Genomic DNA, 69,004 nt, shown 5'->3' with positions numbered 1-69,004 from the left:
CTCCGTGGTAGATGCATTGTATTTCCACATGCACCAAACACGTTTCATTCCCCCTTCACTTTGTCCCCACAGATTTCTCCTCCTAGTCAAGGACATAGGTCTCAGGAGCATCTGTTCTTACCTACCACTAATACAGTGCTCAGTGCTGACCCCCAGAAGGTACAGCTGTGACCTATATGAAAGCATTACATGCAAAGGCAGTATTTACAACCTGAAAAAACAGTGACTTAAAGCCTAATGGGTTTGCTGAGACCTTGCAGGTGGAAAGCATAAGCCCTGGCTTGGCCAATCGTTTTTAATTTATAAGGCAACTTTCAGCCTTTCCGCACCAGGGGCATGACCACATGCTACTGCACAGCCCAGGAGGACTGCCGGTCTGGAGAGGCGCTATCAAAGCTTATGGTCCTTGGGTTGAACCCTTGGGGTGTTAAGCCCCACAGTGGAATAGCGATGGGGCATATGGGGCACTGAGCAGTGCCAGTGAGCAGTGGCAGAGTGGAGGGTGGGAAACAGGCAGAGACTTGCCCTTATTATGCATGGGTCTAACATGCCCAATTACCCCATCCTCTCCTCACCTCTGCAATGTAAAAGACTCTTGTTGAGAGTGGTCATAATTCACGGTGAACACCCTGCCTCCCCCTTACTCCCTTCACACCCGCTGCTCTCCATTTTCCTTCCAGAAAAAAAATGTGTCTTTGATGAAATGAAATGGCTCAGTCAAAGAACCCCTCAAATGGTTGGGGACCCCTGCACTTGGCCACCCTTGCCCACTTCCCAGCTCTATTTCTGGCTGAGTTTGGAGTTTAAGTGGGCTGACCTTGTGCCCTGGCTGCCCCGGGGGTCAGTGATGAAAGCGGATGGAGGCTTCACAGTCAGGTCTCTTGTGTGTGACGCTTTTGTTCCCGGGACAGGGGTGTGCAGTGCCTGGGACAGTGCTTAATTGTTCAGGGGCACTGCTTTACCCGTCATGCCCTTCCCCGGGTGGCCCCAGCCCTTGTTGCTCATGCGTGGGAGGGAGGCAGCTTCCCCACTTGGGGTAGGGAGGAGGAAGCAGAGTCTGGGTTGCTCGGCATCACTTCTGGCTGTTTATTAATCTGTGTAATAAATTTTGCAGAGTGCCAGAAAGCCAGAAAAAAGAAAGAAAGAAAAAAAAAAAAAAAAGAACTTCCTGGCATTTTGTGACTCCTGTCTGTCACTGGGTGCATCCTCCATTGTCCTGCCGTGCAGGCAAGAGCAACATCACCTTGCCCCGGCCAGCTCCTGGGTCCATCCACTGTGCTCTGTAGGATGCACCTTGCCACCGAGAACTCCCTCTGCCCTTCTGCAGGTGTTTAATGAGGAAAGCCCGATGTGTCAGGCCTGAGGCACTGGCCTTAGCCCAAGTGGAGGTGATGGGTTTGTAGCAGCGAGCGCAGAAGCTTTGGGTTAGGGCACATCAACAAAGCTCAGTGGTATTGTGGGGAGCAAGCCCAAGGCTGGACGTATTGAGGCTCCCGGAAAGCTTTGCTAGACCTGAGCTGGGCACCCACACCTGGCACTGCCCTGAGGACACGCAGAGGAGCAGTGGGTTTGCTGTAGGTATGCGTGGCCAGGGGAAGGATTCTGGAGAACCTGTGGGCGTGATGATAAAGAGTTGAAGGTTTACAAACGTCCGTGATGGAGGTAAGTCAGCAGAGCTCAGCATAAGCGTGTGGGAAGCCTCGTACGACTCAATACCTCTTTGGCTGCCCCCTCAGCATCTTTCTTTTCGCAGCAAGTCCTTCCTGTGCTTTACGTCTTCATTACAGCTGGAGGCTGGGGCAGGAGCCTCCACAGCAGGCCCTCCCCTCTGCCATTTCGGGGAGTGACTGTGCAGAGGAAATGGATAAAAGGAGCGGAGGGTCAGGGTTTAATTACCCCATTGTGTGCAGAGACGAGTGATGGACAGAGACTGTCAGTGGGTCACCGATTAGCTGCCATGGAGCAGACAGAGGAGGGAGGAAACGTGATGAGCCCCCGGGACAGACCAGTGTCGAGGAGAGCCATGAGACATGGAGATGGCAGCTCGTAATGGCAGACACTTTTTCTTTTAGTTGTTCCCCCAGTACTTTGTCCCCCTCTTTGCCCCAGCTCCATCAGGAGCCCTGTGGGCTCAAAAGCCTCCTGCTGGGCCCTGGCTGCTTCACTGGTTAGGTACAAGGGCTACTGAGGTGGCAGGTCCCCTGGGGGGATGGAGAAGAAGGTGGGACGTCTCCTGCCAAATGTGCTGAGCTCTTGTCTCCCTGTGGGGAGGCGGCAAGGAAGGATGGAGGGAGGGAAGGAAGGAAGGAGGAATGAAAGGGCAGGAGGGAAGGAAAGGAAGAAGGCTGAAGGAAGTGGCTGCTGGCGGGTGAGGTGTAATACACACGCAGTGCTCCTCTGTGCAGGTATGAAGGTCTCCTGCAGAGAGATCAGCCCAACCAAAGTGGAAACCAGGCTGCTGGTCTCCAGCCCCACTGCCTCACCACTGCCTCCCTTGGACATGGCTGAATGCCTCAGGTAATAAATCTCTCTCCCCATCGCACTCCTGGCATCTGTTGGCTCTTGAGCTGCGAGACCAGGATTTGGTGACCTGGTTTTGTGTAAGCAGAATGCAGAAGTAACAAGTTTCAGTAAGTCTTACCCCTTCTGCTCCCAACCCCATAGGTACTCTCCCCTCCTTTCCTTCTCACACTCATATCAAGCCCTTGTTCCTCATCCCACCACACTCTGAGCCCAGCCTCCCTTTCCTACATACTCAACAACTTGGTCAACTCTTATCCCTGACCCTGCCATCAGTCCTGCCATACAATGTCACACCTAACCTTCTTCCACCAGTCCTGTTACCTTTGGTCTCAAGACTCCTCTTTCTCCTCCTTTTCCCTACAATCCCTCTACACATCCTCTTTTGGATTCTGACCTTCAGTTTCTATCTCCGTCCACAGTTGTCCTCCAAGGTCCTGCTTCCCATGTCCCCTCTCCCTATCACTCCTACCCTTTCCTCTCCCTTTCTTGCCTTTCCTCACTCGTCCTTTACCCCTCTTTCCTGTCCCCTTCACCCCTCATCTCCCAGGGTTGTTTGCATGAATTGTCTCTGGAATCATGAGATCACTGTTTTTTTCTGTCCCTGTCAGTGGGAACATCACATTAAGGAGCGTGGATAAGTGACCGGGGGCCATTGGGGTGACTCTGGCACCCCCTCTCCCCACCCTCCCTTCCCCCCTCTTCTTCTGTATCAAAGGAAGCTTTGTTGTCCAAAAGCAGAAAGAGAAAAGCAGATAAAAAGGCAGACATGTGATCTCATTGGCTTTATTTAGCCATCCAGCTATCCCTCCTCTTTTTTCTTGATTCATCCAAAATTATCTAAGTAAGAATCCATAATCCATCCTTGGGCTTCTCATCTGTGAAATAGATGGTGGTAGATTCTTTTTTCCAAAGAGACTTCAACAGCTGACCTCTTGGTCTCCACAGGGTACAAAGATGACCCTGATGGGGCTCTCAAGGCAGTGTAATGCCTTAGACTACAGTAGTCTCCACTGCAGGACTGTGGGATCCCACCCTGTGAAGGGGAATTGGAACCAGGGAGAAGCAAATGCTTTTCCTTGTTTCACCTTTGCTAAGTGGGTGTTTCTAAGAGGATCCAGCAATGCATTCCTTCATCAGGGGCGCTGCTTGGTGGGGAGGTTTATATTTATAGCATTAGATGCACAACATTTGAATTAACGAGTTTCTGCATCTGCCAGAGACTTGTTTTTTTGACAAGGGTAAATTTCTTCATCTCAGGGTGCTTTGGTTGTCCTTTGTGATGGAGATGATCAGTGTTTATCTACTAAGGCTGACTGTACGCTCCTGGCGAGCACCCTGTACGATAGAGCTACTGTGGGAGCAGTGGGGCACAGCTGGGATAGCAGTAAGGATCTCTGTGTCTGCACTGGGATTCATTTAGATGCTATCAAGCCAGGAGGCAGGAAGAGAATTATTATATATTCCTTAATTGTTACATATTAGATGGGTTTGATGCTTTACAATGAAAGCTGCTCTGCACACAGTTTCGAAACAGATATGGTTGACTTAGCACAAATCTTTATTGTGGGCACAGTCATATGAATATAAGGAGTTGGTCAGTGCACCGTTTTCATGATGTTTTAACTAGCTTGGTTAAAATCCACCAGACAAGAAGTCCTTCTAATGTGGGAATATAATGGCCCTTTTATCTGTATAGTCCATTCCCCTTCTCTACAGGAATAAAAATTCTCCAGATAATGCCTTACATCCACAGCTTTGTATGAGTGTGTGCGGGAAGTCACTAAGGCTGAAATTTAATGATTGTTTCAAGGGCCTTCCAAAATAGTTAAGGCACTGAATGGGAGAAGAGTGCCGAAAGCTTGGCAGATGGAGCCAGGCAGCACATGCCGTGTTCACCTAAAGCACGACACGGACTGAGATGGACTCAGGACAAAGGGTAGTCAGAGGAGTGAAGAGGGTCAGTAGAGAAGAAGATGAGCAGAAAGGCAGAAACAGCAAGATTTGCTTCAAATGGGACTGAAGAATTTGATTTTCTTGCAGAAGACAATATCAGTGAAGGATACATCCAAATGCTCTAAAAGGTAGGGAGGTGGGAATTTGGCTGGGGAATTGTTTCTGTTGGAGAAAGGTCATTGTGGAAATTGCAGTGACTTTAGCGTCATGTGAACTTTTACATATCTATGTGTGTATGTGTAAAATGACTCGGTGAAGCAGTATGTGCAAGGAGACTATAGCTAGAATGATGTCTGTGGGAATGCCTGAGGTATAATTTCAATGGGGTGTGGGAAGACATGATGACCAGGGGGATTTGCCACAGCTTTTCTGTGGCAGGAGATCACGCACAAGAAGATTTACAGCAATGGTGCGGAGAAACTATACAACATTACAACCCATCCAACAAAGAGTGTCGGCTCTAGCTTACAGACGGCTGAATCAGTAAATGTGGAGGCAAGAAAGTGACTTTTTTGTGCCTCCCATGGTTTTTTAATAAATGCAGAGTTCCTATAAAAATCTAGACCCATTGAAACTGCCACTGGACTCCTGCCAGTTCTGTGTCCCTATCATTTGATTTTCCTGAAACAGGCACCATGACTCCATTCGCAAGACATTTCCATTAGCATGTTGGGCTGATTCAACTTATATCCTGCCCTGTTGTGTCTGACTCATTTTTCCCCATCTCTAGGAGAAGCCCGAGGGAAGGCAGAGGGCCCTTCACATAGATGCTCAAGGTCTCTATCAGATAATAGCTGAAGAAATATTTGCCATGACCGCGCTATGGTCATTTTTTGCCATTCCTTAGTCACTTGGCAGCCAATGGAGGGAAGAGGCGAGAGCAGGGTGGGGGAGAGTAAATGAGACAGAGGGACAAGAACAAAAGATTCTTTTGTGGTACAGAGAGAGAGAAAAGGGAAAGCATCACCAAATGCCCAGAAGCCATGTTTGTAACAAGAGACCTATTCTCTCAGCTACTTGGAAAACAACTTGGAGTAAAAGGCCCTGGTTGAATTAACCCTTCATGGAGGGACTTACTGAGCATGCAGGAAAGAGGCATGGCCATGGGAGGCGTAATCTGTGTGGTGAGGTAGCGGTGTTGGCTTTTGGGCAATTTAAAGCAAGGATTGGTTGTCTGGGAAGAGGAGGTAGGGATGACGTTGGGTGGTTTGGCCATACCAAAGTTTTAAAATGTCACATGTCCTTTCTTCATAGGAGCTTTGGTTTTGGCAAAGATCACTGGAGGGTTTTGTGCAGCATATAAGGTGATGACTCTTTTCCACTGACATTTTTTCTTGGGACACTGGCACCTACGACTGTGGACAGAGAAAGGAAAGGAAAAACACCACCCCTAAAATATGTTTTTTACTGCAGCATAATCTTGTCCCATCACAGCCTCTGTGAATTCAGTTCCCATTGTTGGCCTTCAAAAACTCCGTTTTCACACATTGCATCTCTCTTGCTCATGTCTTAGACCTCCCTTTGGCCGCAAAGAACAATTTTACTGGAGTTAGGGGTTCTCTATACAAATGAATTGAAGGTAGGCCAAATCCCCCATCCCCAAAGAAACAACCAGCTTTATTTCATTGTGAATGCTCTCCCTTAGCCTTCTCCCTGCCCTTTCTAAGGAGGCTTCCTCTTTTATTGAGTGGATCTTTGAGTGAAAGGGGACTTCTGTGATGATGGTATGAGAAAAAGTTCTACCCAAGGAAAGAGAATCTGCACCTATTTGAAGATCAAATATGAGATATCGGCATATGCCAGGTCAGTTTGTATCTGAGCTTGCTTCCGGGTGCTCTGCAAATTAAAACAAGTGAGACAGCCAGATCTGAAATAAAAGGTTTTTCTCCCCGTGACAGTACAGAGGGGACAGCACCCTGCCTCTGGAGCCTCCTCACATACTGCCAGGCAAAGGGAAGCAAAGAGCAGTTTGGAAATGGAAAGACGCTCCTCCTCTTTGCTTCCCCACCTCGCCAGGACAGGAGCAGTGTCCACCCATCATGGGTCACGCATCCCCCTTGGCTCGATGGCGCAGATGGGGAGGATGCAGTGGGTGCCCACGGAGCCCGCAGTCAGGTGGGCTGCCGAGCGGATGTGAGATGCACACAACATTATGACTGTGCTTTCGTAAATAAGCAATCACATGGGACTTGTGCGCGTGTGTTAGAGCAGCGCTTTGAAAACGACCAGGAAAATCATGTGGCAACAGAAGTCTGCAGGCTCCTGGCCCTCCCCCACTCCCTAACCTTCTCCCTCCCTTTCCTCTCCTTTCTCTCTCTCTCTCTCTGTCTTACTGAGATGGTAACCACAAAGGCTGGAGCTGAATTTTGCTCCCGCTAACCTTATCCTGGGCTTTGGGTTGTTTGTGTTGGCACTTGGTCTTGGCGTCCAACCTACCTGTGCCACTCAGACCACCTGTGCTGTGTGATGTCCCCTGCAGCCCTGCCAGGGAAATTTTCAAGTTCAGTCTCCTAGAGGGATTGAAGGACATTTACCCACAGGGGATGCTAAATATGATTAAACCCATTGCTCAATGGGATTTTCACTATTGCAGCTCTGAGTCCGGCAGAAATTTACTTTTTCTTGGCACTACAGTTTTAATACCTGACTGGCACTTGCTGGAGTCACTTGTAAGGTCAGAAGAGTGAGTTCTGGAGTTTGAAATGCAGTTTGGAAACTAAGAAACTTGAAGTTCTCCACTGCTCCCTCACACAACTCATTCACGATAGCACAGCAAGGCAGGAGTCTCAGGGCATTAAGACCTCAGCCGAGCTAAGAGCAAGTGGTGTTCTGTGTAGAACAAGTGCTACCACACTATCAATAAATGCATGTCTTTGAGCCTTGGCTCCACTAACGGCCTCCTATTGTAACTAAGTTCTTACCGTATATGGCTACCAACCTTGTTGAGTGCAAAGAGCTCAGAGTCAGGGAGGAACTGAGGGATTTAGTGGGCTGTGCCAGGTGAGGCTCAGCCTGTCCCACTGGCCTAGCACTTGGGTGGTGTTGCTGATTACACATTTTTGTACTGTACATTCCTCCAGCTGATCATTTCTTCCAAGCTGGCCTCTCCTAGCTTAGAAGCTCAGGATCTTAGTCTCCAGTCCCTAAGACCTTCACCTTTTCCTGCATTACATGTTCCCCCAAATGCATTTCTGGTGACTGCAGTCTCTTGTCTCATCTTGTCCTCTCCTCTCCTCTCCTCTCCTCTCCTCTCCTCTCCTCTCCTCTCCTCTCCTCTCCTCTCCCCCCCCCTCCCTCCCCTCCCTCCCTCCCCCCCCCCCCCCCCCCCCCCCCCCCCCCCCCCCCTCCCCCCCCTCCCCTCCCCCCCCCCCCCCCCCCCCCTCTCCTCCTCTCCTCTCCTCTCCTCTCCTCTCCTCTCCTCTCTCTTCTGTCTTTTTCCATCTGTTCTTAAAACAGATGGAAGAATTTTAAAGCAAAGTCCCTGTCTTTTTTTTGCAAGAGATCCATCTGGATTTGAGTCAAGAGGATCTGCTGGAGGCAAAACAATAGGGCGCAAGGTGTGGGAGAGAACTGAAGAATGAGTGCCTCTATCAGTACGATATGCAGGGCATTTCAGGGGGACCAATGCTGTTAACCTGTTTGAGATAAAGTGCCACAAGCTCTTAAAGCCATGGTGACGTCTGTCAGATCCAGATGTTTTTACCTGAAAACACATTTCAAGTGTCCCAGAGCTGAGCTGCTGTTGCCTTGTAGCTGGCACGTCCTGGTTCACCCTCTTACTGGGTTAGACTTTGAGTGCAACTGGACAGGCTAGACTATACTAGTCCCTGAACGGAGTGTGGCTTGAATTTGGTCAGAATGGCCTGAGTGCAGCTGGCTTGGCCTGAGTTACACTGGCTTTGATCTGACTGAGCTACACTTACATGGACTGAGTGCAATCTGAATGCCAATTTGAGATGGCAGCTTGTGATAGGCATGTTCTGGGTAGGCTAGACTTGACTGGGTTAGCTGCCTTAGACTGTGTTGAATTTGGAGCTGAAAATGGGACTGGTTTGGACTGAGTTAATATTTACAGTGGATGGGAGTGGGCTGATGGGAAGAGTTTGCCTGGATACAGTGCTGCTGAAATGGGGTGAGTGACTGGTTTAAAAGTCACTGGTTTAAAAGTCAAGTTTTTAAACTGTGGCTGGTCTAAAACCCTCGTTTCGCTGATGCCAGAACCTGTTGCCCCATCTGGGATGCTGTTTGCTGAACCAACTTCCCATGGATAGGAAAAAGATTGTTCAGCAAGTGCTGAAATGGGATCCCCAAAAGGCTGACAAAAATCTTTAGTTCCTCAGTGTCCAGCTACTCCGGGCCATCTCCTTCTCCCACAACCTGTGAGTGGTTCATGCCAGAACATCTGCATCTTCTTCCTGATCTGGTCCACCAGGCCAAATCTGTTCATCACTCAACATCCTAGCCTTAAAAAGGAAAATCCTCCTGTCTGAGAAATTCCCCAACCAGGATGGCTACCAGTGTTTGAAGTGAGGAAACAGGACCTGAAAACCTCACACATGACTTCTTTTTTAATGACTAGGTTTCCTTGGTAGCGCAAAATTTCATGCAGTCTAATATGGTGTGTGTAATGCATTGCCACAGTGTTACTTATCGAGGGGATAAAATAAATACTTAACTTGGACACAGGATTAAGCCCCAAATAAAGGAAAATTCAGACTGTTTCCAAATAAATGATGTCTCAACATAAAAGACTGTACCTGGATGATCTGGCAAGTCAGTCTAGGTGACAGTGATGCCAAATCCCTTCCCTCCCCACTTGTTCTGGCTCTGCTTTTAAAAAACAGAAAGAAATGTGTAGCGACGGGTAGGAGATGGTGTGGTCCCGGGGAGAAGCAGAGCCCCATCTCCTTACACAGCTAGCAGAGAGTGGAGCAGCAGAGCGGAGGGTAGCACAGCGCTGTACAGCTGCAGGGCTGCTCACAACAGGGCAGAGCTCCCGGAGAATGTGCTCTTTGTTCCCTGCCTTTAAAGGGTAAGAGAAACACTTATGCATGGCAAATTAGCCCAAAAATGTATTTCTCTAAAACACCCGATTGTCTGGCCAGCTCTGCAGCTGCAGGGAAGTTCCAGGGAGAGAAGGGGGAGGCGGCGGGAAGGAGAAGGAGGGAGGCAGGGAAGGAGGATTTTGATAGCTGGCGGGGGGGAAGGCAAGATGATTGTGCGAATGAGGGAGAAATTCTCATGCCTCGATTCAAACAGAGCTGACCAGTGAGTGAGGGACCCCTGACAGAGGGGCCACGTTGGTGGCCAGGGGACCACGGATGCTGTGCGGTCTCCTGGGGGGTAGGGAGAAGAGGGGACACGAGACAGCTGTGCTCCGGACAGCGCAGGAGCAGGCACTGGTGCAGCCGGCGGTGCCGGGGAGTCCTGCCGCCCAGCAGGTTCAGCTGTGCCATCTGGGCTGAGATGCTCAGCAAGCAGTGCCATGCTCCTCTAGTCACCGTCTCGCGCGTCCCAGGGGGCGACGGGCTGTGACTCCCCTCCCGCTTTGGAGCAAAACTTGCAGGGTGTGACTCTCTGCGGAGGTGCAGGGCCTGTGTTGTTCCCAAGAGGTGTGTATGTCCCAAATGTACCTCTTGATTAGGAACTTGATCTGGGCTTGTTATGAATTTCCAGCCTAAGGCTGATTGGTACCCATTTAAAAACTGCCAGACCATTGCTGGCAGACAAGTGATTCCTTGAACTTCCCTGGGGTTCGGAAAGCAAAACCTAATGGTAAGATTCTTGACAACTGCTCAGACTGTGAAGTTCATGGCGAGTGCCACAGTCCTGTCCCTGCCCCAAGGGATGACACTGAAAGCAGAGTCAGGCCCACCATGAGCACAGCTGAGACCTCAGTGTCCAAGGAGCGTCTCCCACACTGCCTGGGATGAGATGTCCTCTTTGTGTGCATGATGAGAATTTATTTTCTCTTCCATTATCTGCTGATGTGGAAGGAGAGGTGCTCCCTGCTGCAAACTACAGTTCTTTGCAGGCACAGCCTTGAGGCAACCTGACTGATCCTCATTACTACCCACTGAATGCTCTTGGGGATGTCTATGGTGTAATCCAGATGCTGCTCTCAGGGGAAGCAGCTCAGGCTAGACTTTGCCTTTGAGGACACTCAGGTGCACTTGCCTGCTATAAATCCAGGTCCCAGCACTCTGTCCTTTCTGTGACATGACATGACATGACCTGACCTGCTCTGGGCAGACAAGAGCATCTCCTTCAAAGCCACCAGTGCCACCTGCTGCAAGGGCTGATGAGATTGGTAGGTAGCCTTACGTTAGGCAAAGCTTAGACTGCCCATGAGAAAAAAGAGAGTCATGAGAATCTCAGAAGGGGATTTGGCTTCGATACATTCCTATGACTGTCCAGCTCAGGTGTAGGGTTGATGTTGCCACCGGTTCAAGCTGGCACAGGCAAACTGTACTCTGTTTCCAGGTTGCTGCTAAACTCATTGTGTGACCAGATTTTTCCAGCGAAAGCCCTATAACTCTTCGGGTTTGTAACCCAGAAGTCCTATGAAGTCCCATCTCACTGGACTGGAGGAAGGGAAGGACAGGTGGACCTGGATGTTTTATTTGAATGAGTAGTGATACTGACTGCTAGTGGGAATTATTCATTCTTTCTTTTCAGAGGTTACATGAAGATGCTTTGGATGACACTGGGTATGGAGGTACCTGCTGGATATGGAGCAGTATCTGACTGGGGGAAGCCAGAATTAGGTTTGAGAATTTCCTATAGCGGAGAAGCTGATCAGACTTGTGTTGGAGAAGGAGTGTGATGGGTAGAGGAGGAGGTGGGGAGCTGAACCACTCTTGAAAAGAGGGATTAGGAAGCTGTTGACAACTGTATAACCCTGTCATCACTGCCTGGCTCATCTCTATGTGGCCACTGGGATGGTTCACTCTCTCATTTTGTGTTTACATGGGAGAAGAGGGTATGAAAAATGTTAGCTTTAACCAAGTAAGCAATATTTCTCAGCTTTGACACACTTAATTTTCCACTCATGTGAAAAGGGGTCCCTCTGCGTGCATTGCCATGCATCCCTGCAATAAGGGAGAGTCTGTCTCGTCCCGTCCCCTCCTCTCCTCCCCGCCCCCCCACTTCTCTTACAGCTCCAGACCTTCACAGCCCTGCCACCCAGCTCCTTGTGTGTCCCTTTAGAAACACCCTGAGCAGCAGCCACACAAACACGTGTGACCGTGTTACATGAGTTTAAGCCTCTAGTTTTTAAGGCCACAAAGCTACAGCTGTGTCAGAGCTGGGCTTCACGCCTGACCTTCAGGGAGTGGGTGGCACAGATTGATGGCAGGCCTGCCATGAGTCCTGAGATCATTTGTGGCAAGGTGGGACTCGGGGAAGCCAAGAATCCAGGCACACTCCAGCACTTTGTGTGGAGACCCTGAGACCTCCCAGGGATGGCAAGGCTGTGGCATCATCTGAGGGTGGGAATGACTGGTACCAGGGAAGCATTTATTGGTAAATAATTTGCCAAGAAATGGGACTTCAAGGGAATTAAACCAGTTGCAGATCCAGACCTAATTCAACAAGCACTTTTGGCTGGAAAGCGAGTGTGGGAGGGGGATTTTTAAAATATCAAAACATTTCATTTCAAGACAATCTTCCTGAATTATTCTGTTTTCTAAATGCCAAAATGTTGTGAATGGACATTTTCAAAGGGAATTTCTGACATTTCATTTCAAACCAGCATTTTGCATTTAAAACTTGACCCAGATTGAAAGATGAGAGGTCAGACACAAGAGCCTAATAACCACAAAATAAAACCTGCTATTTCAAGTTCAGCAGAATGTTTCAATCTCTGAGTTATGCCATTTGGGGGGGAAAAAAAAAAAATCACAGCAGAGCTGCTGTGCGTGTCCAGATCAACGTGCCCCTACACGACACCTCTGAGGTGATGGAGACACTGGAGCAGAAACGGCCAGTGTGGCTGGGATAAAACCAGCCAGGTAGTGGCCTGAGATGAACTAGAAAATGCCCTTGAGCATCCCAGACAGAATTTCACTCTTATCTCAATAAATCTCACTCTGATCTCAACAAGGCTGTTTATGGTGGGATGTGCACCTCTTAGGGATGCTTGCATCTGTTCAGCTCCATGGGTAGCAACAGGCAGAGCAACGATGAGCAAAGCCCCTGTGGCTGTTGCAGTTTTACCCGCGCTGTCATCTAGCTTTAGGCAAAGTGGCGATCAAAGTGCCATTGTCTTCCAGCACTGTCCTGCTGATCCCTATGAAAACCAGCGGAGCTCTCCATGGGCATGTGTCCATAGGCAGCTCCAGGGGAAAAAATGCAAGCGTAAGCAAGGTCTGGGCGCAAGCAAATCTCTGCTAATTTGGGAAGGGGCCCTGGTACTTCTCATAATGGGTGGGTAGGTTGGGGGACGATGACCAAGCGGGATGAAGGACACTGCCAGTGCTTTGAGAAGATGCTGTACCCCTCAACTGCCTCTTCTGTACAAAGGCAGGTTCAGACGCGAGGGACATGAAGAATAGCCTTCCTCCCCCTTCCCTGCCAGCCCCAGCCCCTCACTCCCGCCGCCCCATCCTCTCCGCTGTGTGCACGTGGTCCCCACTGGCCATGAATAGAGTTGGCACGGGTGGGCCCAGCCCGAGCCACTGGGGCTCACGACTCCCGACCTGAATAAGCAGCATAAAGGCACAGAGCAGCCCCGTCGCGGCTCCGTCCCGACCCATCCTCCCCAGCTGCGACAGCATCCGCTGCGGGCCCAGACCGGCCATTCTTACCAAGTCCTTCTGTGCCGTTTGTCTTTCTCTCCCTCTCTCGTCTCCCCCCGCCTCTTTTTTTTTTTATTTAATCCCCTTTTTTCGAACATATCATTACAGGAGCAACAAAAAAGATGGGACAATACAGCCATTGATGAACTGCTCTCGTCCTCCCGTCCCGATCCCCCCCACTCCCTCCCTCTCCTCCTCTGGTGCGTGCCAACACTCTTTCCACCCGCCCAGGGCTGGAGCCAGCGCCAAACAACCTCTGCTAATAAACAAGAGGAACCAGATAAACCAGGAACACAATAGAGGGATTTGTTGCACTTTAGTGATGGTGGGAACAATGTCAACTCCGTGGCGCAGCTGCATGGACCCCCTCCCATCCTCTTCCCCCACCGCCTCGCGCCCCCCGCGCACTTGCAGCCCAACACTGTGATTTATGAAAGGCCAAAGGTCACCATGCATTAAAGGGCTCCTTTCTTGCATCATTTATTAACCCCTCTACGACAAGGCGCGCTCATTGTGGCGGTGGTGGTGGTGGTGGTACAGGGAGCGGGGAGAGGGCGGAGGAGTCCATCCCGGTGGCACCGCGCATCTCTCGGAGGATGCTGAGATACAGAGCTAGTGCTTAAGCCTGGTTTTGCACTGACCCGGTGTGTGTGGGGAGGAGGGGAAGCTTTGGTGAGATGCGTTTCGGCCAGCAAAAGCAACTCGTGCACTCCAGCACGGCTCCGTTCGCATTTCACGCAGATCACCGTCTGCCCGACCTGCACTCACTGCCAGGCTGCTGAGCTCAGAGCACGGTCCGTGCTGCGGCCGTGCACACACCTAGGGCTGACCCGAAGGGTTGCCCTGAAGACCCCATAGTCCATACGGTAGGGTTGACCACGTTGCATCACCAGAGCCTTGAGTCACCTTGTGCTACCAGGCATGGTCATGTGGGCCACCCATGATGCAGCCGGGCAGAGAGGAGACAGGGGGCCATGGAACAGGATGGACCACTCCAAGGTCTCCTTCTCAGGCTAGTAGAGATGTGGCCGAAATCTCTCCTTGTCTCACTGGAGCTGGTTGTCATTACAGGCAACGCTACAGTGTCACCATGCAGCACTTTCAAGCCTTCCTACGTGGCTGTGAAGCAACGCCATGAAACGCTAGCATGATAACTCGCTAGCCTGATCTTTTTCTCCTGAAATTGCAGTGATCAAGTCAGTTAGGGCAAGATGATGCAGCAGCAAAGGCTTCAGCACTGAACTTTGTGGTCCCCCGAGCTACCGCCCCATGTCCCTGGCTGTGCTTGAGGGCTCCCTGGAGACCCTCTCCATGGGCAAGCTTGCCTGGGAGGACAAACCCCATGGCCATCACAGGCTGGGGGTGATGGGCGAGCCCTGGAGAGGGGGTGTCTGCTGGAGTTCACATCCACCGTGAGGGCAATGGGTTTGTGCTGGCACCTGGTTGCCTGGCCCACCCCTCCCAGCTCAGCGGAGGGGAGGCTGTGGTGTTGATGGGTTGGGACATTCCCCCCCCCGGGATGAAGCCATGGGTAACAAGGGACAAGCTTAGGAGCTGGTGGGAGCCCTTTGAGTACGGGTGTCAGGGTGAGCCCCTGCACAGGGCAGAGAGGACACAGAGGCTGGGGTGAAGGGGAAGACGGTCCCGCTCCCCAAATGCCGGCTGGTAACGCTGGTTACCAGCCGAACTGCTCCTGCCCTGGCTTTGGTGCCTCGGCCTCGGGCTGTGCTCCCTCGCTCGCTCTCCCTCGCATTCCTCCGGGAGCTGATCAGGGCTTGAATGACACCCCAGATGACTCTTTGCTATTAATTCCTGTGAACAGAAAGGGCTCCTTGTTCTCCCAGTCCTACTCTCCGGAGGAATTACAGGGGCCAAGGCAGCAGGCTGAAGCCTTCCCGACTTAACCCTTCCCCCGGCTCCCCAGGAGCGTCCCTGCAGCCAGAGGACTTGCAGAGGGGAAAATCGCCCCGGAGCCACCTTGGCCACGGCTGAACGAGCCCACTGGGGTCACCCAGCACTGCTACAACCACAGGTGCTGTTGGCAGGGTCCCCTTTTCTGGTTGTTCTGCCCAATCTTGTACAATTCCCTTCCTCTCCCCGCTGGGCATCTCTCCTCTGTCGTGCAGACCGAGAGCACCCAGCTCCCTCCATTACATCACACTGGATATGCCAAACTCCATCTGAGAAAAGACAAAACCAGTCACCTTCTCCCCCAGCTCCCCACCCCTTCAGAACTTGCTTTTTGGGGTTCGCTTTTTGGAAGTATACCTGGCCTCTCCGGCAGGAGACGAGGGGGTTAACAGCCAGGGAGGTTCCGTGCCACCCATCAAAGTAGGTAGCAGACAGACATGCTTGCCCCGTTCCTCTTTGATCTTCCCAGACCTGAGTAATGCAGAAAAATTGTCCCGTTTAGCCATCACAAGTCCTCACCATGCCCATGAAACATTGGGCTGGCCAAGACGATGGGCCGGGAGCTGCCTGGGGTCTTTGCAATGTCCAGAGGTGACTCTCCTCTGTCCTTTCCACGAGGTTTTCCCTACACCTCCTCTCCGAAGCAGCTGGCACCGTAATCCAGTGCTTTAGAGCAAAAAATGCCACTGAGCAAAGTCTCCTGCTTGGCCACATCAAGGCACGCACACCAGCAGCAGCAGCGGTGTGCTTCCTGTACCTGTGGCAGCCCTCACCATGTCTTGGAGAGGGAATGGGGTTTCTCCTGCTCCGGAGCTGGGTGGGACTCTGCAAACATGTCCCAGACCCAGTCCCCAAAGAGCTTCCCGAGGACTCCCCTCCCATCCTGGGGTGATGGGAGTGCAGGGCCACGCACCGATTGGCATCACCCAGGCCGTGTTGCCCATGGGGAACGATAACCCCGGAGGAGGGCAGCCACTGCGATGTTTCTTTTGCTGCCTGTGCAAGACTGACAAACAACCCGGGCAGGCAGTAAACAACTCCAGGCGTTGCCTGCCTTATGTTCCCCCTGATAACCCATGTCAAAAATTACTGCACACCCCCTGCAGCTAACTGTCCTGTAACCACATGGATGCGGTGTGGTGCTGCCAAAACCCAGGCAGGGCTGCAGGCAGCTCCTTGCTTTTCCTGAGTGATCCACACCACTTTCTTTCTCCTCGGGCTGCCTCACAGAGAGCCAGTTCACCGATGCCCATGACTGGAAGCAAAGAGGCATCTGGGAAGGTCTAGGACCAATAGTGGGAGCTTCAGCCAAAAACGGCGAGGGGTGATGAAGACCAGAGCCTGGCAGCGGTTCCTGTGCACAGCTCCCTGTTGCGAGGACGCCTACAGCACAAGGCAAATTGAAGGGCTCTTTGGAGATCGCAGCCGCCACAGAATCATGGAGGGTGACACAAACGTGGGCCTTGGGGACCCTCTGCTTCTCCTGTTCAGGGAAAGGCCTTGAAAACGACCTGCACGCTGGGAGCCTGGAAGGGCAGTCGTGACATCGGATCGGGAGGAATTTGGAGAGAAGGGCATGAGGAAGTGGTGGAGATGTGGCTGGGCTTGGGTGCTCTGGCAAAGGCTACGGCCTGGTCCTGATGTCTCGCAGGCTGCCGTCAATCATGTCCCATGATGTCTCACGAGTGAGCCCAGCTGCCGACCCATAGATTTTCCAAGTGTTATGGTAGCCTCTCCCTTTGCTCCTCCCCGCTTTTCCTTGGAGCATCACACTCAGGTGATCTTCAAATAAAAAGAGTAACCATTTGAAACCTTGCTATTTTTTCCAATTCTTTCATGACTTCCTCTGTGGATGGTTCAGATGGTCACCTGGGCATCCCCTCACTAGCCTCCACTTCCCCCCAGGACTGAGTAACCAGCTTCCCAGCTATTTCATGGTCATGGTGATGAGGTGTGATAGGACCCCGTGGCATCTCCACACCGAAGGGGACATGCAGTCCTCACTGAGGATGTTGGATGTACTATTTCTGGCCGGGGCATCGGGACTTCCAGCATGGGTCAACTGTCCCTGCCATCCGCACCCTTCCCACGACCGCCTGGGTTGCCTGGTTCTCTCTCTTTCTCCCTCCTGGGCCACCATGAGACTGAGCAAATCCATTGGGATCTCCCCGCACCACAGCTTGGGCAGGCAGATATCCCCCCTTTTCCAGCAGGAGGACTGCCCCCCTCCTCTTCCTCACTGAGCCCTCCCCTCCAGCCACGGTGGGACCAGCAAGCCTCAAGCTGGCAAGGATGCAAATCCCACGTGGGAGCCGGGGAGGGTCGAGGGCTTGGCTTTGGCATGGAAAACCCAGCTCCCTTCCCCAGCAGGGAAAGAAGGGGAGACTTCTGCATCCCCCTCCCTGGCATGATGTTGGGATGGTCACCCCCTGTCCTTCCCACAGCGTCACAGGGGGACATGGCCAGCACAAACCCACACCAGCCTGCCTGGCACGGGTGAGAAGGCAGCAGGGGCAAGACCCCCTCCCACCCCCAAATCCCAAACCTTGCCCCCCCCACCCCTCCTGCCCCTCATTGCCTCACGTGCCCACCTCCACGGGAAGGGGATTTTGCAGAGAGGCGGTGGCGCCCGCTCGTCCATCCCAGTGGCCGTCCCCATCCCGGCCACCGCCGCCGCCTCAGCTCCTCCTAGCCTGGGTTTCCTCTCCCGTCTTCGGGTCTGGAGCAAGCTGGACGCTCTTAAAAAGCTTTTTATGTGCGCGCACGCGTGTGTGTGAGTGTGTGTTAATCACATGATTGTCGTTCACCTGTATCCCGAACAAAGACGGCGCACTGTTTAAGGCCCAAACAAGAAAGCCGGCAAGGGAAGGAGGGGGGGTGTTGGGAAAACTGAAGGGGCCGTTGAGAGAGCGGGCGCGCGCAGGAGAAAATCCTTATCAAACTCCCAATTCATGGGTCTCCCTTTCCCTCAGCACACTGTGGGTATTGTTTGGCTGGTGCGGGTGTGTGTGTGTATTTTTTCGAATGTCTGTGTCGTCCCCCCCTCGCTCCCTGGCTCTGACGCTGTTTTACTGTATGGAAAGATTTCATGGGGAACCCCTCCCATTTTCCCAGGCAGTCCTCGGACAATACCAGTGCTGTGCCCCCGAGCTGAGCAGGGGACAAAAGCTGGCCCTGGCTCTCGCGCTGGGGAACCTGCTGCTCCTCTGCTGCGGACAGGCTCTCCCCTCTTCTCCCTTGCCACGGATGCAGGGGATGGGTGTCATCTAGCAAAATCCCTCCCCGGCAACCTCAGTGGTCCCATCTTGGTGGTGGAAGTGTCCCACAAACGTGGTCCCCTTGTTGAAACCCTACGGAGCAGGTGCCCCTGCCTGCCCCTGCGACGATGCACCTTGCTCGCCGAGCACCCAGCCCGGAGCAGGGCACCTTTCCCATCGCCCTTGGGAGCGGTGCGGACGCAGGGGCACCTAGTGTGGTGGGATATCTCCACTTCCCACCCACTTTTACCGGTTGCCCTCCCGACATGGCTTTATGGTGAAGTGGCATCCTTCCACCTTTGTATATTGGGGACTGAGGCCCAAAGAAAGCATTTCACTGACGTGTCACAGGAAATTTGTGGCTTAGCAAGGTCTCATGAACCACCTTCACTGGTAGATCCTTCATCCACAAAGGACTGTCCCTTTTTATGGACCTGCAGCACCTCATCCATAGAAATATATGCTGAAAAGAAGGGGTGGAAACCTGCTATATGAGCATTTCCCCAGGGACCAGTCATTAGGAAGACTTGCATTTAGAAAGACCACTTCTGCAATGTTAGCTGTTGTGGCCAGCGGTGGCTCATGGAGGGTCCTTGTCTCTAAAAAGGGCTCCCAGGGGACACTGGAGGAACAGACATGCCACCCCAGTGATTCCTGAAACAGGGATGGTCTCTTCTCCTTCCCCTCTGCCTGTCTTCTCACCTCAACTGAAGAGAAAGCGTCACAGCTCTTCCTGCTGCAGTAGTGGTATATTTTCCACAGCTCGCTCTCCTGCATCTACCTCTTCGTAGCACAAAGAAGAGATGACACGTGGACAGAAGAGACTTGGATATACAAGCAAGTCAGTGCTGTGAGAGGGGGCTGGAAACAGGGAAAAAGGCGCTACAGGGAAAGAGAGTTCAGAAAGAGGAGGCAGGACCAAAGAGGACAAAGAGCAAGAACTGGAGAAAGGCAGAATGAAGGGAAAAAACCCTTCGCTGCCATTTAAATGTGAGGAGACACCGAGACTGCAGATTGCAGAGACTGTGTGGCTGGTACACGCTCCTTTGAGGATGTCCCTGTCTGCAGCTGAGGCACCCACAGCTCTTCCAACAAGGCACGAACGGGACCCAGCTCCTGTCTGGCAGGTGGCAGCAGCCCCTGACGGGGATGGTGAGCAGTGGGACAAACACCAGTCCAGAGCCCTGTGGGTTACTGAAATCCCTTCTGGGTTTGATCCCTTTCTTGCCCCAGTTGGGAGTGGTGGGTCAGACACTTTTCTGCTCACCCAGACCCTGTGAGCATGCAGGAAGATGTGAGCCCCACCACTCACTGTCCTGCTGGAGTCAAGCACTGTCTCATTCTCCCCGCAGAGCTTGCCAAGGGGCTGCTATATTTGGGGTATGAGCTGAGCAGGCTGTGAAGCTCCTCTCAGTGCCCTGTAGGGCTCCTTTGTCTCCTGATCGGGGGTCTTCTCCATCAAAGCGCTAAAAGGATCCCTGGCTTCTCGGCCCCTACCGCTTGGTGCCCAGCACCCTGTACCCCCACTCTGGAGGGAAACAAGAAATCCCCGCCCCATCGCCTCTTTCCCATGGGGTCCACAGGAACTAGCCACCTGAAGGGAGGGCAAATAAACACCCTTTTCTGGCCATTTTCTGTGGCATTCTTCCTCCCTGCCCCAGGTTGGAGGTTGGCTGCAGGCAGGGGAACAAGCAGGGCAGTGTTTCTCGACAGTGGCCATCTCCCTGTGGGACAGGAGACCGACCCTCCCCTCCCTCCAGTTCTCCCGCACCTCATATGCAGGGTCCCTGCAGCTTGAGGATGACCCTTGCTGGCTGGGGGAAGATGCTGTGAGCTCTGCAGCATCATTGACTCTGCATCCAGTGGGCCATGGACAACTTTCTACAAAGTGACCTTGCCCCGTTCGTTTTCGCTGGTTATCTGTCTGCCAGACAGAGAGTGAGCTGCCAAACTGTGCCTGCCTATGCTGCAAGACCCCTTCTCAGGACAACCACAACCGGGATCTCTCTTGGTGAGAGAACTCATCCCATACTGCAAGACTTGATGTTCACCAGCCACTGCTTTGGTCGAGGAAGCAGGGCCTTGATGCTGTTTTGCTAGGTTCTCCATTGGGTTTTCTTGGCATCCAAGAGAAAGACACCCACATTCCTCTCTTCCAAAGGGAAAAAGGCATCATGTGAAGTATCTGAGCCCATCTTTTTCTGGAGTGGGTAATGCTGAAGAGAAGAAAGGTAGGAGATGATCCCTCGAGAGTTTTTTTTGAGGGATGCAAGAGGCACCTTTAAGCACCTCTGCCTGCTTGATGCCAACGGCATGCAGCTGTTCCCCCTCCCAGCTCTGTTCAGTAAAGACTTCTCACTGGGCTCTAGTGAGGTTTTCCCTGCAGCCACCCTGTGGTTTCAGAACTTTACTTATTCCAGACAACAGCAGACATGCAGGGAAATGGCCTATGCTGTCAGTCAGGTCTGCAAGGGCAGCGGCCAGCCCCACAGGTTTGCCCTGAGGGCTTTAGCTCAAGTGCTCAGCACCATCCTTGGGACTGGTTCCCTTATGCTTCATGGGGTGCCAGCCAGTGGTTTTGCTGGGTCTTTCTAACACAAAGTTTCTGGAGAGTGAATATCTGCTACAGGAGTTGAAAATGTTCTTGAAATCCCTTGAAGCTGGTTCCCTGGGTCACATCCATTCATCTCTTTGTATTTTCTGACTTAGCACTGAAGCGTCTTCAGGTTGGCTCTCCAGCGAGGAGCTGGGGCAGGAGCTAGGTTTATCTCATTGCTAACTCAGGAGGACCTGGGAGGATCATCAGATTTTTCGTGGGTGACCTCTCATGGTTACAGGGTTGGTGTTGGTCTATATCAGCACCGGTGACAAAGGAAACTGAAGAAGCCCACTACCAGAGGCGTCTGGGAAGGAAAATGAGCTAGAAAATGGAAGATGCGATGCAGAACATCCTAATCCATTGAGTGCTGTGTGTCCCAATGCATGAGCAGCAAGAATGAGGGTAAGTGAGTGTGAGAGAGTCCTTCTTGTCAGGAGACCTCCCTTTCCTCGTGAAAGACCCCACATTTGCCTTCAGGAGCAATTCAGCATGTCGGAGGAAGCAGCACCTGCTTGTCTTGGCAAGACCCCACAGAGACGAACATGTTGTGACAATCCCATCCCTAGGGTGCAAAAGTCCTAAGAAGGTTCAAACAGGTATCCACTGTCCAGCAGCACGGTATTGTCCCTGGACCTGACGTTCTCCATCCTCGGGACACCCCTGACCTCCTGCATCCCCTTCCCCACCCTGCAGACTCGGGTCTGAATGAGGATGCCCTTTTGGCAGCGTCTTGACCCTGGGGTCCTGGGCCAACTTGTTGCAGCACAGCGGGGTCCCCGTGAGACTCTGTGACAGGGACCAGGGACTCATTTGGCACATGGGGGGCACCAGACCCCGCAGGAGCAACCGTGCTAGCAGGGGGAAAGAGAGGGATCCCAGTCCTGGGGTGCACACCCATCTCCCCAAGCCACCCCAGACACCTTCCAGCACCCCACCACCCCAAACCCCCCGGGGCTGAATCCTCCAGCATCATCTCTGGGGTGGCCACGCCGCCGAGAGCAGCCCAACGCCGGCGGCTCTCGTGAAGAAACCAGCACCGGGGCAAAGCAGGGAACGTGCTGGCAACCGAGGTGGGGTGGGGGGCTGCCTGCATCCCCTCCCCGCCGTCCCCGACCGACCATATTCTGGCTCTGAGGAGTGCTTGGCTCCACCTTCCGCCCTTCCCTCCCCCAGTGCTAAGCAGCAAAGCCAGCTAGAGACATCCAGCCGGGGTATTAGTAAAAACCAAGCCTCTCTCTAGGAATGGCACTCGCCTGAGAGCCTCCCCGCGCCGCGCGCCCCAACGCCACCAGGGCTGGGAGGGAGAACAGGGGGGCTATTGGGATACAAATCACAGCCCTCGCAGGATCTGCCCGGCACACCAGCCAGCAACGTAAGTTTTCCTACCTGAGCTCGCTTGCACGCGCACACACGTTCGCTTGCGCTTTTTTCCCCCTACTTTCTCTTATTTTTTCCCCAGCGAGGGTCCGTGTTGCCCTCTGAAACTGGACGGATAGCAGCCCTTGCTCCGCATTGGCTCTTTCAGCTAAGCCAGAGGCATGCTTTCCTATCACTTCTTTTTTTCTTTTTTAATTTCTTTCTTCTTTTTTTTATTTCTGGATGTGGGGGATAGAGAGGCCTTTATTTTTAGAGTGTTTCTTTCTCTAAGGGGGGAACTGCTGCACAGCAGCAGGGACTTTTAGAGGTGACTGCAGACAGAAGGAGAGAGGAGGAATGTGTGGGGCAGGCAACCCAAAGCTTTGGCTTGTCTCAAAGTTAAACTTGGTTTGTGTTTGTATCTGTGTGTGTATATATATATATATAAAAAAAAATGTGAATATGTATATGCATACATACACAGACAGGCGTTTGTGTGGCGATGCAACGTAGAGATATTTTAAGTCTTTGGTTTATGACCTGCGAGAGGAGGGTGAGGGATGGGGTGTCCCCACAAAGGCACTTTCCCACAGCCGGGATCAGGGTCTCCGGGTGTGGATCTGGGGCCCGGCTGGTTCCCTGCCCGGTGGTGCTGCCTGCTCAGCCTCCCCAGTAGCTGGGATATAGGTCCCTTCTAGTTTATCGATATGGTGCCGGCGCTCCCCCTCCCATGCCTCCCCCTGGGCACCACGCCGGCATTTCACCGCACGTCTTCAAAAGAAAGGGGCACTTCTCCACACAAGTTTTGTGGCCGTCCTCCATGTCCCGCTCCCTGTGGGGAGCTGCGCCCGGGCAGGATGATCCTTGTCTCTCTCCTTTCAGGTCCCCAACCCCCCTTATCCATCTTGCCGCAGGCCCCTCCGCACATGTCAGCTCCAGACGATTGCAGAGATAGGGAGCGATATCCCAATTAATCAGGGGCCCCAACCCATCCCCACCCCCATCGATCACGGGTTTTGCGGTGTGCACAGCAATTGCTTTGCTTGCGCTTTTATTGAGCAGCCCCTGTCTCGTGGTCAGCTCTTCAGAGACCTTGGAGTCCCTTTCAGATTTGGTGGTTGCTTCTCCTTTTCTCTCTTTTCCCCTCTTTCCTTTCTTTCCTTTGTTTTTGTCTTCCTCCCTCCCCTCCCCAGTGAGAAGAAGGACACCAAGAAGAAAGAGAGAGAGGGCTCAGGAGCAACGATGGCTGACGACCAAGACCTTTCGGAGGTGGAGATGAGCCCAGTGGGCTCTGAAGACCACCACTGCCTCTCGCCAGGACCCTCCATGGCGTCGGACAACTCCCCGTCACCTCCCCGGCTCCGGGAACGGGGAGATGGGGAAGGTCAAGAAGGAACAGCAAGACTCAGAGGCGGACGACGACAAGTTCCCGGTGTGCATCCGCGAGGCAGTCAGCCAGGTGCTGAGCGGCTATGACTGGACCCTGGTACCGATGCCCGTCCGGGTCAATGGAAGTAACAAGAGCAAACCCCATGTCAAGCGGCCCATGAACGCCTTCATGGTCTGGGCACAGGCTGCCCGGAGGAAACTGGCTGACCAGTACCCGCACCTCCACAACGCTGAGCTCAGTAAGACCTTGGGGAAGCTCTGGAGGTAAGAGCGGGCGGGCGGAGGGGGAGCGCGAGGGCTGAGGTCTGGAGGTGTCCTGGAGAGGACTGTGTGGTCATGTGGAAGGATGGAGACTTAGCGGGATGGAAGGGGTGTCCCTTGAGGGGACTTCCTTCCCTGCGGGGAGCGCCCTCGCAGGAGGCACGGTCGGTGACTGGGGCAAGTGGTGGTTGGATGTAGTGAAGGCTTCCTCAGCAGAGCTCACCTCCATCCTGGGTGGCAGCCCTTTCCACACGTTTCCCACTAACCTCCCCTGTTGTTCCCGACCAGGACACTCTCATCCTGGTCCTCTCCTGCCTGACTTCCAGGGGAGATCTTGTTTTCTTGGCTCACCCTCTCTGTTGGGCCAAGTTGTGCACTAGCAGGAACTAGTGCACAGGCTGAGCCCCATCCAACTTAACTCACTGGTGGCTGCCTCAAGCCAGTTTGAACTCAGGTCCCAATGCCAACAGGGCTTATTTTCCGCACAGTGGGGCAGAGCAAGCGGGAAACGAAGTTATGGCTGAGGAGGAAGGTCAGGGGAAGGGAGCCAGGTGGTCAGAGCCCCACACTCGTCCTTTCCAGGACGGTCCCAGTTTTGGCAGGCCATGCAGGTGCAGCAAGATGGACAAGGAGAGACCCTGCTAGAAAGGGGGGCTGAGGCTTAGCAGAAAGGAAGAGACCTGCAACAGTCCCAGCCTTAGCAGGCTCTCCTGCAACATGCTGGCTCAAACCAGCCCCATCTCCCTTTGCACCCAGAGAGATGCCCTCCCTTCTCGCCGGCACACACATGCCTGTCCTTCTGGCCCCACCAGTTTTCTGCGCCCATTTTCATTTTGGCTTCGTGCAGATGCCAGGGTCCTTTATGTACCCTCCCCAGCCCGCTCCTCCTTCCTCTGGCAGACCAACAGGCTGTCCCAATTGATTGCAGCCAGCTCATCAGTGTGCAGAAAGCAGTCGTGCCCAAGCGAAGCGTGTCAGGCTGGCCGTGCCACTTCTTTCCCATCTGACAGTCTCTGCCGACAACCCCATCAACCTGTTATAAACACTTTCTGCCACAAGTCCCCAGCACCGTCCCCCCCCTCGCCTTGCACCAACCAACGCAAACCAAGGCTCATGCAAACGGGCCCTCTCATTCTCTCTCCTGCCCTGACGGCATTTTGTGGAGGAAGTCCTCAACCTTGGGTGGGCCAAGAGACATTTTTCCAAGCAGAAGCAAAACACACCCCGTCCAGCAGCTGATGCTGAGGTCTCCTCCCGGCTTCAAACCTCCTTGCTCACAAGGAGCCGAGGAGCTTCTCCCTCTGCTACGTCAGCTCATTTACCCCGACCCGTCAGTGTCTAGTGTAACCCCAGCAAAAGGATTTCTTTGGGAAGTCGAAGGCAGGGCGTGATTGCAGATGTCTCATCTGATGCTCCTTCCCACTTTGTTCCCCGCTGCCTTCTCTTCCCTTTACCACGGCACTTGCTCCCGCCTGGGGCTCTGCTGCCAGCCTCTGGACTGTGAAGCTGTGCTGGAAGGGGTGGTGGGGTGGGTGAACCCACCTTTTTTGTTCCCAATGTGTTATTTCAAGGTATCGTTCCTTTATTGCAAAATATTGCCAGATTTTAGAGCAACAGTCTCCCTCCAGACACTGCATTTCCCTTGAAAATAGAGCAGAGCAGTGAAACTCTCCATAGGTATCGCATTCAGAGCACAGGGAGACACAGCCTCTGGCCCGTGGCCACATTCAGGCACCCGACTGCCTCCCTGCTCCCAGGGCACGGCTCCCGCCGCTGGCTGCATGGGACTCGGCGTGGGGGGATGCTGCTGCTGGATGATGGGCACCATGCGGCCGGGGAGTGCGGGTCAGGCAGAGAAGCTTGCAGGATCAGGCCTGGGGTTGTTGCATGCTGCTGGGTTTGCCACCCGGTTGCTTTGCTTGAACATGTCTCCTCTCTGAGTGTCCCTAGTGCAGGCTGCGGCTCTCCGAGCCGTGTCAGCCCCTACGGGGAATGTACAGCAGAGTAAGGTGGGTTATGGGTGCATTCGGTGTCTGGCCTGGGTAGGGCCACGTGCGTGTGTCTTTCTGTGAGGCTGGGGGGAAATATCAGCCCACAAAACTCCAGGGGAGGTGGCCCAAAGGTTACCAGGACAGTAGCCCCGAGCCTCACCTTCCAGCCACGGTACGGTTCTTCCATTGAGGTTCCCACTGCCCTCATCTACGCTGTCCCCAAGGTATAGCTCCTACACGTCAGTACAACTGCGAGCAGACGGGTTTTGCTCTGGATGGCTTAGTCTCAAACAATTGATGAGGGTCCCTGCAAAGGGCCCTGGCTGTTTGCGTATCCCCACCCTTACAAGGCGGCCACCCAAACTCTACAGCCTACGTCACCAGTCACTTTGGAAAGTGTGTGTGACATATATTTCCACGTGGGCTGCTCTGAGCTTATACAGGTAAAGGGCACGTTAGGCAGAGAGACGAGTGCTGGTGAGCATGCAGACTGCCTGCAGACCACCATTAAACCAAGCATGTCCCAGCGAACTGGTGCTGGGTGGGGACAGCAGAGGCTGGGAAATCTTGAAAGGCAGCTAGCAGATTGAGTGATAACCTCAGTGCCGTCCCACATGCTCCTCTGCAAAACGGGCTGCAATGGCCTGGGCTTTTTTTTTAAGCCCAGTGTTTGCTCTGGCTCTGTGTCACCGCCATGTCCTCCACCGGCCTCAGCCCTCGTTGGGAAGGGCTGCAGGTCATGCCCCCATGGCCACACTAGCTGCCTGGCCCCAAGTGCGGTGCCGGGGGGCTTATGGCCCCATCCACCTCCCGCAGTCTGTATCCACTTAGGGTGCGTGAGGGGTGCAGTCAATGAACCAAATGTACTAGAAAAGAAGAAGGGAGCGTTTCTGTGCTCAACGGTCATGAAATCTCGCCTTGGCTGCTTTCCTTCCCCGGGGTGGGACACGGAGCAGCTCTCAAATGGAGGCCAGCTACTGAAAATGTCGGCATGACTCAGCCAAAATGCCAGCCAGCACCACCTCTGGGGCCGAAAACAAGCGAGGCATGGGAAGAAGGGGAGGAAGGCTCAGTAGGGAGGAGCGAGGGGACCTGATGGAGGGATGTTTGCATGGGGGGATCATGCCCACAAAATCCGGGGCCACGGATGTGTAGGAGAGCCGCCTGGCTGCTTTCTGCTCCCAGCCAGCCCTTGCCTTGCATCGGCCGTGATGCCCAACCCCATCACTGCATTGACTCATCGGCAGCTGAGTCCCAGCACAGGGTCAGGCCTCTGGCCACCAAGCCAGTTGCCTGGCACAGCAGCATGGTGCAATGCCAGGCGGCAGAAGGGGAGGCTGCAAGAGGCAGGCAGAAAGATTTTAGCCCTTCTTTCTCCTCCTGGAGCGGGGTGCTGGATACTTGCCCCTCTCCCCTCGGCTTGGGGGTGAGCATTCGATGTCGGGGAGGGTGGCGAGGGCTCGGTTAAGCCCCACGAAGGGCTTTGCTCTGTGATCCATAACTTCTCTGCCCGTGCGAGATTCCTTTGCATTATGGCCTGGGGAGCATGGGGGGCAGGAGGGGGAGGGCAGGAAGCAAGTGAAATCCAAATCCCCCCAAATCTCCTGGCCTTTGCCTGCTCGCACCAGTTTCACTTTGCTAAAGCCGATTTGAGCTCTGATCCCAGCGGGAGGGAGGAAGGAGCAGGCAGCCTTGGAAAGGAGAAGGCAAAGATGCGGGGAGTGGACTTGCTCCTGTCCTGCTGGTGGCACTGCCCATGGGCTGCTGTCAAGGGGATAGGAGGTGAGGCACTCAGGCATAGCTCAGAGGGCAGGGATCTGACTCCTGCATAGCCTCGAGCAGCTCTGGTTCACACCATCCACAAGACGGATCTGGGAGGCTGAGCATCAGTCTCCATGGGAGGCTCTGCTCTGAGCTTGCCGTGCGGTCCGCCCTGCAGATCAAAGCTGGCTGTGTAGCCTACAGCCCTCTCGCTCCAAGAGGTGCCCACGTATAAAGAGACCTTTCATTCCCAACCACAGCATCTTATTAGCTTTAGCACCATCTGGGCTGGGAGTGCAGAGATGCCGGAGCCTGGCTGCCTTGTAGTGAAGTGTCCTGGGTTGCAAGGCTGCAGGTTTTGCCTCTATTCTCCATCTCCCGTGGAGATGGGGCGTTCTGCAAGGATGAAGGTTTTGCCAAGGCAAGGTCGCCTCCCAGACCACGATGCTTGCGAGGGTTGGCCATGATGTCCCTTTGGACCCCTTGGAGGGCCATCTGGAGCAGCACAGGCTGAGGGATTAGAGCCCTCCGGGATGTGTGAGCGTGGTGTACAGTGGCAGGAGGGAGACAGGAAAGCTGGTGTTGGATTCATGGTGGCTCAGTTGCTTTAATCTCCGGGATTAAGGCAGTAGAGGAATGTGGTGTGCGGCCACGACCTGCTCAGGCTGCCTGGAGTGAACCCAGGACAGCACCGATAACAGGCTCCAGCCCGTGCCATACACCTTCTGGCTGCCGGCCGAGGGGATGCACAAGGAGCAGGGGGAAAAGGGGTGCTTAAGAACCAACCCATTGGCGACCCCTTTGATCCCCAGCCAGATTTATCTGTGTGCTCCTTGAGCCATGCTTCCTCTTCATCTTCAGTTTTTCAGGCCAGTTCAGGCCTTTGTATCTTCCTCAGTGCCTACAGCTCAACAGAATTGGTCACATTTTGGTGCCAAGGGCTTCAGGGGTACCAAGGTGCTGGCACAGCCCCATCCCCAGGTAGTTCTTTTGTTGGGGAGAAAAAGGCGTGGCCATCTCATAAATTGAATATTTTTTGCCGTTTGGGAGCCCTGCCATTTCTAACGGCTGCTGGAGTTGCAAGTCATGGGAAGACTGGTCCCTTCTGAGAGCACTGGTTTCTGGCTGGAAGCAGGATGACTTTGACTCACAAGAATATTTGAGGGGAAAAATAAAATTAAACTGAAGTGCTTCCAGCCCAGATGCTGCTAAAGGCTTAAACAACGAGGTTGATCTCATCTTCAAGTGCTCTGAGCCATCCTGCCTGCACATTTCACCATTTCCTTGGAGGGCCTATCTTAACTAGAGCAGCCCATGATCTGGCAGGAATACAGAGAAGGAGCTTACATTTCTGCAGTGCCTTTCACCCAGAGACCAAAGCTCATCTATTTCTATAAGGCTAGCAACGTAGCAGCTAAATTTTTTACAACTGCTCAGCTAAGTTCAAGAAGGGCTGGTCCTTTGTGCTTCAGCCTTTTGCATTATCCATGTCTCAGGTGAGCAGCAGCTCCAGGAATAGCAGAATACACTGTTTCCCCCACTTCAAAATTTTCTTTAATTCCCTTCTAGGATATTGCAAGATGCTTAAAGGCCCAGCAAGCTCCACGCAGCAACACGAGTACTGTGGAGCCAACACCAATTGCTGCCATTTGTGCTCAGTAGAGCCTCAAATTTGGAGCAGAGCCTATAGAAGGGTGGGAGGTTAAACTGGAATAAATACAGTCTGGGGAAGAGCAAGAGACATGCGGGAGGCAGCACTAGAGGTAGCAAGGGTGTGCCACACTGCCTTAGTCCGAAGGATGATCCCAGCTGCCCTTAATTTGCCCAAAGTCTTTGAAAGCAGCTTGTCCAGCCGTATTTTACACGGCTGTGAAAGGCTGCGCTTTGCCTTTGGGCAATGTAAAAGAGGGTGTTGAACTTACTGAGGTGAGCAGCATCACGCAGCTGGGGAAGGGGGACCCAGCGCTGGCACTAAACAGTGTCAGGGCTTAAAAATTAACGAGGAGGAGGAGAACATTGCTGTCTCCACTGAAACACTTCCAAGCTCTCCCTGTTGTTCTGAGAAATACCCTCAATGGCGCAACACCCTGACATCTGCATTTACACGCTGTGTCCCACGATGCTGTGTATAGGTGTTTTTTTCTGACGTACCTGCCCCTCTCCTTCCCCTCTTCTCTTCTTTACCACCTTGGCCTCTGCAGGCTGTTGAACGAAAGCGACAAGCGGCCCTTTATCGAAGAGGCGGAGCGGCTGAGGATGCAGCACAAGAAGGACCATCCTGATTACAAGTACCAGCCCCGCCGGCGGAAAAACGGCAAGGCCACGCAGGGCGAGGGTGAAGGCCAGGTGGAGGGGGAGGCTGGCGGGGCTGCCGCCATCCAGGCCCACTACAAGAACGCCCACCTGGATCACAGGCATCCCGGCGAAAGGTCGCCCATGTCCGATGGTCATCCAGAACACTCCTCAGGTGAGTCCCAGGTCTCCGTGAGTCTACTGACAGGTTACAGCCAACTCGGAGGCTCAAAAAAGACAAGTCATCACGGTGAAAGCCTTAGCGATGTGGCTCACACCTTGCTCGTGAACCAACAAACTCTGCTGGAGTCAGCAGTATAGGGACGTGCCTGACTTTCACAGGCACTTGCATTCCTCTGGTCAGGCAAGGTATCGTTGCACCCTCCCTCTTTTTCCACAAGATGATATAAAAAGGTTTGGTTTTGGCTGGCTATTTCTCTCTCCCTCCACTGAAGTCTCCAGCCGGACAGTTGCTGGCACACTGGGAAGAGCAGAGCTGGGCTGTGTATAAAGCCAGGCATAAAGCAGTAACTCACCTCTTCTCTCTCTTTCCTCCTCAAAATGTTTTTCACGTTGCAGGTCAGAGCCACGGGCCTCCCACACCTCCTACCACCCCTAAGACCGAGCTGCAGGCAGGCAAAGCCGACTCCAAACGAGAAGGGCGTTCCCTGGGGGAAGGGGGAAAGCCACACATTGACTTTGGCAATGTGGACATCGGGGAGATCAGCCATGAAGTGATGTCCAACATGGAGACCTTTGATGTCAATGAATTTGACCAATACCTGCCGCCCAACGGACATGCCAGCCACCCAGGCCATGTTGGGGGCTACGCGGCAGCGGCTGCTGCTGGCTATGGCCTCGGGAGCGCCCTGGCTGCAGCCAGCGGACACTCGGCCTGGATCTCCAAGCAGCACGGAGTCTCCTTGTCCACTGCCACCTCATCGGTGGTGGACTCCAAGGCCCAGGTGAAAACGGAGGGGTCCGCCCCTGGAGGTCATTACACCGACCAGCCCTCCACTTCCCAGATAGCTTACACATCCCTGAGTCTGCCCCACTACGGTTCGGCCTTCCCCTCCATCTCCAGGCCACAATTTGACTACCCGGACCACCAGCCCTCGGGACCCTACTACAGCCATTCCACCCAAGCCTCTGGCCTCTACTCTGCCTTCTCCTATATGGGACCTTCCCAACGTCCCCTTTACACTGCCATCTCTGACCCTGCACCCTCCGTGCCACAGTCCCATAGCCCCACACATTGGGAACAACCTGTGTATACGACTCTCTCCAGACCGTAGGGAATGGGGAACGGTGACCGAAGCAGCGACGGAAAGGCTCCGAAGAATCAGCACAGGCAGAAGAGCCTCCGAACTCCGAGGTCACTCAGTGCCATCCAGCCACCAGAACTCACTGAGTACACAGAAGTGCCTTTCTTGACCCCAGCTATCGCTGGCTCACCCGCCTAGAGGAAGGTTTTTCGTCCTTTCGCCCTTTACCAATTTCACGCAGGCCACGCGGCTGGCTTGCGACACCTTGTTGGCCTTCTAGATGAGGAGGATTCTAGACATGGAGTGATTGGTCCGTGGTGGGTTTTGTTGTGTGCACCCTGGACTGTACGATGAGAGAGACTGTCCTTTCCTTCCCCTCCCCAAACTGCTCCAGGGAGTTAGCAAGTGTTTCCAACAGGCCACAATGGCCAACACTTTGTCACCTGCTGTGGGTGAAGGGTGGTTGCTCAGCCTTGGTGAAGATGTTATGGGAGGAGTAGCAGGGAGGACGGCACGGCCGGCTTCCTTGCGATCAGCGTCGTGCAGCAGCACTGCCTAAGATTCACACATGCATGAAGCTTGAACCCCGTTGGAAGACCAACCTATGCTTGCTTCCCCGCTGATTTCCACAGCTGCATCCTAGCTTTTCTCCCTGCCTCTTCTCTCCATCCTGTCTCTGTTTAATCCCACACTCTTTCCTGCATGGAGATCTTAAGGCTTGCCTGAACAATGCGTAGAACTCAGGAACCGCATTGTTGGTCTTAGTGTTACTCATATCACAGCCTGTGTGCGCATGCGTGTTCATGTATGGAGGTACAGGAGAGGTGGGGAAGGACCAGTGAATCATTAAGGTGCTGTGGGTGAATCCTCCTTTCTTACAATTACTCTATATCGTTCATTTATGTCTGGCATTTCTGGCATCTCAGTCTTTTCTAATTTTTTCAGTATCCCAAACAACCTCTGAGCAAACTTGCTCCTTGCCCTTCCATGTCTGACTGTGCCTGCCTGAAACGAAGAGGCGCCAACAAAGCTACTATGCACTTGCCAACATCCTGAGCTGATACCAATACTATCTTTGAAGCTCCACTCCAAACTCAGGCTGATGCGGTGTGCATCCCCACTCGTTTGTTCATCATGTCTTCCAGTCAGTCAACACCTCCCTCCTGCCTACACTGAGGATGGAAAGGTACTCCCGCAGCTTTAAGCAAGGTAGATACACACCCAATCTTGGATGAGTGTAAAGAAAAGAAGCCTATTTAGATGCAAAGGAATTTGTTTTCCCCTTTGGGTTTCAAACGGGAAGCGACCAGCTCTCACAGTCAGATCAACCTCCTTTTTTCAGCCCAACACCTGAGGACAGTCTGCTTACTTCTTCTTTGTCACGTCCAGGACTGGGGTGGTTTGTCATGCCAGGGAGTGAAGTGGCACAAAAGTTGCTGCAGGAAAAGAATACTCCTGGCAATTGATCGCAGAGACATGTTGTGGGACCTTCCAATGGATAGTCCAGTCTAGAAAGATAAAATACTTTGACCAAACGTGGACTGTGATCGGTGCCGCTGTATCCCTCTGCTGATATGACTGTCAGATGCCCTTCCTGCCTCCCTTAGCTATGGATGACTTATCCCTGTGGTGTCTGAAAAGATCATGTAGAACGTTTGCTCCTTGTACGCATGTAACCTCTTCCAGCCCTCTCCCCTTATTTATGCAAGTAGCACCTTCCTCCCCCACCTCCCTTTCCCCAGTCTCTATGCTGTCCTAGCACCATTAACTCTGCATTAAACATATGGAATAATAAACTTAAAAGTTTCATTTTCACGTGTCCGGGTTTTTTTGACCTCTTTCCTGCAAGTCTCTGTTTTTTCCCCCAGTAAGCTTATGACGGGTCACACCACCACCACACGGATCCTGCGCACAGCCTTCCTCTGCCTGTCACGAAGAGGACACAGGCAGAACTCTGACTGGCTTACCAGACTCCTTCACGGAGACGAAATTCATCTGCTGTTCACACCCCAACTCCAGTCATTTCTTCAGTGAGAAATGTAGTAACACTGATTTCTGTTCTTCAGCTAAGATTCAGCACGTGCAATTAAGAGCACCATTTTGCATGTGCTTCACCCAATAATTTCTTAGTGTGACTGTTAATGCTCTCCAGAATAGGAGCATGGGGTTTCTCGTCTTGGTTCCTCATCACCAGGTGGCAGATGATGTACCTTCAAAAAACAAACTTCCCCACATACACAAACTCGTGTATTTTGGAAGCAACCATTAGTTTCTCTGTAGAAACTCATCCCCCTGGCTCTTGCCTTCCACAAGCAAGAACCTAAATACAAACTCTCACACACAGTGAGTATATTCAAGAATAGATGTGTACACCTTCTTTCTTGTCGAAGAAGACATCCTGGGTGTAGTCAGGTCCTGGGAGGCTATCTGAAGATGTTTGGAAAGAAAACGTACAGCAGTTATCAGTCTGCTTAAGAACACCTCTCAAGGCCAATGGTAGCAAGGTAGGATCCCAATTAACACAGACACTCCACAACAATTACAAATTGATTCCAAAGGGTTTCAATGCTGGCGCATGTGATCGATCCGGTGAGTTTGTGTTCACTAAACACTTTATGGGTGAGTAGAGTAAGCAGGATGTCTAGGAACTGTGGAACACGTTCAAAGCTTTTTAAAACTCACAACACTATTTGGACGAAGACCTGTATAGGGCCAAGAGCATCAGCAGCAGAATGGCTTAATGGATCTAACAATGGTGATGCCAGCTAAAGAGCTCCATGCAAAATAGGACTGTGGCCATTCACTGGAGAGGAGGAGAAATCACTACCCCAGATTACAGGCTGTGGGAAGAGTCCAGAAGGGAATTACTGCACTGCTGAGCAGGTCAGGAGCATGTGTGGGGAAGAAGGGAAGCCATGGTGGAGTTAGGGGTAGGAGAGCTGATCACGCAGGTGGGAGAGAGAAGGGACATGGTGTGGACAAACAGAAGAGCAGGAGAAGAAAGTTCTTAACCACACACAAGTACCCTTCTCCAGCTCTTCAAAAAGCAAATTAAGAAAGCGAGTGGGCTCTGCCTCAACCATTCTCTAGTGGAAGGGGATGCCCCCTCTCATCTAGGAGGGTCCTCACAACTAAGACAGGACTGAGAATGCCGCTGGTAACAGAGGGGTTAACCACTCCTCCTGCAGCCTAGCAGGAGCTGGCCCGGCATCCTTCCCTATCCCTTTAATCGTATCTGATACAGATGCAAGGCTGGGGAGGGGAGGCGGGTAGGGAACAAAGAAGCCATTTAAAAAAAAAAAAAAAAAAAGGACAAGAAAACGACCCCCGCGCTCCATGGCGGACGCCAGGACGCCAAAACGATTGCACAAAGGCACCATTTCAGGGCTGAAATTTCACCGCACCAACGTGATTAAAGGATTCCATGGAGGGTGGGGGGAGAAGGCTGAAGGCCACAGTGCTGCAAATTAACCTTTTCTTGGTAAGGATGGCCTGGACCAGGAAGCATTTGTGTTCCTCACAGTCGACCCCCCCTCCCACACCTGCAAGTGCCTCCACATTCCCTTTGACCTGTCATTTTGCCCAGGGACCCATTCAGCTCTTGCATTATCGCCTCCAAAACTAGCCCCTCCTGTGCACACCAACAGAGGAAGGATGGACTGGCGCTTTTACAGGAAGCAGTAAGAGAATGACATTCATGGTTGGTTATATGAGCTGAGTTCCCAGGCAGGTGGATATAAACTCCCTTTGGGACATGGATGCTCATGTGCAGGCACCAACCACACATACAGCATAGAGAATGTACGCTTTATATATAAGCACAAGCTTTAATACAAACTAGTTGGAAATATTCTTCCTGGACCAGCATAAAGAGAAAAATTAACGTAAAGCAGAAACCACAGGTGAGGTGCACCTTCCCCCTTCTTCTCTTTAAAAAAAGAAAACAAAAATTCCAAGAGCACTTTTAGTAAGATAATTGAGAAAGCGCGGTGTGTTCTGCCCAAGAGCTCAGATCTTCCTCATGCAGAGCAAGAGCCTGGGAGCACACAGATCAAGAAATGAAACCTAGGCAGTGGCTGGTTGGAAGCCCTTGCAGATTGTAATGCATCCACCCAACTCTTGACTTGAGCGTGTAAACTCCCTGCACATCAGAAGCGAGAGTGCAGGTACCTGAAGGGGACAAATGACTGATCTTTCATCACGCTACAGATTAAAGGAACTCCAGGATTTAACTACTGTTGTGCCACCATAAGAACCACCAGAGTATGTACAACTGATATGGCTGGAGAGCACCCACACACCCAGGACCGTCAGTTCCACCACGTGTCAGGGAACGGCTGTATGAGGAGCAAGCACGGCAACAACCTACAGCTGCCGAGCTGGTGGGACTGTGAGTGGCGACTGCGCTTCCGGCTGGGGCAGTGCCACTGAAAGGGGATCCCCACTTCTGATAAGCAGCAGGAGCAGGGAAACAATAGGTGACTTGATGAGAGCAGCTCTACGATACTCCTGAGAAGCCCCACAGCCAGCCCAGGCCAGAGAGGAAATTGGGGGTTTCCACAGCAACCTGCTCAGGGCACAAAGGCCCAACTGTCTAGGGGGAAGCAATGGAGGTGTCTCAGCACTCCCGTTTTAAGAAGGGACATGGGTGGAGGGCTAGAGTCTTTCTGAAGCCAAAGTACCTGCAAGAGCACTTTTGTACAGCAGGAGTTTAATTGGCTATCGGTCCTATAACCAGGGAGGAGCAGTGCTGGAGGAGGAGGAAGTAGTTACTGCAGTCTCTAGCCTAGCTAAAAGGTAGGGCCTTCGCAGGTGAAAAAGCGCTGCAAGAAAAGCATGGCACTCGGTTCCCTAATCTTACCAATAGAGCCGATGACACAGAAAGAAAGAATAATGACCAAGCTGGTAGAGAGAAGTAAGAAAGTCTTCTCTTGGGCATGTAGGACTGAGATGAAAGAGAAGGTGGGAGGGAAAAAAAAAACCAAACACATTTAACTTAAAATGGGGAGGTTTATAATTTATTTACACAAATATAAACAAAAATAGAAACATCTCTGGAGAAGGAAAGAATCAAAACAATGGCTGGAGGCTGATCAGTCTGTGATAATTAACTCATCCACACCCCAGTCTTCATAGCTCCCGTCTGGTAGGTAACGACGGATGATTATGGGGATCTTACGTGCTCTGAAGGGAGGACAGAGAGGTGAACAGAAATGCCAGAGCCTTCACTATACCACTTCAGCAAGCAATGGGAACTGAGGTGCTCAGTGGCTTCAGTAAGCTCATCAGGTTTAACTGAGAGATCTGTGTGGTACCAGTGATTTGGTATTATATAGTAGAGGGAAGTCCCAACAACCTTCTCTCTTTTGTAGGTGCAAAGCACTGAGCACTCTTAGACTCGAAACAACCATAGACCTACAGAAGGTCAGCCCTCTGTTGCTACTGCAGGAATCGAGCCCTGCGATCTCAATCCACTATGAGACAACACAAAGCATCTAACACAGATGGGGGGGCAGGAAAGGGGAGAAGGGACTTGAACAAATCCACTTTTTGTTTGACGGAAGATTTTTCCCCACAAGACACTACAAAAGTGGCAGAATTCTGAGAACCTTCACCACAAACTGGTATTTATGGAGTATTTTGCACCCTGAGAGCATCCGTTACATTTTAAGGATACATGAAATGGGGACTATTCAGGTACCGAAACCTACTACAGCTGGGGTGGAGCAGAGCATCTGCTAACAGTGCTTCCAATTATAAAGCAAGAAAATGCTGAACACAATTTAACTTAATGGAAGTAGATTTAAGTCAGCAGAATGTAATCAGACAGTCTGGAATCTAACTAGGGCATCAGGTTTCAACGGTATCAGACTTGAAAAGCAATACAACTTCTTTAATGATCACATTCAGGGCCATTGTTTTTCCAGTAGCAAAGTAGCTTCCCCCATGCCAAGAATTACAACTGAATTCTGGCACAGAACAGGATGCCACTATACTTTGTCACACCCTGACTTACTTTCTAGAGCTCGCACTCAGACAGTGACCAGAAGCAACTCAGACTGAGCTTGGAGATCTGACAGGAACATGACCTAAGGAGCTTTTGGCAATGACAAAAGAGAGCTGTAATAGATATAAAACCTGCAAGAGCAACTGCAACGTACTGAGAAACTGGGGGAGCAGAGGGACAATTCAGTTCAAGAACAGGGACTTAACCAGTAACGGAGTCCAGTTGCTCTGCTTGAAGGATACCTGCATGGGATCTAGGTCACCGACCATGCAGGCAAACTGTGGGGCAGCAAGCTCTGCTGTGGGAAGGTGGGCCTGTAAGCGGTCATCCAAAAGCTGCCTCTGCTACAGTCAGAAAGGATTTATTTATCTTTCTCCAAGCAGCGGACATGCCTCCCCGCAAGCACAATAAGCCAAGGGTGCAGGAAAAAAACATTCTCAACAGGGTCTCCACACCACCAGCCTGACCCTTATTTTATTTTTTGCCAGCACTTCATTTGAACACAGGTCTGTTCAGATGGCTGCTTCGAATCATTTCCATTAAGGGAATTAAACTGATTCCAGAAAGATGAGGACCTTGGGTTCTCATCATAGAAATAAAGAACACTTGGACTCCGAAGTAAAAGAGGTCAGAGCACTCCTAATCATCAGTACTTTGCACGACCAACTAGGATGGGAGAGAGCAGCTGTGGAGAAGACCCAACGTGAAAAAGGGGAAGGCAACTGTAGTGCTCACTGTTATTGAGGGAAGACAAGGTTGTCTTGGAATAAGCTGCTAAATGCTGGGACGAGCAGAGGACTGCTGGCTTAATGGAAATCAATATGCTCACCGCCAAAGTCTGTGACTTACTTGAGTTCTTTCATGGCAATCAGCAAGGGGTCTGTCTCTCCTTCCAACTCCACCATCACAGGGGCACACATCCTGGGACAGAACATCAACAATCATTTGAGGGAAAGCACAGAGAGGGAAGAGGGACAGCTAAGCACTTGCCTACCTATATCACCTGGACAACAGCCAGTGAAGTAGGAGGGTGGGACACCACCTCGGCAAATCTTATTTGCTCTCTTACACACTTCAGGAAGAAAATTCCCCCAAGTGGTTACAGACTGAGCTTTTACTTGAATGTTCTTCTTGCCCCATCCCTCAGCCTCTGCTGACCAGCTGGGTGCTCAAGGGCTGGTCAGATCCACACCCTTCTAGCCACCCTCTGCTGTACTTAAATGTGAGGAAAAGAGTGGTTCTAAAATTAATCCAACAAAGAGGGTGGAAACACTGTAAAATGAGCATGCCTCTTACAACTCCAGCACATCTCTTACATGCTGATTTGCTCACGCCTTCCAGCCTTTGTTAGGGGGGAAGCGAGGGTCTGGATTTACGATGCACTCTACCTCTAGGAAGAAAAAAATTAAGCATTTTGCAGAGGGTTGTAGCAGCAGAGCAAACATGGGTGATGATACCCACCCATTAGACAGCAGCAGCAAAGGAAGTTCACGTTATGCGTGGATAAGGCCACTGGGGGCTGCTGCTGGCCTAGGTTCAGCACTGAAGACAGGATATGTAGGTGAAGCAGAACCAGGCGCCAAAGTCTTTTGGATAAAAGGCCTGGTATGGGCCCATCTCGTCTCTCCCATTTTTCTGGCCTTCCGCCAGTTGAAAGAACGTGCACAAAATAGCTTCACAGAGTTAAGACTGTGCAAAGAATAGCTTGGCAAAGCAATGATTAAGGAAAGATCTGATCACCACCTACGAGCTTCTAAATGATGTAGAGGAGAGACATCATTTTGAGGGTGGATATAACCAAGATGAAACTTATAGATGTGCTTTCAGACAAACCTTGCCACAGCGTAATAATCTTGCTCATAAGGCAGTTTTTCAAAAAGCGCAAAACTTTTTGATATGTATTATTAAAACAAGTCTAGACAGGTAAATGGATAAAGTTGAGAGCAGCCAGCCTTAACAGCACTTAAAATAGGATTTAAATGTTATTGCCTATTATAAATGAGGCCTTACTATTCCAAATACTTTAAAAGACTTACAGCTTGCCACAATGCAACTGCACTTAAAACAGATTTCAGGTTGGTTACTCCATTCCCAATTCCTACAGCCCTGTGGTATCAACTAAAGACGTTCTGGAGCATCGCTCCCTCCAACACTGGCTTTTGCAAACCAGTTCTGAGCTTTCCAGCCCACATTGGCTCCCTTATGAAAGACAGAAACCAGGATCAGCTTGTCACATTCCCTACTCATTTGGCCTGTGACCTACGGAAAGTTTATTGCAGCTGCTGAACGTCCCCTCTCTAGGCACAAGTACCACAGTCTCAGCCAAGGAGAGATACAGAGACTTCACATGCAACTAAGAGCTCCATGGTCCTGTGCTTCAGTGTTGACCAAGACAGTGATCTGCAAGCTCAGCAGTCATGTAAGGGACCACATGAGATCCAGGAGTTTTTAAGGAAGGGGGAAAGCAGCTTTCACTAGGAAGGGAGGAGAAGCTGTGGCAACGCTCGGGATACGGAGTGAAATACTCACGCTATCTGGAGGGCACGAGTGCCCAGGACTCTGGCTCGCTCGTATTTGGTCATGTAGGGGGTAGTGATCCGCTTCTGGTTCGCCTGCTGCCGCTCTCCCGACGGGAGGATTTCCACGTTCTCCTGTCCCTCCTGGGGAAAGCAGACCACCGCTACAGCTCAGCTGCGCCCACCACCCAGGCGCCGCGGGGCTGCGACAGCCCCTGAGGCCTCCCCAGCCCCAGCGACCACCTAGCCAGGCTGCGACGCAGGCCTGCGGTACCGGCAGAGCCTACCCGGGCCGGCCGGCACGGCGGCCCGCGGGGCACCCACCTCCTCCGCGTTCTCCAGGTCCTCCAGGCCCTCATCCTCCTCCACATCGTCGAAGTCGTCCCCGTCAAAGCTGTGGGAGGGACGTGCACGTCGCACATCGGGCCGGGCTTCCCCCGCCACGGGCTCCGCCCGGCCCGGCCCGACCCTACGCCCCGGGGCGCGATACGCCGCCGCCTCGCCTCGCCTCGCCTCGCCTCGCCTCGCCTCGCCTCGCCCGCCTCGCCTCGCCTTCCCTTCCCTTCCCTTCCCTTCCCACCCCCGGCCGACCCCGCTCTCTCACTTGTCCTCGTTGTCAGACATGTTGTCTCCCTGCTGTCTTCCTGCCCGGCGGAAGTAGGAACCACATCCGGGTTCTCGCCGTGACGCTGCCGGAAGTACCGCGGCGGCGCCGTTGCCGGGGCGACGCGACGCCGCCCTGCCCCCCCCCGCCCCGCGCCTCCGTTCCCTCCCGGTGCGCCGCTCGTCGCTATGGAGACGTCGGAGCGCCGCGGCGTGACGTCAGCGCCCGCGGCGGCCGGGCCCGGCGGGATACCGGACCGCGGCGGGAGCTCGGCGGCGGTGGGGGGAGGCGGCGGCGGGCACGCTGCCGGGCCAGCCCGGTACAGCCCGGGGACCCGGGAGCTGCTGAGAGGTAACGGCGGAGCGGGGCTGGGGCCGGGACTGGCTGCTCGGCCTCCCCGTACCCCGCGCACCGCCGGAGCGCCGGGATCCGGCCCCTCCGGCCCCCGCTGCCGAGAGGAGGCCTCCCCCCACCCCCCGCGAAGTGAAGCGTCCCACCGCGGTTCCCCCGGGCGGGAGCGGGGTAACCGGGCGGGCCCGGCGCTGCTGGCACCGCCCCGGCTTGAGTCTTCTAAACCTGCACCTTCCCCTTCGGGTTCGGGTTGTGAGGGGGGGATCGCCCCGGGGCGGGTTCCCCAGCCTGTCCCCGCTGCCGGAGGGGAGGCGCGGAGCCCCCCCGGGCTGCCGTCTTCACCCACACGTCATGTTTTTCAGCGATGATGGAGGAGTCGAAGCTGACGCGTTTCCAGAGGCGATACCTGATGGACTGCGTGAAACGTGAGTGACGGACGGACCTCCCGCTCTCCCGCCCGCTGCTGGGCTGTGGTGAAGAGCTTTTGCTGCTCCCCTTCAGATGGGGGCATTTGCCCACAGCCTGCGCGGGTGGGCAAGTGCTTTAAAACAGCAGCACGGCTGCTGCTGACACGCGGGGACGTATGAGGCGAGGTGTCCCCAAGGGTCATCCAGGGAACAAGACGCAATGGCGTGACTTGAACCACAGTCTGTCTCACGTCAGCGCATACCAACAACCAGGGTGAGACATCTGTGGCACCCAGGGTCCTCGCTCGTGGTGCTACAGTGGATCAACAGGCAGATCTTCTGCTGGCGGTAGCCTGGGGCCATCCATCCAGTCTCCTCTCTGTCTGACTTACCGTTATTTTTGGTTTGCTCTCCAGGAGGAGGTGCCCTGCCCCTCCAGTGCCACCCCACATCCAGCAAAGAGCCAGCGCCTGCAGCGCCTGCTTTCTCCCCACCCGTTTGTCAGCCGAGCAGGCTTGCAGCTAAACCGCACCTCCGACCTGCCAAGGTCTGCCAGGCAGGAGATGCCTACACCCGAGAGAAATTCAAGCCACGAGCAAGGCGTAAGTCGGCAAACACTGCTAACAAATAAATGATGCCGCCCGGTCCCTCTCTTCCCCTTAGGTTCATCCCCCGCCTGCAATCTCAGTACTAGCAGCGAGTGTCTTAATTGCTCTTCATCCTCACACTTTCTGTCTTCCAAGATGCTTTAAGAAGGGATCTCTGAGGGGAACATCTGCTGTAAGCGCTTGCTGACTTCTGCCTGCTGGCTAGGGGGTGACAGGCGATAGGGACTCGCACAGTCCTTGCCTAAAAAGGGAGCGCTGTGTAATTTTCTAGCTTATAAATGTGAATCAAACCTCTGATGTCAGTTTGGTTGGCTCTTCACCATGGGTACGCCTGTGCGGTGCTTGCACAGTTCAGTCTGGAGATGGGCTGTCGTTAACGTAACGCTTCCTCTGGCATCATGAGCAGGGAAGCGGTGTGGCCGGGCTCCTCCCTGAGGAGACAGGCTGATAATAATTTTTTTCCCCTTGGCATTCACAGGAGATTTGGAAAAGGAGAAGCAAAGGCTCCAAAACATCTTAGCGACAGGGAAGGATGTGGTGGAGCGCAACGTGAAGCAGACGCTGGTTCAGACAAAGGAAGAGGAGGTACCTGAGCCCGACCGGTTTGAAGAATGTATGTCTTTCTGTACCCTGGAGGAAGGCAGGCGGGAAGCCTGGGAAGCCGGCTCCCTCCGAGGGCTGGGGTGGCAGGCCGTGTTGCGGGTAACCTGAAGCCCATTGTGGAAGGAGGCACAAAGCCCAGTTTCCAAGAGAAAGGACTTGCTGCTGTGACGCTGTGATCCAGCCGTCCTCGCAGAGCTTATACAGCAGAGGTTTGCTGGCAGATTCAAGCTCCCTGGGCTGCCCGCACAAAATGAACTCTGCTGGCAGGGGAATACCCTAGGGACGCGCAGGGTGACCTGGGCAGGAAGCCCAGGTACTGCGGGTCCTTTTTCCAGCCAGCGTAACTCAACATAGACTAGGACGCTTGCCAGCCTGACCATGGTTTGGGCTCTGTTTTCTTTCACTCCAAGATCAGAGCAGTTACCCTAGCAAAGCTTAAATGTCGAGCAGAAGTTTAAGCAGTGATGGACTTCGGCCTGCAGAGTATTCTGGGATGGCAAAACCCTGCCTAATACCTCTCTGTGCTTGAATCTTCAATGTGTGTGTACACCCCAGACAGCCCTTCGCTAGCCAGGGCAGCACAAAGATGGACAACGCTAGAATAACGGGTGCAGAAGAGGTGCTTTGGTCCCTGCTGCAGGGAAGCCCGTGCAGCTGGCTTCACGCACACTTTGTATCCTCTAAAACTTGTTGTAAGCTGAGTATTGTCCTTGACGCATCTGAAATACCCATGTACTTTGTACTCTGGCAAGATTTGGACCAGCTGGCTGCAGGTCTGTGCTGCAAAGCGGCAGCTCATGTTCTGTGCCTGTGCTGGTCCTGGGAGCGGACATGGTTGCGGTCACTGGGTGATGCATGTCAACTAATGAACCTCAACAGCTTTAAGCAGGTTCTGTCTCCATCCGCAGGCTGGTTAAATTGCCCACAAACAACAGAGAATTGTCTGTACAAAGAAAACTAGAAAGTTACCATTCCTGCAAGATGGGGAGTGGTAAGAAGATGGGCAGGGGGGACATTTCCCATTGCGTAAGGGACTACTGAGGTATTTTGATGACATGTGCAAGATGAGTGTTACAGCAGACATCACCCTTCCCCTGGCGGGACCGCTGTTCAAGCAGAGCTAGAAAATTCGGAGTTCAGATCTAGACAGAAACATGTTTTCTTGCCTTTTGGCCGAATCCTGTTTCCACAGTGTTTTCTCTTATCCATCAGTGGTGAATGAAGTTCAGGAGAGGAGGGAATTCCTGGCGGAGATGGAAGCTCTAGGACAGAGCAAGAAGTATCGAAGGATTGTCCTCACTGAAATCTCACAGGTACACAAGGGCCCTGGTGGCACTGGTCATACAGGACATGGAGGGAATCCCTAGTGTCAGAGACCTTAAAGCAGAGTCTGCGCCGATACCTGAGCGGGGAATGGGGCAGAGAACTGAGTGTTTCCCTTCATGGCACAGGATAGGCATGAATTTGGGGAATGGGGGATAGAGGTTTTCAGCCTTTCTTTCCATCTCTGCATGTAACTTAATCAGGGAAATAGAACTTTCGTTCTTGGGATTGGCAAAAGAAGAAGAAGAAAGCTGCCAGCATTCTTCCCGCTCACCCCTTCCCTTTTGTACTTTGCAGAAAATGCGTGAGATGGAGATCATTGACAAGAAGAGAAGTGAGGAAATGAGAGAGATCATGACAAAAGACTTTCCTGGTGGGAACAAATCTGATCCCCATGACTAGGCCAAGGGAAAAACACAAGTGCAATTTGTTCCCACCTCTTCTTCTCAGACTCTCAGCATTGGAGTCTCAAGGGCTGGTCTGTGCCTGTGCCCGAAGAGGGGGCAGCACCACCCATTGCCTGAAGCCAGAAGGCAGGAGCAATTTGTACGTAACTGGTGACAGAAGAAAGCTGTTGTAAAATCCTACCCACGCACTGGATCCCTTCTTGCACAACGATATTAAAGAGATGAAAACACACGGCAGCGGCTACCAAAACACGACAAAGCAGAGCCTCCCTTTGCCTATGCAATGCCTCGGAGTACAGCAACCCACCAATAAAAATGTCAGTCCTTTCCCTCCACCCAGAGGTGGAGGTTTCTCATGACAGCATGATGCTAACACACGTGCTGCCACCCACATCTGCGACCCGCTCCTGTCCCCATGACTCTGGGAACGGCTGTGCTGGCAGACGGCAGGGAGGAAGATGCAGCTGCGTGGCCTTGCGCAAACACAAGCCTCCGGCATTGCTGCAGGTCAGCGTGATTGTGTGCATCAGCAAACTTCTCGGCAGCAGCTGAACTGGGCAGGCGCTCAGGAGCACAGCTGCAGCTGAGGGGGGAGAGGGGATTTCAGCCCAGTGCCTGCTGCTCTTTGCTGTGGGCTTGCTGTGGTTTTTTGGTTCCTGAAAGCATGGTATGCAGAATAGCCATTGGCTTCCCACAGAGCCTGGAAATGGCTGTTTGCTCACCTCATGCATAACCCCCACCTCTGTTCTCCAGCAGGCTGAAGCATGATGCCCTGCTATTCCTGCGTAAATCCCAGCATAAAGTGCACCTCCCAATTTCCTTAAGATCCCACCATCTGCTTCTTAGCAATACTCTTGTCAGGCACTCCCCAAAGCCAGGAAGCATGCCCTAGCCCCAGGACACCACGAGTGCACAAAGGAAGCAGAAACCTAAGCCGCAATCGGTTTTTAAATCCAATGCTTCTTTTATTTCTGTTCAGGTGAATGGAAGTCATGGAGTTAGTACAGTATAATTTACAAATCAGAGTTCTGACCGGGCGCAGGGCCAAGGGGTGTCAGGCTGCAGCAATCCCGATGGCCTTTGGCAACAGTGACGTGACAGCAGGCTCTAAAGCGGACTTGTTTCTCCTTGAAGAAGAGTTGTGCTTTGGGATTTCCCCTTCCTGACCACTGCTCCCCATCAGCCTGCTGGGGTATGGCAAGAGCGAGATGGCGTCACCAGCGTGGGGCTGAGCTTGCCACCTCCCAGCCATGGGGGCCACGCTGGGATTGAGGAGGGGCTCAGGTCCCTCGGGTTTTGGGAAACGAGCATCCCTTTCCAGAACGCTACGCCAGCCACCTTGCAAGGCACTGCTCCGAGAGCGTTTTGGCTAAAGCCTGTTGGGTTTTTAGAAGGGACTGCAGCAGTTTGCTCGGGGCTGGTTATGTCTAATTTGCTAATGAGAAGGCATGATGAACAGCTGACCAACCAAACACCCATGAAAATCTAATTCAGACTGATCCCACAATTCAATAAATAGCTCCTCGCCTTGGAGGAGAAGGCAGGAAACAAAAATGGAAGGAAGAAGGGATGGTTGGAAGAACACTGCCCCCCCATTCCCTCCTCCAACGTACACACACGCACACACACGAGACAAATAAAATAAGGGGTTTAAAAAGTTTTAGGGTGGGCTTGAATTCATCTAGTAAAGGAGGTGTAAAAAATAACCAGCCAACCCCTGCACGCTTTTAAAGTATACACAGATGAAGCTGGGTAAAGGTCAGTTGTGACTGTGCCTCTCTCCCCAGCCGCTCAAGGGTGGCACTGGTGAGCGGGGGCACAAGCTTAGTGCCCCTTGCCGGCACTGAGTCAGTCTTGAGCTTTTCTGCCCTCGCCTGGAAAAGGAACGTCCCTCCCTCCTCCTGAAGGCAGCAGAGTCAGCGGTGTTTAGCAGCAGTGGGGGGTAAGATGTCCTGAGTAGGGCGTGTGAGCTATGTCCTAGCAGCTGTACACCGTCCCCTTGGGTCCTTTCAGCCCTGTAACAGAGCCCACCCAGCCCTGGCACTCGAGGGAGGGGACAGCTCAAAATAAATAGGGCACCAGTTATTTTTTTGGCTATGGCTCTAGAGCCTTGTGATGCGGGAGTGTTTTCTTAACATTTTAGTTTAGGCCAGTAAAACCCAAAGAATCCTGATTCTAATGCCAGAGTTTTCTCCTGAAGTTAAAAATGGGACAGAAAGGGGACAAGAGCGGGCGGGCAGGGAGGGACAGGCAGGCCCAGTCCCCTCCTGGCAGAGGTCGGAGGCACGTGGAACTGTCACAGTTAGAGCGGGAGAAGGGATGGGGGGCAGTTAGTGCAAGTTTTCCCAGAAACACCAAACTCCTTGGCTTGCTTCTCAGTTAATAACAAGAATACGCAATGGGGTAATGTATCCGAAAAGCGAATCCATCTTCTCCCCGCCTCGTTAGCAAGGCTTCATGGAGGGGATGGTCAGGCTCCTCCACAGCCTCGGGAAGGGGAGCGCTTTGGTCGGACTCCCCCACTCCAGGCAGAGGGCTGGCGTCTCCCTGGGGCAGCAGCTCCGGTGCCTGAGGAGGGAGCTGGGGGGAGAGGTGAGGGGAGCGGAGGGAGACAAGCCCCCCTTCCTGGCAGGCATCCCAGCCAGCTGCGGAGAGGCCAGGGCAGTCGGGCAGCACATCCCTCCCACTGCTGGTGTTCCCCTGCTCTAGCTTTTCTCCTTGGGCGACTTGCTCTTGGAGTCATGCTTGTTGCCCAGCAGCTTAAGCACCTTCATGGGCTTGAATTTGCCTTTCTTCTTGCTCTCGGTCTCCGTCTCCTTGTGAAATTCTAGGGTTGCAAAGGGAGGCTGTTACTGCGGGATGCTGATGGTTGTACGCACACATGCATGACAAGAGGGGCAAGGGTGAGAGCCATGAATCGAAGCCCTCCACTGTATGCACGCTTCTTCCTGTGATAACAGGGGTGCGCAGCACAACTGTGCCCCAAACTTTAACGGCCCTACAGGAAAGGCTCCAGAGTCTACACAGAATAGATTCAAGCTCTCCTGCACACAATTTCATGAATGGCTTATGCTGCCCCTTGCTGGGGTCAGCAGTGAAAACATCACTCCAAAAATTCTCCTGACTGTTTCTTACCTTTCCTTTTAATCATGGCTTCCAACATTTTATCCTCCTCCTCTTCTCTGAAAGAAAGAATGGGAAAGAGGTCAGCAATTCAGCCCTGAAAACAGCTGCTGTATTGTTTAAGGCTAGAGAACCTCCTACTTATAAGCCACAGGGGGGCAGATCCATCACTGTCTTGTGAGCATTTGCTACCAGCAGGATAAATCCCACGTGCTGCAAGTACAGCCCTGTCTTTCCCACACAAGGCATTCAAAGAGACAAGGATGTGGAAGCCTAGGAAAGACGTCAGCAACAGGGACATCTTGGGACACCCCCACAAGACGCTCATGTGGCACTGAGTCAGTCGGGCTATGCTTTTCCCCTCTCCCCCAGCCCACCCCAGTCCTCACTCACCTCTGCCGGTCCTCGTCCAGGCAGTTCACAATGGCGTTCCTCTGCTCAATGATGGTCACCAGCTCCTGCATCAGCACCTTCTCCCTCCCTCGGTCCTCATCGGTCCAGTCCTTCTCTACCCAGCCGAATCCCGAGGAAGGACAGACAATTAAATGGCTGAAGGAGCTCTGAAATTCAGAGCTTTGGGGCAGAGATCCCCTACCACGCGCTGCCATGCTGCAGGGCCAGTTGGGCTAGCGGTGCTGTGGAGGGAGAGCCCTGTAGGTCGCAACCCATGGGGACAAAGGGAGCACGTCCCTGCACAAGGCTGAGGCATGCAATGAGACGGGGCAGCGGCTCTAAAGCCAGCTGATTGCGCTGGCATCCCTAAAGATCTGTCTCTCTTTGCCTGAGACTCACCAAGACAGAGGGGTGATGAAACCCAGGGGGAAAATGGAGGTAACTGCACCCAGAGCGATGCTTTACCTGGCTTGTTGAGAAGGCAACGCAGTTCATACTCCACGTCCGACTGCCGCTGCTCCAGGTTCTGCTGCTTGAAGCTGCAAGGGAAGGTGGCACTGCTGGGAAACACTGCAAGGCTCCAGAGAGGCAGAACATCATCCCAAGGTACAGGGTGAGCTTGGAAAGAACCACCGAGATGCTGATCTTATCCTGTATAGCCAGGGAGCCAAGCCCTGGCTGCTCAAGGCCTTCCTGGAGGAGATGCTGCAGAGGCTCTGGTGATTTGCAGTGGGTCAGTTCCGAGTGTGTTCGGATACATTTGTCTGCTTGCCCTCTTTCCCTCCCTTCTCCAGGCAAGGAGGCCGTGTCAGCCTCTCCCCTGGATGCACAATTTCAGGAGGGCTGAGACAGGGCTCCCCACAAGAGCGTCAGTGCCTCCCCACACGCTTGCACACACTTACATGTAGATGAGCTCCGATTCGTGGCGCACCAGCATGTGCTTCTCATGGATGAGTTTGAACCAGTCCACCAGCAGGCTGTCCTCAGGGCTGTCTGCCAAGCAAAGGGACAATTCAGAGCCATCCCCAGCCCTGCAGGATCCCATCACCCTGCAGCAAGATGGGCTCTGCCAAGCCAGGAGAGGGACAGCGGGCTAGAGTCAACCTCACTTCAGCCTGTTCCTGAGCCCCAGCGACACCTTATCTCTTCTCCTACCTGTTTCCACTCCAGGGACATCTCCATGTCCAGGGTATGGCTGTGACTGTTCTTGGAGCCCAGCACAGCCCCTTGTACTCTTCCAACCCCAGCACCAGCAGGGAGGAAGTCACCACTGCTATCTCCTTGGCTGGACACAGGGCAGCCCTAGCGTCCATCCTGCCCGACACCCACAGACAGCCCACCCCACATACCATTCTCAGCGCTGCGAAGTTTTTCCTCCAAGGCCACCCCACGGTGCTCCAACTGGTCCAGCTGGTGCTCGATGGCATCCATCTCCCCATAGATGTCTTCCTCGGGGATGTACTGATCTGTCTGCACCTGCCAAACCACAAGGCAGAGACGTCCATTACCACCAACCTCCAGTTTACAGGGGTAACCCAAAGGCGGGTCAACACTAACAGGGGCGGGGGGACAACAGAACACTCCACCTAAGCCTGGATCCGAAATCCCCACCCCACTCTGGAGCAAAGGGAGACCATGGTGCGGGTGGTGTCTAGCCTAGACACCATCCTCTTCAGCCACAGCCACCTGCCGCAATCCCTACCCACACGTGCATCAGCAGGGTGCACGTATACACCTATGGCCCTGGGGGACAGTACAGAGCTGGCTTTTTCCCCCCCTGCTCCTGAGGGCCCCTTTACCTTGCGTTTGATCAGTGGGAAGCCGTGACCTGGTGCAGGAGGACGCACTGGCTTGGAGCCCTTGGGAGGTTTCTTTGCAGAGGGGGAGGCAGCAGGCGATGGCTTCCGGTTGAAGGGGTTCTCTTTGCAGGAAGACTGGAGAGGGGGGACAAACGGAGATATGTGAGGGTCCAGGAAAGGGAAGGGGTATAGCATCCCAACAGCTGGGACTGAGCAGACAGGGCAGCCCTAGGATTTGTCCTGCCCCACACCCTCCCAGAGGAGGAACACAGCACTGATCTCCACCAGCAGCCTAGCCACGGGGCAAAAAACAGCTGTGCTCCTGTTTGGCGTCAGTTCCCCAACTTCTCTCTAACAAGCATGCTGATTATTTTCCTTCATGGTTCCCTTCCTATTTGCTCTGACCACACAACATCCTGCCTCTTCTCTAGCATGTGGGGCAGGCACACTATGAGCAGAGCCACCATTTAACAAGCACATGCCTGAGGCTTGCTTTCAAGGGGTCACACACCAAACCTACCAAAGGGGCAAGCCTGGACTCATGATCCCCACTGTGATTGAGTGATGGATGGGGAATAAAAGCCTACTGATCTGGATGGGAGGAAGGTCACCATCTCACCTTTGGCTGTGGCTTGGGCGAGGAGGGAGTCTTAGGGCTCCCAGCACCCCTATCTGAAGCCAAGAGGATGGGTGTAGGGCTAGCCCCAGCAGGAGGCTTGGGGGGCAGCCGGCTGGGGCTGGTCTTTAAGCTGCCAGTGGAGACGCTCCTGCTGGCATGTGGGGTGCTGGGCTGCGCCTCCCCGCTGAAGCTTCCCAGCTCGCTGGAGGAGGAGAAGGAGGAGTTGGTGGAGAGGCTGGCTGGGGCAGCAGGGCTTTCGCTGGAGGAGACACTGGCCAGCGGCGTGTCAGTGCTAGAGGTCTTGGTGGCCGTCGGCGTGTGGACAGTGGGCTCGGAGGAGCTTTTGGGCACTGAGGCCTCATCGGTGTCACCCAGCACCTTGGCTGAACTCTCAGAGTTGATGCTCTCGAGGCTGAGGGCTGGAGATGGGGTGGAGGATGATGGCTCGGAGTGTGACAGCCTGGAGATGGGGTGGTGGGCTGCAAAGCAAAGGGAGAACTCAGGGAGGAATAGGGAGGCAGCCAAGAGAGAAGGGGAGAGTGGTATATACTGGAGGCAGGGGCGAGTACAAAGGGAACCAGTGTCTATCTTCAGAGAAGACAGAAGGGACCCTCCAGCACAAAGGTCTTGCCTGCAAGTGCTGTGCTGCAGTGGTTAGAGAGGACATGGCTAGCACAAGTCCCAGCACAACCATCACTGCATAAAGGTCTGGCCTGCCAGGGTGATCCTGAGGCGCCTGGGAAGGGGGAGCCTCCAAGGGGCTGCACAGGGGTTGCGGAGGAGGGATAAGGGAGTCGGGGGAAGCTCACCTAGTGGGGAAGCACTGGGGGCTCGCGGAGCTGGCCGCTTCTTCGCCTTTGGGCTGCTGGTGGGAGTGATGCCGTACCAGGGGTGGAGAGGCTTGGCAGCAGTCTCGCTCTGCTCCTGCTCAGGCGTGCTCTTTTGGGTGGCAGCACTCTCCTCTTCCTCCTCGTCCTCCTCCTCAAAGGGGTTGTATGGTTTGGGCTCTGTGGCATCAGACCTGCTCTCCTCGCTCCTGGCTTTCCCCACCTCCTCCTCATCCTCCTCCTCTGAAGTCCTACTCGGAGTCTCGTGGCTGCTGCCTGGCGGAGGAGGGGGAGCTGGCTTCTTCTTGGGCTCTGCCTGCACTAAGGCCATCCATGGTGGGTCCTTAGCTCTTGCAGCAGCTCCAGCACTGGGAGAAGAGAAAGAGAGATCGAGGTGGCAGGGAGCAGAGACAAGCTGGGACAGTGAGGCACAGGAGAGGGACTTAGCCCTCAGGGGAAAGGACGGATGGAGCAGGATGTCTCCCATGCAGAAGCAGCTTTCTCATCCAAGGGTAGCCCTCGTCTTCCCCAGAGACAAAGTGTCTCGTTCTCTGCAGGCAAAACCTATAGGCCTGAGGGAAGCACAGCCTGCCTGACTTGCCCGCTGGGCCTAGTCTTTTGATTTCTGAATATTACAGCCTCCATCTGCTAAGCAGCGGTAAAGGCTGAGCTTTATGGGCACAGCTGTTCTCCCCTCCCCAACACTGTTCCTACACCCAGCTCTGCTCCCCAGGCTGTGGATGGAGGGGGAGTCGAGATCAGATACCTGCCCTCTGTGTTCACGCTCCCTTCCTACACTTCAGAGGGCTGTTTGTCACCTTATCATCTGAGTGTCCCAGGGACAGACTGATTCCTCTTTGCTAACTCCTGCAGCTGGAAGCGCTGCTGCTCGTCTAGGGGCACAGCCCATGGCAAGCCTGCACCATGGCTCAGTGAATCACTGCTCATCAGGAAAGCGGCCGTCACTTGCCCCACGCACCCGCTCCTTGGCCGTTGCGAATGCGGGGTGCTTGTGCAACCTCTATCCCAAGAGCAGGCAAGAATGAACCAACACCAGCGGGCTCCTGGGTAAGAGCCTAGGAAGTGTAAAGGTTGCAGCCAGGCACCCACAACGTCCCTGCACTGGACCTTTCCCAGGACAAACCCTCCACAAGGCACACAAGTGTCCCTTTCTCAGCACCCAGAAGCAGGGCCATTTCAGAAGGCACTTGGCAGTCTGCATGTACCACAGAAACGCCTTTCTGAAGACCCCAAACTCTTTACAAACCCTAAGAGACAAAGACCCTGGGAGGTACAGACAAACACTGTCAGCCTGACTGTACTGGGCTGGCACCCATTAGGTATGGGAAGGGACCTGATCATAGCCTACATCCTCCTAAGAGCAGGGGCCAATGGAGGTAGGAGAGGAGACCATAGCTGAGCCATCCCCACAGCCCCACCTCGCTATGGAGTTTGCAGGTGATCTGCGAACAGAAGGACGTACCGATCAGAGGAGCAGGGTCTCCCTCGGGGTTTTGGGACAGGGGGGCTGGGTTCAGGTACCCTACCTAGAAAGACACAGGGTCAGACTGTCACAACACCAAAAGGACATGAAGAAAGAGGTTAAATCAACACAAGGCACCTCTTACACATCTCCCCACGGGAGGCTGGCTATTCCCACTCTCTGAAGCCCTCACGGCGTTTCTCCCACAGTCGGTGCAGTCAGTCAACCCCAAACATCCCCTTTGCCTTTTTCTCCCCACCCCACCCTGGGAGCTGCACCTGAAGAACTGACATGCCCCTCTGCCCCCACACCTGCAAACTGCTCTAGCACTGCCACCTTCCCTCCACACTGGCAGCACCCCCTGGAGCGCTCTGGAGAAATATAAGGGAGCAAGCAGGCGTGAAACCTAGCACTGCTGTCCCTGCTATGGGGACAGCTGGCAATCGAAGGCTCAGCGTCTGAGCCTGAGATTTATTCGGCGGCAGAAGGGCGTCAGGCTGCAGAGAAGGAACGAAACTCATCCAACCTGCAGCTGACCACCTCGGCTGCTGGGGAGGTGGAGGGTAACCCCTGCCACCACTGTGCTCTCTTACCGTTCACCATGCCAGGCCCACACTCGCTACCCTCGCCCTGGAGAGTGGACCTGGGCCGGGGGACGGGGTGAGACGTCGGAGGGGAGAGGGCTGACGCGTCGGTGGCCCTCCTTGGGGCAGGGGTGGGCCGCGTGTCTCTGAGCCGTCCATCCAGCGAGCTGGCTTTGTCCTGGGTGAGCAGTGTGGGCTTGCTGGGAAGGGGAGGTCTGGGGGGAGTTTGGGAGATGGGGGCCCCACTGCTTGCGTGAGCAGGGGGCATCGCTGTCTCTGCTTTGCTGGGTGTGCTGTTCTTCTCTGCTGGGCCAGCCGGCCCCTCTGCAGGCATACAGGTCTCTGCCATGCTCTCCAGGGAGTCGCTGTTGTCCTTCCCCACCTCTGCTCCTGCGGGGAGGGCATCCTCACCCACGCTGCCAGCCCCAGTTTCAGTTATTAGCTCTGGCGACCGTCGGTCTGGGCTGGGCCTCCTCTCCGCCTTCCCACTCACGGCCAATTTACCACGATGCTGTGTGCAGACAAAAGTCCCTGCCTCCGACCCAGGCTTGTATGAGCCTGGGAGCAGCGTGCTGGAGCACTCTTTACACCTGCCAACGAGAAGAGAGAGCCCCGTGAGATGGGGGATGCCATCCTGCCCCTCAGGGAAAGCAACACACTTGGGAGATCCTTGCAGAGCCGTGGAGCTAGTTCCCACCCCTGCTACTAAATCTTAGAGCGGTCTTGAGGAAGTCATTCAGGAAAGGAGAGGAACAGAGAAACGTCACCATGCCACCATATGAACCCGTGGGGAGTTCACAACTGAAATACTGTGTGCATTTGGGTTCCTCTTTCAACTCGGAAAGGGTTTAATAGATGTGGAAGGGCAACAGTTGGTATTGGGATACGGCATGGTTTCCAGACTCGGGAAAGTAGAAACCCACAGTTTTCCTGGAAAAGATGCAGCTGGTGGGGGACAGGAGAGAGAGCTACAAGATCACAGGTGGCCTGGGAGGGGGAGAGGGATCAACCATTCACAGACATGAAACAGGGAGTATCAACTGGAATTAGGGAGCAGCTGGTTCAGAACCGGCACAGGGAGGCTACGGGCTGCCTTGCGGGGACCAAGGGTCCAGGCGAGTTAAAGAACCATCAGACACATTTGGGGTGGGGGTGGGGTGGGGGAATAAAATAAAATCCCCCCAAACTCTGAGTATTAAATAAAATGATGCCACTTCCAACTCAGGAAAATCCCTACGCTGGAGGCTTGAAGAGTAGTCAGGAGAAGCAGCACACAAGCCTAGCGTGGTCTCACACTCACCCTTGCTGGTGCTGACCATGGCCCCCACCAGGGTCATGGCATTTGGCTGGCAGGACAAGGGAATGATGCAGTAGGGCCGTTCTTACACTCTGCCTCACCTGTTGAAACCGGGCTAATAGCTTCCCTGTCCTCCACTGTCTGCCACATCTCCTTGGATCATCCACTCTTTCCCCACTGAGCCTTTCAATCCTCCCTAATGAAGCCCTCCAGGCACAAGCGTAACACACAGCACTGGCAACCAAGTCAGCCCTTTTCCACCTGGGAAGGGAGGCGGATAGCATACATGAAAGAGAGCCAAGGGCAAGGGGCTGATCAAGCACTCCCATGAAAACCAAGCTTGTTCCTTCTTGTCTGAATACCTGGCGCTCGCAGCAGCTGGCTGCCCTACACTGCAAGCAGATAATTTTGGTGAAGAATTCTGCTCTGGGTGTCCAGTTGACTGGGATTTCCTTTGAAATGTAGAGCAGAAGCGTGAGGACACAGAAGCTCTAGAGAGAAGGGGTATGATGAAATGAAGAGGTGGCAAGTTTGGACAAGGGGAGAAAGAGGTTTGTTTTGGTTTTATCTCCTTCAACCCACAGAAAACATTGCCACAGGTCATTCCCGACCAAACAGCGCCCATGAAGCAGCAGGGGGAAAAAAAAGAAAGACAAGAAAAGCATAAAGAGGCAAAAAACTCCGGATAAAATTACAGGGATCTCACTGCTCAGTCTGAAGAGCCATGAGCTATGCCAAGGCAGACACAGCACCTCTCCTAGGCCCATAAGCAATGCTGCACCTGCACCCCAAAGCTCCTGCTTTTGCCCCAGCTGCAGATGGGAAGGCTGATGGGCCACAGCTCAGCTCCCCCTCCTGCGATGCTGTTTCTATGACACATCCCTGGCTGGCTTAGGCAGGAACTGTTTATACAGGTGAGTGAGGCCTCCTGTATCTTCCCAGTGGCTCAATATTTCTGTCCTCCCACTTGCCAGCTCTTGTCCTGTGGCCCACAGGAGAGATCTCATCCCTTCATCATCAGAGCAGGGAAAGCAAAGTGAAATGACTTCACAGGTGCTGCAGGTAAGGACCTGCACCCAGGGAGTAACCACAGAGCTGCTGATGTCTAATCCATCATTCCTCAGTTTGGTAACAGTCTGCAGCTCTCCACATGCTCCCCTGAGAGCTCAGCACCACCCCAGGCAGCGTGGGAGCCTGTATATCCAGTTGAGGACGTGGAGTATAGGTGGAAGGAGGTCTGCAGGATGATATCTTGACTTAGACCTCATTGGAAGGTGGTGGTGGGGGTGCTGGGTAGGCAGGTAGTAAAGAGGCAGAGCATCCAGGCTTATGGAGGTGGGAGAAGCACAAGGGGCTGGGATCTCAAGTCAGCGAAGTGGGAAAGCGCAAGAGAGCAGGGGAGGCAGGGAGTAGGGGAGGCAAGGAGCACAGAGCTGGACACAAGGGGCTAGTCAGACCTCTGGGACAGGGGGCTGGCAGGCAAACGGACCCTCTTCAGTATCACTTTGGGCACTGTCGTCAATGCTCCATGTTGCCCAAGGACACGGACACACAAAGACGGGGTGCAGCTGGCCACAGACCTCCAGTTTGCCGAGGAGAGCGGCCACCCCACCAGGCCTGGCCACGACATACCTAAAGCACTGGCGGTGGTAGAGCTTGCCCTCGGCCAGGTAGCGCTGGACCAGATGGACGTGCTGCTGGCAGGCCGCGCAGGTACTGCTGAGCGTGGTGCGCTGGGACTGCTCCGACGGGTCCGAGGGGGCATCGTCCTGAGAAAACAACGCATGGGGAGGTCAGGATGGGGGCCACAAGCTGCTCCCCAGCCCACGGCTCCTCCAGAGCAGCTGCTCCCTGTGCAAGGCCCATCGCTGAGTGCTTGTGGCACAGCTCGGGGGCTGACCTTAGGGTCTGACAATGCGCAGAACAGCTGCCCCTGAGTCTAGGCACAGGCAGGCTGCCTCTTCCCAAATTAGAAGGGGCCACTCCAAAAGGTGCCTTGCCCTTATCTAGGGCTGAAGGGCTGTGGAAGGGACTAATCTAAACCCCAGGCAGCAGGGACCTGCAAGAGGAACCCCCTCTCTTTGGAAAATATGCCATCCCAGACATCTGCTAAAACCTGAAATAAAGGGCCAAGAAAGAAAAAGGCATCTTTTCTGCTCTTCTAATCCCACATTCCTGCTTTTTCCTCATCTACAGGGTTACCTAGTGCTTGTGCCCCTAGGTAGCTTAAGTAACCATCCGGCACCAATCTGCCCAACCTCTCGCCTGCCATGGACGAATTTCAGTCCACAGACTCCTGGAGAGAAATCACTGTCTCAGTTGGGCCCCCAAGGCACCGAAATCCCAAACACCCCTCCCACCCCAAAATACACAGGTAGCCCCCTGCAAAGATCCATCCCGCTGTGACAAGCTCTCTCGTGTCTCCTCACCCACAGCGCAGGGAGCACCACTGCCTCAGGCTGGCTTTGAATCAAGAAATTAGGTACCTGTGGTGCCAGGGGACTCTCGACCGCAGCCACAGGCTTCTTGTGGGACAGCAGAGGTGGCGAAGAGGCAGCAGCTGGGCGCTTCATAGGCGGAGGGACTCTGGCTGGAGGCAGAAGGCAAGGAGGATCAAGCACCAAGAGGAGCAGTGACTCACACCACCCATGTGGGGGAAGGGGAGGGGAAAAAAAAAAATCATCTAGCCTTGTGACATAGGACGGGACTTGCCGCTGCCGACACTTCAGTGCCTATTTTAGGTGGAAGAGACAAACACAATCTAATAATGGGTCAGCTGCGAGGCTGCCAGAGAGCCTGGCCCTGCTGTGGATCCCCTTCTGTGGCCCAGGGACACCAGCCTCTCACTGTGATTTGATTTACTCATCAAATGCTGCTTGGCTTCCTTGTAACCAACTCCCTAAGCAATGCTTAAAGCCCAGAGCACCCCGGGTGGCTGCTGATGTATTGTTGTGACCCACTGGGCCCCAGGGCTTCTGGGCTGTCAGCAGGTCTCCGATGCATCCCTTGCCTGTCAGGGCTGGCACTCACAAACCAGTCTCCAGCAGGATTCCTCGGCTGGGAGGCCAGCATCTCTGGAGAAGTATACGCACGTGGAAGAGATTTATCTGACATTGTGGCTAGAGAGCGGAGCAGAGGAGACCTGGAACCCTCGTCTCCACCCAGGCGGGATGCCCTGGAAGAGCTGTCTCAGAGCAGCACTCAGCTCAGGCTGCAGTTGCAAGGACAGATGAGCTGATTTGAGACACTCCACCCTGGCTCCCCTCCCTCTGTCCTCCAGTCGCTTTACACTTACTGATGTGATAAAAACTAGCTGTGGTAGGCGGGTTGCCTATCTAGCTTTCTCCCATTTTAGTGGGTTAAAGCAGATCACAAAGGGGTCTGACGAGCACCAGGGGTGGTGGCCCAACCCAAGCGGCAGGAATGCAGCGCAGAGGGAGGAGAAACAAGGCGTTCCTCTTTCCGCAGCCTGAGCTGTTAAATCACTCCCCATCTCTTGTGAAACCTCGCCCTACTCTGCTCCCTGTTCCAGGCCTTCCTCACCTGCACCAGCAAGATCCAGGAGAGGCAGGTACTACCCGCTCCTCTCCCCTTCCCCACAAATACACACAGCTCCCATTTGCCACAGGAAGGGGGAAGCACAAGGTAACGCTGGCTTTCGTGTACTCAAGTGGGGGCAAACTGGAAGCCAGAGGGGTGGGAGGACACTCACCTTGGCTGGGGTTGTTGAAATGGTTGTAATACTGAGACACGTATGTCATGATGCTGAGGCAGTCGGGGACTTTCATGGAGACCATGTCATTGGGATCTAGCAGGGCTGGGATGCCCAGCTCCCGCTCTGCCAATTCAAAGGCCTGCAGGAACAGCAGAGAGAGGCGTTAAGAAAACTAATGCTCTCTGGAAAATAACAGAGAAATCAAGTTGGAAGGACCCTGGGGAAGGTTAAGTAGTAACCTATGGCATCCCTGACGGACAGAGGCTCCCAGGCCTGCGGCTTGACAGGAAAGGTGGCATCAGAAGCAATGGAACAAGTTGCTGCAGCTGCCCTTTCCTCCAAGTCATTTCAGCTGCCTGTGCCCCTGCAACTCCCACCTGAGGGGTCTTGGCATTCGGCTGCTGCACTGGGACAGGGAGGGTAACTCTCAGGAGGTCTCAGTTTTCATTGGAAAAAACACCTCAGTGTTTTTTCAACCCGTGAAACGGGCACACCACCAGCACCCTCACGCAAGAGCCCGGCAGAGCCTTGGCTGGCACCATGAAGGGCCTAGAGCTGGCAGATACTTCCAGCGACACAGCCAAACACCAGCTCTGCTGAGCAGTGTCCTCTGCCACCCCACATGCTCACCCCACAAACACTGACTCTGCCCATCCTTTCATGCTCTGGGGTGCCAGATCTTCCCCTCCCACAGTTAACATAGCCATCCCGGCTCAACAGCCAGCAGCCTGCCATGCACAAGCCACTTCAGTACTTTTCTGTGTCTCAGCAAGCAGAAATGACAAGGACATTGTGATAAGAAGCATACAGCTCCTACAACTGCATACATGGCTACTTGAAAGGAAGGAGTGAAGGAGGAAAATAGCTGTTTGAGAGCTTCCCACTTAGCGGTGTATGTGGATTACTGGCTATACGCTGGCCATCCTGCTGTTGTGCCAAGGGCAGCGTAGCCACATTGATCTCCAAGGGATGGGGGATACGAGACTACAGCAGCAATCAAAGAGAAAGCGAGTCAGGAGGGGATGAGAGTGGTGTGGGCACTGAATGGTGAGGTACCAGGTGCAGGGTGTGGGTAAAGACTAAATGTGCCTGGTCGGTCTCTGGGGCACAAAATGCTGCGCAGGGTGTGGGATCTAAAGAAAAGGAATGGAGAAATAAATGAAAACGGGTATTTGCAGTAACTGGGGGTGTAAAATGCCCCCTGTGGACACCCAGCTCTGCTCAGCCTGGCTTTAAGCCAGTTCTCTGGACTGAGCTTTGCTGAACACAAGGCTGCAAGCAGCAGGAAGCAAGGAGAGACCCCAGCTTAGGGATCACTAACAGGACAAGAAACCCGTTGTGTGGCTCTCGAATAGGAAAAGATAGCTGCTAACGGCTGAAAGGAGCCAACTGGTCTAGGAAAGGGCGTGGCCACGACCCAACTGGAGAGCCCTAATCCTGAAAACCCAAATGACCTAGCTCAACTCATCGTGGGAAGGTGATGGCCCATGTCTCTCCACGGACTATCAGATGGAGCCTGCAGCAATTAGGTCTTTCTCTCAGCAAAAAAACCCAAGGCTATTGCTGCTCTGCCCTACCCCTAGCCCCTGGGGTTGGGCATCTCCCTATTCCCCACTGCCTGCTTCTGCTGTTGGCTCCAGCTGTCCCAAGCAGGAGGAGAACACTGCAGACCAGTGCAGCAGGTCCAGCACGACCCTCCTCTCTGCTTATGCCTGGAGTAAAACTAGCTTCCTGCTTCCATTGCCTGCAAGTCTGGAACAGCTGAGGTCAAGATGTTGCACCATTTTAATCTTCACCTGAGATGTTGTCTTGGCAACTATCAGGACAACCATCTTCTCTTCTCTTCAGTACAGGCTGGAAGCTGATGTTTCAGATTCCCTTATGTTTCCAGAGAAGCTCCTGCCTGTTACTTACAGACACAGATTTTTCTTACACCCTCCCCACTGTCACAAAGTCCTCCCCCACTACATGACCTCCATCAAGTCATTCTCATGTCCGTTATTCCTTCTGTGCACTGTATAACGGGGACTTACCAAGCGGTTATTCTCATAGACATCATCCTTGGAGAGAGAATCAAAGTCTCTGAAATGAGAAAGCACAAAAAAGCCACATGAGGTGCAGAGGAAAAGTGCACCAGTGCCAGCACACGCAGGTTCTCGGGACAGCCAACCTTACAACAACTCAACATATAAGACCCTAGATAAACAAAACCTTGGCAAAGCAGATTTCAGGTTGTAAAGGGACAAAGAAACCAAAGGGAAATTGCAATGAAAAAAAGAAAGCAAGTCCCAAATGGGTGGTGACCAGGAAATTAAAATGTCATTCTCGTCTCTCGCTACCTGCTGCTTCTGCCCTCACGATTAAAGGCTGCAGAAATACCAGGGCCACGTTCTAATTAGCACTACACACCGCTGCACTGAACGGTGCACGACATCACCCTGAACTTGCCCCTCCAAGGCCACCGGCACAACAGCAGGAGGAGGATGGGGAAGCAGATCCCCCACCTCAAGAGGAAGAGCCACCTGTGCTAGATCTCTCCCTCCTACGAGGGTCCTTGGACAAACCTCCCTGCGCCACCTTAAGGGATTTGAGGTCACCCCAGGATTTGGGGTGACACAAGGTCTTACACTGCACTTCTGTCCTCACTTGCCCCCAAACACTCGCAGTACGCAGCAAACCGTCCTCGGCCGCAGCCTTTACAGCGAGGCAGCTTGCTGAATGCAAGGCGTTCAGGGCACAGAGAGGAACCCCAGCAGTTCCCAACCCGGGCACATTGCGGCATTTCACTTGTTTCCCTGGATCCTTTTGGGGGATCGAATCAGCCCGGCCACGGGGATCGAGTAGCTGCCTTCATCAGAGGAGCAGAGGGTAGAGAGTTAAAGCAGTCTGCAGGTTTTCAACAGAGGGGGAGAAATACAGGAAGGAGTTAGTTATGCCTTTCTGCATGTGCATGTGGGTATAATGTGTGAAAACAGCATCACGCTAAACTGATTACAGCCCCTTCCTGCCAAGGATCTCAGCTTTTTTACCAAAAAAAGCTCATGCAGCAGCTCGGTGTGCCTGCGAGCTAGATTCAGAGGAGGACACAGCCCAGGGAGGTTTAGGTCAGGCGAAGCCACCCCAATGGCCCAGAGAGAGGTGCCAAAGCCTGGGAGACCGACCCAGAAAGACAATTCAGATTAGAGGGGGGCAGCGTGTCCTCCACCCCAAAGGTGGTGTGCAGGAATCGGGCGAGACGGTGAATCCTCAGCCATGCACTCATAGCGAGGGGCTGCGGGAGCCTCCCTTCCTCCATCCCGCTTTGGATTTTATTGCCTTTTCCTGTAACACTGACCCAACCCACCCCGGCGCCGCACCGCAGGGCAACCGGCCCCTTCTCGAAGCCCCTCGCGTGCCTTTCCCAATGCTGCATAGGAAGTCCGTGATGAGCTCAGGAAGATTTTCCCAGCTGCCTGCACCACCATAAAATTACACTTCCTCCGTTCAAAAGCAAGAGGCTGCTGGTGCCATTTCCTCCCAGATGAATGAAACTGCAGCCGCTCGCTGCTGCGGGAGCAAATGCGGCACACATGCAGAAGACGGGCTGGACTTTCAGCTCTGTGCTAAGCACCTTTCTGAAACCTCATGCAAATACATGCACAGAACTCAGCCTGTTCAAAATACCACAACTTTTCCCTCTCTACACGCTTGTGAGAAAAGGCTTCAGCCGCAGCTTTCGCTTTGATGTGAAAACTAGCGCCTTTTTTGTATTTATGACTAGTTTCCACTGGGAGATGTTTTTTCCCCTAAGTCTTTTTTTTTTTTTTTTTTTTTTTTTTGGCCGAGACAACTCTTCTAACCTTGCTATATATTTTTTTTTCCTTTTAAAGAAAATACCAGCTTGGGAATACAGGAGAAGCGATGACAGCAAAGTTGATATATCAACTGCCCTCTAAACATTCATGACCTTCATTTTGAATGCCCTCACTTTCAGGATATGGGAGTGGTGCAGCTGGAAGCTCGAAGACTCCTTGGTGGCCTAGGCTGGGAGAGTATTTTTTGACAGGCAAAACATCATGTCCATTCCACTCTGCCCCAGCGAACCAAAGCCATTTTAGTATACCAAGGCAAATCTGCCTGGGAAAGTGGATGCCAGTGGAGAGGACGTGAAGCTCAAGAGGTAACAGTGGGGCCACCAAGCAGCAAAGGAATAGAAGATTTCTTTCTACTAACGTAGGATTGCAGACTCTCAGCTTTTACCCGAGGTAATTGAAGTCCATCAGTATGAGGCCCCAAGGATCACAGTTTATTCAGTTCCTCTCTGCTACATTTTCCAGCTCCCTCTCCGAACAAGCTAAGCAGGACCGCGCTGATCTCCATCACTCCTGACGTGAGCACTCCCACATGCCGCTCCGTCGCGTGGCATCCCTGCGGCTCTGGGCACACTCCCTGTACCAACGTGCAAGGAGCATGGCCCCTCAGGCATGGGGGAAAATCACCCCAGACATACCCCTTTCCTCTCTATAAACTGCCTCCTCTGCAGAAAGACCAGAACTTGCCATCTCGCAGCTCCGTGACATGTGGCTGCATGTCACATTATTTCCTTGCCCTGATCTCAGCAGCCTTTCATCCAGCCCTGCTCAGGCTCCCCTCCTGAAAACACACCAGTCCAAGGGATCGGATGGAAGAACAGGCGAGACTCTGGCTATCCCAGCTGAACAACTGTCTTGACTCAGCAAACCCCAGCGTTGTAGCATATCCTGGAGTAGTATTTCCACGCAAATAACATCCCAAGCGCTTACCTAATTAGATACATACAGAGCCACTAAGCACTCCGGGGTTTAGGGCAGCTGCCAGGGAGCACAGCAGACCCAGGGAAGGGGGAAGGGTGTGCCGTACAGCTAAAACCAGAGCAAATTCCTGGATTCCTCAAATATAAATCATGAGCACTTTAACGGCAGTGCCGCATAATAAGCCCTTCAGCTTTCCAGGTCTTGTCAGGGAAATGCAGGCAGTACATGAGAAGGAACAAACGAGGTTTGTGATCCTGCCTGTAACCGAACCCATGGCTCTAGGGACATAAAACAGCGTTTCTAACACACAGCTCTCGTCTCCCGTTTTCTTCAAGCCTCCATCTCTTTCAGCACTCGAAAGGCATGTGCCATGCTCTTATTCTTCTCGCCCCCGAATGCCAAGAACCTCCCCTGAGCGCCAGGGAGGCTGCACAGCTTCGGACACTGAAAGATGATTTTGCTTCACTAAGCTGCAGCAAATGCCTTGTAAACATTAATTTCGTGCTTTAGATTTCTAGAGCACTGAGCAAACTCACTCATTAATCCCCACAGTCCACTGTCAAGGTGGCCTGGATTCTTCCAGCTTAACTGACAAGGGAAAAGAAGAGATTAAATGTCTCGCCTCGAGATCACACATCCAGCAGTGCAGTCAGAGGCTAAATCCAGGTTCCCCATTTCCCGGATTGGGAGATAGAGGCAGTGAAACCAAGCGAGGTGTGTACAGTAGCAGAGCTAGAGTCAGGGACTTTCAGCTTCGTGGTTCAACACACAGGTTCCCACAGGTATGCACCTCATCCTTGGTGGTCAGTTCAAGACACCTTTAGCCGGATTCAGTAGACACTGAGCACTTCCAGTCTACTTCTTTCAAAAAAACCCAATCTCTAGTGTTTCCAAGACCTCTGCAGGAGCTGCTCCGAAGCTCTCCAGGGGACCATCCCTCTGATGCCACCTGCCTTATCCCAAGGCAATCGTGTTCAAATCAGGGGTCACGTGGAAAACTGTCCTCAGCCTCACTTACCCGTACGGCCTTTCACGACAGCCTCTTCCCCAGCGCGTCACCTACCAGCACAGCAGCGCAACAGTGGGGCGTCCAGGCAGGGTCAGACAACCGGGACAGACCAACAGCCACCACAGCAGCAAAAGAAAGCCCAGAGGATCAGGGTGCCAGGAGTGGTGCCACACAGGCAGAGAAGAGAGCTCCAGCTCAGCTCTTGTATGGATGTGCTCGTTCCTGCCCTCTACGACCCAAGGGGAAGCCAGCAGGACAGTGGGGAAGCAGCTGAGTAGAGAGGAACTTCAGCCTTCGGGGAACAGTGCGTCCGTCTCACGCGGGCCAGGAGAGCCCCGCACAAAGGAGGACCACGCAAGGTCAGAAACGTACTCGCAGATCCCTGCCAAGTCCCATTACCAGGCTGACTGAAAGCACTTTAGAAGAAAAGAAGGGCAACCACTTTTCGTCTGCCGTCAGGAGATTTACCGCCTCTGATCCAATCTTCCCACTTCCAAATCGGGACAGGCTGAAGAAGCTGGAATCAGATGAAACGATGCTACTCTCCTGACCACCCTCTGAAAATCCTTCTACAACATGCCATGTCCTTGTAAGGCCCTGGGCTTTGTCTCTACAATACAGCTCGTGCAGAGGACCTGTGAAGCATTTAGTTAGGACATCTGCCAGGAGCAGATTTAAGCCCACTGACAACTTAAGAGCAGTGGCTGCTGCTTAATGGGATGGTAAATATGGTTAATGGGAAAGCATCAGGTGGTTTTAGTGGTGTTTACCGTAAGCTTTTGCTGAACCTCTGCTTTTCAGTTCCCAGTTACTGTGCCACTTACCAAAAAAAAAGAAAAAATTAAAAAAAAATTTCAGAAAAACAGTAATTGCAAGTGTTCCTGTCCTTAATTTGCTTCTTCCCCTCCAGCAGCCTTGTGACTGGGAGCATTTTCAGAGGCTCTATCCTAGCTGGTCAGAGCAAGCCATACCACCCAGGAGCTGCTGGGACACAAGACCATGCAGCTCCCTCAAGACCCAGAGTGATGCAAAGCCACCATACGTCTCAGCTCTCCGTGGTTCCCAAACGCCACACTGAGGGTTTTGTGGCGGCCACCTGAAACACAGCAGGCAGCAGTTCGGTTTCTAGCCCACCTGTTCAGCTTCTGCTTGTAAGAACACAGGCCTGTTATGCCCTCTCATGGACACCACAGCTCCACAGCAGAGTCACTGTCAACTCTCTGCCTCCTAGAGGTTGCTGTCGTGACAAAAGGCCGTCCTGGGGCCAGCTCAGAAAATAAGATTTGGTCAATTCAGGCAACCTCAGAGGAAGAAGCACCAGTCCCAGAGCAAAACATGACAGGGGACGCACTGCCAGGCTTTGCTGACAGGCGAGGAGCATATGCATGCCAGGAGCACGGCAAGGTGGGGCAATGCCTACCTGCACTGCGAGGACTACCAAAGATTAGAGCAGACAGGAGGCGGATTCCCAGCAGCGCCGGGGCATGCAGGGTTACAGGCGGCGGCAGGTCGGGGCAGATTCCTTCCAGCGGCTCAGCCAGTTTCTCTAGCCTGACACAGTGCCCCCAAGCAATCCCAAACCCACCGGCTGCCTCTTGAAACTCACATTCCCCCTCAGAGTCACCCTGCAAAAGGGAGGCTGATGGCAGAAACTCAACTCCAAGCCATTTGCCAGGGGAGGCTAGCAAGGCTCGATATCCCTCCTGGTATTTGCTACCTCCTGCTTCCACTGCGGCATCCACAGAAAACAAGCTGGAAGCAAATGCAAGAAGCAACCTGGTCCAGGGCTCTGTCTGTTTCGGAGCGGAACGTCCCTGTGCCGGGCAGGCCTCTGGTGCTCGGGACCTCTCCCAGAGGCAAAACAGCCCCACGCCCAGCTGCCAGCAGCGCCATGCCTCCTCCCTGGCAGGCACGGCTCCCAACTGGGGGCACAGACCTAGCCCACCTCCATGCTCTCCTTGGCCTTAAACCACCCGAGTCCTGCTAACCCTGACGGGTCTGCGAGCCCAGGTCAGAAGGTCACTCGCTGAAACATGGCATCCTTCATCCCGGTACCCAATTATTTCGGAAGGCGATGGAGCCACTGCTGTGCTCTCTGCCCCTGAACCCCGCCACGTCCATGCACAGGGAGACTGTCCCTCTCTGCCAACCAGCCTGGAGCCGTTTCCTACGGCGCCTCCATCTCCCCCAGCTCCCTGCGAGCCCCCCGCCCGCCCCGGCAGCCCCCGGGAGAGCTGCAAAGGGGCACGGACGGCCCAGCCCCTCCAGAAACGGGGCTCCCGGCGCCCCCCGCCCCCTTCCTCCTGCCCCCAGCGACCGCAGGCCGGAGCCGGGCCCCGCGGCGCCCCGTCCGGCACGGCGGGCGAGACGAGGCCGGTGCCGCGCGGCCTGCACCGCCAACCAACGCTACACTCACAGGAGGTCGGGCCGGTGCCGGTGGAGGATAGCGCAGAAGGCCAGGCCGTCGCGGAAGGAGGCGCTGAGGTCGCGGATCTCCACGCCGCGGTACCCCTCGCACTGCCGGCGGCACCAGGCTTGCAGGGCGCCCCGCGGGCCCGACATGGGGGCGGCCGCTCCGAACGCCGCCGCCGCCGCCGCCGCCGCCTCCGCCGCCGCCGCGAGCCCAGGGGCGGGGCGGGGGCTCTGGGGGAGGGCGGTGCTTTCAGGGGGCGGGGCATCGAGGGGGCGGGGCATCGAGGGGGCGGGGCCTGCGAGTCCTGGAGCACGCGGCTGCTGGGGCAGGCCGAGGCCCCCTTCGTCTCCCCGGGGCTGCAGGCTTGCACAGCGCCTCGCCGGTGCCTGCCCGCTCCCCTCGCAAGGGAGGAGCACCGCGGCCTCTCCCCTGCAGCCTCTCCCCGGAGAGGCTGGGAAGGGCTGGGAAACGGGTGGCAGAGTCGGACCCTGAGGCAGCCGGTGGGGCACGTAGGAAACACGGGGGAGAAGGGGACAGAGCGGTACCCTAGACAGTCCCCATGGCTTTCTGCATCCAGGTGAGTAGGGCAGCGGGCTGGGGAGATGCAGCCGCCCTGTGGCTCTCCCCAGCTCAGGGAAGGCTGAGTTCTCAGAGGAAAAGCCCTGAATGAAAGTTGCAGCCTTTTTTTCCGCTCAGTCCCTGAAGGAGAGGGAAGACAGCAAGGAGGAACTGAAAACAGTTGGGACTGAACTCAAGTTTAACTTCAGCTAAAGAAAAAAAAACACCAGGAAACCTCACTTCTGGATCCTGTTTGGGCTTAGACATAGGCTGCTCTAGACAGACGCGGTTCTCGGCAGCCCTAGGGGCATAAGCTGCAGCAGTGGAGGACATGGAAACATCAAACAGTGGAGTACGTGTGGGACATAGGTGGCTCCCGGGGTAGGCACGGGGCCAGGGAGGGCTCTGAAGATAAGGACATTTGGAGTTGCAGGCAGCACTTCACAGGAAGCCCTGGAAGAAGTGGAGGAAGGGTGCGATACAATCTCAGGAACCCACGACATTGAGGAGATGGATTGTCACGAGAGCTGGCTTGCATGCTTAGTGTGATGGTCTGACAAGGGGCAGGGGGAGAAAGCACACTATTAAATGTTAGTTTATTTTTCTAAACATTTTTTTCATTTCCAATTAGGCAAAGGGAGGGGGGGCAATAGCTACCTCTGTGCAAGACAGATCCATCACACAGATGTTGAGCTTATTGCTGGCAGTCCCAAATCAGTAGGAGTCCTCTCTCTCCATTTTTTTTTTTTAATGGGCTCTATATTCCTTTCTCCAGTCAGATCTCATGCTTAGCACCCTCCTTCTTCTATTCCACTGTTTCATTCTATCGCTCCATGGCCCCAGAGCTGTAACAAGTGAAAAATAAATTCCCTCTGAATGGCTTGCACAGCCTCCCCCCTCAGCGCCCGAGATAAGCTGTGGTGTAAATCACTGGAAAAGCTACTATGTAGAGAAAAAGGAAATGAAGTATTGTCTTGGGTTTGTAACAACCGAGCTGGCTGCTCAGGATCCCCCAGACCTGCCTGACAGCATCTTCCTGATATATCCTAAGGGAGAGCAGGATCAGGGATGTTTTCTTAACTGTCTTTTCCAGGGTGCATAATCATACTCACTCCCTTCACAACTGCAGGTCAGAGACACAGAGTGGTTAACCCTGCGCTGTGGTTCCCTCTGATAAAACCGTTTTGACCAGAACTGCCTGAGAACACTTCCACTAACCAAACCCTGCTGCGGCAGGCAAGGCTTGAGCTGTAACAAACCCACCCCGCCTCCCTGCAGAGTGCCTCTTCCAGCAGCCGCGGGGCTCTGTTGATGCTGCTGAACGCCCTGCATTCCTCTAGCTGCAAGCAGTGCCAGGCACCGCGGCTCGCTGAGCCCATCTTTCCGCCCCGTGAGAGAGCTGCAAGCTCTTCCTGGCTTCGTTCCACCAAGTGCCAGTCCGGCTCAGTTAACCTTCAGCGGTCCCTCAGACAAGGCGTGGAGCCAGGCAGACCGGCGGATGGTCTCCGTGCATCCTCTGGAAGCTGCTCTGGCAGACAACAAATACGAGCAAGCAGCTTATTCACATACCTGAGAACAGCCTGTAACAGCTGGAGTGTTTAAGATGATACATATTACATTAAAAGTCTGTAATTCCAACATGCCAATCACAGATTAAAAATGGACCAAATCCCAGTAACACACTGGATTCCTTTGCTATGCTATGAACTAGAACTGATCATGGAGATACTGCCCTGCCAGAGGTTCTCCTCTTGTACATCACATCTGCCTTAGCACATGTTCTGGGAAAGATTTAGGCTTTGGATAACAAGACAGTAGGAGGAGAGTTGCTGTTGACAGCTACGCTCACTGTGCTGCTGTTGGTAAATATACACAAGCAAAAGTGCCAGCCCTAAAAATAAAACGGAGCGGATTCTCTTGGTATGAACCCAGCTCCCGTGGGCTGCTGCAATGCAGTGGCATCCTAGTCCTTTAATTTCTAATGATATGGCTGCCTCAAACCCTTCAGAACTGGAGGTAGTAAGTTCTTAGCATGCGTAACACTAACGGCAGCAGCTAGAAGACCAACAGGAGTTGCCCACGTAATCTCACTCTGTGCTGCCTGTACCCTGCTCGCCTGAGTTACGTGACTTTGTGATGGGAAACGCACACTTTTGAGCAGTATCTAGGACACCAGAAACTTGACCCTCATTCAAACACGGCATATAATCCAACAAAGGCTAATTATTCC

The 69,004-nt window shown here is 53.6% G+C and overlaps 4 protein-coding genes across 4 annotated transcripts; 2 read left to right on the top strand and 2 right to left on the bottom strand.

The window, feature by feature from the left end:
• The first annotated feature begins 23,639 nt into the window (after window positions 1-23,639).
• On the top strand, window positions 23,640-31,386 carry SOX10 (SRY-box transcription factor 10). Its single transcript, XM_050912841.1, is given in 4 exon segments — window positions 23,640-23,758; window positions 23,760-24,050; window positions 30,001-30,266; window positions 30,671-31,386. Coding segments are annotated over 4 exon segments (1,392 nt in total).
• A 4,960-nt stretch (window positions 31,387-36,346) lies between these two features.
• On the bottom strand, window positions 36,347-40,512 carry POLR2F (RNA polymerase II, I and III subunit F). Its single transcript, XM_050915398.1, has 5 exons — window positions 40,484-40,512; window positions 40,204-40,273; window positions 39,893-40,023; window positions 38,213-38,284; window positions 36,347-36,540 (listed from the first exon to the last, which is right to left on the bottom strand). Exons 1-5 carry the CDS (start codon window positions 40,501-40,503, stop codon window positions 36,450-36,452), a joined length of 384 nt encoding a protein of 127 aa, XP_050771355.1. The 5' UTR covers window positions 40,504-40,512; the 3' UTR covers window positions 36,347-36,449.
• A 159-nt stretch (window positions 40,513-40,671) lies between these two features.
• C1H22orf23 (chromosome 1 C22orf23 homolog) lies at window positions 40,672-44,400 on the top strand. Its single transcript, XM_050900740.1, has 6 exons — window positions 40,672-40,834; window positions 41,197-41,259; window positions 41,658-41,843; window positions 42,328-42,462; window positions 43,665-43,765; window positions 44,073-44,400. The coding sequence occupies exons 1-6, from the start codon at window positions 40,672-40,674 to the stop codon at window positions 44,175-44,177; spliced, it is 753 nt and encodes a 250-aa protein (XP_050756697.1). The 3' UTR covers window positions 44,178-44,400.
• Window positions 44,401-45,122: 722 nt separating this feature from the next.
• Window positions 45,123-66,365, bottom strand: MICALL1 (MICAL like 1). Its single transcript, XM_050915374.1, has 16 exons — window positions 66,220-66,365; window positions 60,056-60,104; window positions 58,020-58,161; window positions 56,794-56,897; window positions 55,940-56,076; window positions 53,020-53,600; window positions 52,427-52,490; window positions 50,926-51,311; window positions 50,117-50,595; window positions 49,498-49,632; window positions 49,048-49,174; window positions 48,601-48,691; window positions 48,164-48,237; window positions 47,699-47,813; window positions 47,318-47,364; window positions 45,123-47,009 (listed from the first exon to the last, which is right to left on the bottom strand). Exons 1-16 carry the CDS (start codon window positions 66,363-66,365, stop codon window positions 46,888-46,890), a joined length of 2,799 nt encoding a protein of 932 aa, XP_050771331.1. The 3' UTR covers window positions 45,123-46,887.
• Between the last annotated feature and the right edge of the window lie 2,639 nt (window positions 66,366-69,004).

Source organism: Gymnogyps californianus, chromosome 1 (assembly GCF_018139145.2).
Source record: "Gymnogyps californianus isolate 813 chromosome 1, ASM1813914v2, whole genome shotgun sequence".
NCBI lineage: Eukaryota > Metazoa > Chordata > Aves > Accipitriformes > Cathartidae > Gymnogyps > Gymnogyps californianus.
Note: the sequence above shows the minus strand (reverse complement) of the source record. Positions and strands in the feature narration are given on the sequence as shown.

Bases quoted from the DNA above. Each gene is read 5' to 3' on its own strand.
- C1H22orf23 (XM_050900740.1), top strand. From the start codon at position 40,672: ATGGAGACGTCGGAGCGCCGCGGCGTGACGTCAGCGCCCGCGGCGGCC. The intron at 40,835-41,196 runs GTAACGGCGGAG...CATGTTTTTCAG, and splicing joins GACCCGGGAGCTGCTGAGAG to CGATGATGGAGGAGTCGAAG. The intron at 41,260-41,657 runs GTGAGTGACGGA...TTTGCTCTCCAG, and splicing joins CCTGATGGACTGCGTGAAAC to GAGGAGGTGCCCTGCCCCTC.
- MICALL1 (XM_050915374.1), bottom strand. From the start codon at position 66,365: ATGTCGGGCCCGCGGGGCGCCCTGCAAGCCTGGTGCCGCCGGCAGTGC. The intron at 53,601-55,939 runs GTATGTCGTGGC...TCTCGTTGGCAG, and splicing joins TACCACCGCCAGTGCTTTAG to GTGTAAAGAGTGCTCCAGCA. The intron at 47,814-48,163 runs GTAAAGCATCGC...TCGGCTGGGTAG, and splicing joins TTGCCTTCTCAACAAGCCAG to AGAAGGACTGGACCGATGAG.
- POLR2F (XM_050915398.1), bottom strand. From the start codon at position 40,503: ATGTCTGACAACGAGGACAA. The intron at 38,285-39,892 runs GTGAGTATTTCA...GTTCTGTCCCAG, and splicing joins ACTCGTGCCCTCCAGATAGC to GATGTGTGCCCCTGTGATGG. The intron at 36,541-38,212 runs GTAAGTCACAGA...TCCTCCCTTCAG, and splicing joins ATTGCCATGAAAGAACTCAA to AGCACGTAAGATCCCCATAA.